At 33.9% G+C, this 72,089-nt stretch overlaps 5 protein-coding genes and 2 pseudogenes across 6 annotated transcripts; 3 read left to right on the top strand and 4 right to left on the bottom strand.

Annotated features, from left to right (window-relative positions):
• Window positions 1-12,563: 12,563 nt before the first annotated feature.
• Window positions 12,564-16,371, top strand: LOC143628830 (ERAD-associated E3 ubiquitin-protein ligase component HRD3A-like). The gene is made up of 6 exons (XM_077098311.1): window positions 12,564-13,191; window positions 13,902-14,393; window positions 14,825-15,040; window positions 15,130-15,453; window positions 15,550-15,792; window positions 16,052-16,371. Exons 1-6 carry the CDS (start codon window positions 12,610-12,612, stop codon window positions 16,250-16,252), a joined length of 2,058 nt encoding a protein of 685 aa, XP_076954426.1. The 5' UTR covers window positions 12,564-12,609; the 3' UTR covers window positions 16,253-16,371.
• Window positions 16,372-19,661: 3,290 nt separating this feature from the next.
• On the bottom strand, window positions 19,662-31,839 carry LOC143628890 (putative serine/threonine protein kinase IREH1). Its single transcript, XM_077098344.1, has 18 exons — window positions 31,169-31,839; window positions 27,318-27,385; window positions 27,030-27,212; window positions 25,269-26,579; window positions 24,803-24,975; window positions 24,176-24,422; window positions 23,954-24,046; window positions 23,713-23,853; window positions 23,186-23,278; window positions 22,861-23,062; window positions 22,667-22,752; window positions 22,482-22,570; window positions 22,314-22,365; window positions 22,192-22,248; window positions 21,637-21,807; window positions 20,895-20,972; window positions 20,346-20,482; window positions 19,662-20,260 (listed from the first exon to the last, which is right to left on the bottom strand). Exons 1-17 carry the CDS (start codon window positions 31,809-31,811, stop codon window positions 20,399-20,401), a joined length of 3,771 nt encoding a protein of 1,256 aa, XP_076954459.1. The 5' UTR covers window positions 31,812-31,839; the 3' UTR covers window positions 19,662-20,260; window positions 20,346-20,398.
• A 4,240-nt stretch (window positions 31,840-36,079) lies between these two features.
• Window positions 36,080-37,551, bottom strand: LOC143625928 (protein C2-DOMAIN ABA-RELATED 3 pseudogene; annotated as a pseudogene).
• Window positions 37,552-38,539: 988 nt separating this feature from the next.
• LOC143627260 (26S proteasome regulatory subunit 8 homolog A) lies at window positions 38,540-43,171 on the bottom strand. Its single transcript, XM_077097126.1, has 9 exons — window positions 43,127-43,171; window positions 41,947-42,044; window positions 41,642-41,866; window positions 41,485-41,547; window positions 40,552-40,715; window positions 39,590-39,746; window positions 39,408-39,506; window positions 39,215-39,325; window positions 38,540-38,727 (listed from the first exon to the last, which is right to left on the bottom strand). Exons 2-9 carry the CDS (start codon window positions 41,971-41,973, stop codon window positions 38,587-38,589), a joined length of 987 nt encoding a protein of 328 aa, XP_076953241.1. The 5' UTR covers window positions 41,974-42,044; window positions 43,127-43,171; the 3' UTR covers window positions 38,540-38,586.
• Window positions 43,172-47,226: 4,055 nt separating this feature from the next.
• LOC143627249 (putative lipid phosphate phosphatase 4) lies at window positions 47,227-50,603 on the top strand (annotated as a pseudogene). The gene is made up of 7 exons (XR_013152561.1): window positions 47,227-47,451; window positions 48,321-48,408; window positions 49,011-49,120; window positions 49,210-49,300; window positions 49,405-49,592; window positions 49,691-49,750; window positions 49,840-50,603. The product of XR_013152561.1 is annotated as a putative lipid phosphate phosphatase 4 (transcript).
• Window positions 50,604-55,217: 4,614 nt separating this feature from the next.
• Window positions 55,218-61,709, bottom strand: LOC143627240 (TPR repeat-containing thioredoxin TDX-like). Its single transcript, XM_077097114.1, has 10 exons — window positions 61,586-61,709; window positions 61,457-61,493; window positions 59,860-59,961; window positions 59,676-59,763; window positions 59,161-59,241; window positions 58,847-58,911; window positions 56,807-56,947; window positions 56,485-56,601; window positions 56,281-56,308; window positions 55,218-55,663 (listed from the first exon to the last, which is right to left on the bottom strand). Exons 1-10 carry the CDS (start codon window positions 61,693-61,695, stop codon window positions 55,335-55,337), a joined length of 1,098 nt encoding a protein of 365 aa, XP_076953229.1. The 5' UTR covers window positions 61,696-61,709; the 3' UTR covers window positions 55,218-55,334.
• A 3,996-nt stretch (window positions 61,710-65,705) lies between these two features.
• Window positions 65,706-67,604, top strand: LOC143627231 (ycf20-like protein). Its single transcript, XM_077097106.1, has 2 exons — window positions 65,706-66,060; window positions 67,078-67,604. Exons 1-2 carry the CDS (start codon window positions 65,897-65,899, stop codon window positions 67,541-67,543), a joined length of 630 nt encoding a protein of 209 aa, XP_076953221.1. The 5' UTR covers window positions 65,706-65,896; the 3' UTR covers window positions 67,544-67,604.
• Window positions 67,605-72,089: the final 4,485 nt, after the last annotated feature.

The following is a 72,089-nucleotide window of genomic DNA, read 5'->3' as shown; positions in this document are numbered from 1 at the left end:
GGTTTTGTTGGGAAATTAAAGGAAACAAGATTCAAACCTGGGACATATGCTAAGACCATGTGTAGTTAAAACGCCACACCCTTGGGTGTTTTGCGCCATGCGTCATCCCCGTTAGCAACGGAGATTTTTGAAAAAAGTGGCGTAATGGGCAAAACGACACAACTCTCTTACAATAATTACATATATATATATTCAACTCTCTTTGCCCTCCCCACACAAAATTTTATTAAAATTCGTGCCACCTTCGCGTTTTGTAGGAAAAGTCAACTCCAAAATGCCAAGCCAAACCGCCAGGGGGGGTGCCCCCAGCGTTTCCACTCCAAAATGCCACAACGTGGCCTGAGTACGCTTGGTCTAAGGGGAATCATATGCTTACAACTGCACTATCAGATGAAGATTTCCCTGAATTATGTTTGGAATTTTGTAATTTTTCAATAACTTTAGTTTAAAATGGGTAGGTTCGATCCAATGGCACTAGCTTTTCGTTATTTGAAAAAAAATTATTTTTAATCTTCTTACTCATTTTTTTTATGAGGAAAATGACCAAAATAAACCATTGACTGGTCAAAGTCATAGAAATGACCAATTGAAAGTTTCTTACCTTCAAAATGTTACGAGTGAACATGTGTTTGACTTTGACCAGTCAAATGTCCATTTTGGTCATTTTTGTTTCTTTTATAACAATTCTTTTGCTCTATCGTCATCATCGAAACTTAATACAATCTGAGTCGGTTCATTTTCATAAAGATAGATGAATTCGACACATCAGAAGTTCATCACTCGATCAAGATCTTGTAAGCGAAACTAACAACTTTTCAAGTAAAACACATAAAACATGTTGATCATACCAGAAAACAACCAATTTCTTAATGTTGTTTGTACACAAAAAGAATGCAACTGTATTTCAAAACATAAGAGGTGCTACCACCTAGTATCAACTGTATGAACATAGTAACTACTAACTTGACAGTTAAAAATAACATAAACAAGCATTTTACCCGGCGCGTTGCGCCGGGGCAGGTCGGTAAAACCCGGGCAATGGTAAAACCCACGAGTTATCGTCGCAAGTGTTGAGGCGGTAAGTCAACGGGAAATCGGTCGGTTTCAGTCACGTGTGTTATTGTACCGGAACTAAAGCCAAATTAAATAAAATCAAAAAATAATAAAATTTGAGATGGACCAAGTGGCGTCGGCCGGTAAAACTCGGTCGTAGGTAAAAACCCTACCGTTGTCTATCTCAGGCGTTGAGATGATGAGTCTACGCAAATTCGGTTGGTTTTTGTCACGTTCGTTACGGTAGGAACAACAACGAAAAACAAAATTGGCATTTGGTTGGTTTTAGCTACGTTTGTTACGGTACTGGAACTAAAACAAAACGTAATTGACTTTCGGTCGGTTTTCGTTACGTTTGTTACGGTACTGGAACTAAAACAAAACGTAATTGACTTTTGGTCGGTTTTCGTTACGTTTGTTACAGACCGAAACTAAAATAAACCAAAAAGGACCAATAAGTGTTCGACTGGTTTTCGTTATGTTTGTTACGGACCAAAATTAAAACAAACTAAAAATGACCAATAAGGTGCCTCAAATTTACCCAGTCAAGATTTTGCGACACCAAACTTTATAATTGTATTATATAATAATAATAATAATAATAACAACATGGGTCATATTTTGTATAAGCTATTTGTTTATTTCCTCATGAATGAAGCCATACCCACCAACCGCACTTGGATTTAGTCTTCCTGTTACTAGCCATTGCGGGTTCTTGTTTACTCTAATTGGGTTCAAATCATTTTCGGGTCGAACCCGCAAACCGCTTAGCTAAACGTAGGGGTGGGGGCTTTTTTAATCGGGTTTTATGTTATATAAATCCTACTTGTTTACCAGCCCAACTAAGATTCGGGTTAATCGGTTTTGGGCTTTTAAGTACAAGTTAAAATGCATACTTTAAATTTTTACTTAACATGGTATTGATTAGATATTAACACAAATCGTCAAATATAAGAACCTAACAATATGATCATCGTTCAAACAAATGCAGTAAACATATATACAGATCACTTAAAAAAATGTCACAAATAATAACAGTAATAACGGACGAGACTCGATACAAATTAAATTAACATACTACACAAACAACTAAAGCACTATTAGCTAATTATCTTAGTTGTTTGTAAGCTTCTCACTTTAAAAAATCGTTTGTATTTGATCCAAACACCGATAATTACATTCGAAATTTTGGGTTTTTACATGTTTTATATCTACATTATTTTTAAATAAACTAAATAATTGTTTAATAAAACAAAAATCATAATACTTTGATGAATTAGTTGACGGAAAATTCTCAAAATAACCTATTTGAAAAAAGAAGTTACTAAAATGTCTTTCTTTTTGAAAAATTTCCAAAATAGCCCGTCTCAACTTTATGTTCACGTATAAACTCGAAAGGCAACGATGAGATTCAAACGATCCAATTAGAAACTGACACGTGACGGATTGGTCTCAAACTCATCATCACAATGAGATTAAGATCAATCTCATCATGACGATGAGATTTAGAGTCAAGTTTTAGTTTTTAATTGGGTAGTTTGAATCTCTCATGGTTAACTTCTAAATTTATGCGTGTAGATGAAGTTGGGACGAGTTATTTTGAAAGTTTTTCAATAAGACCATCATCTATAGACGATGTAGGGGCGGTATCCCCTCGGAACACCCCCGAGGGGTGACTTCGGAGGGGCGTGGGGGGGGGTGTTATGAAGACAGACCAACTTTGAAGGGGTGGGGGGGCATCCAACTTCTCTCTCTCTCTCTCTCTCACACACACACATATATATATATGCATATATAGAATAGGGCAACAAAGGGGCAACAAACCACAATGGAGTGTCTTCAAAACCCGATTTCATACGTGATGATGACGAGGAGAGGGATGGCGAATGGTCTAAGGTATGGAAGCAAACGAGCTAAGCTGCTCGCGAGCTACTAGAGATCGGCTCGTGAAAAAGCTCGATTGAGCCAAGCTTAAACAAGCCCGATCTTCACTTATCGAGCTCGAGCCGACTCGCAAGTCTAAACGAGCTTGTCATGTAATATTTTTTAATATATATATATATATATATATATATATAGAGAGAGAGAGAGAGAGAGAGAGAGAAATGTTAAAATAAAAAGTTTATGTTTTCCTAAAAAGTGTAGGAAGAATTTTCCACCATTAGATTAACATCATCTATCAAGGGTAGGATTGTAATCTTACTTAATTATCTTGTTATGGTATGTTCATATGTAATTAATGAAAATTAAATAAGTTCCAAAATATTTTCCTTGCTAATCGACATTTAGTTTTAACATTCAAAAAAAAAATTTAACCACCTAATGATATTATCATTCACAATATTGTATATTCTAGATCAATATTCTATGCTATTAATCTCCCGGATCAATATTCTACAAAACAACTTCTTAAATTCTTATGCTTACCACCACATATATTAAAACACACATCTATCCTAAATTAAATATAACATCACACAATATACGTTGAACACCATTAAATCAACACCACCTATGCGTAACCGTTTGAATCCATAAACATTAAATTCATAAAAAGTTTCAGTTCTTGCAAAAACAAAAAGCAGGTTAAGGTTTTGCCAAAACCTTTTAAATCCAAAACAAAAACATAAGTCTTAATATTCATAATCACATAATCAAAAAACTTCTACTAACATATCAACATAGATTCAAGCGCTCGATGATTCTTGACTGCGATGTGTTTTCGAGTTCCATCTTCTCATCATCACGCAAACTATCATACAACATCAAATGACGCACAACCTCCTGTTTTGTCATGTTTATTTCGCTCAACAAAATCATTCCAACATATTTCCTTCGAAGATCGTTTAGCTCCGCCTTTTGTTTTCCTATAACTCTTCCACGAGCATCCACCTCTGTTGAAATCCTGCATTCAGCAAACCATTATTTTGTCACACAACCCTTAAAGGTCTCTTCTTCACCTCATTCTCGGAGCCTAGACCTCTGAAAGTAGTGTTGTATGCTCTTTGTGGGCTTCTCCGAGCTAACAAACCGAAAACCAGCGTGTTACTTACAAACCAACAAAACAACATACATATATAACTTACAAACAAACTAACTAACTCATAACCTCCCATATTTTACAACTTCTTACAGCAACTACGCACTCAAAAAAACATCCCCGTATAGACCATACAAAAAACTCATAACCTCCCATATTTTACAACTTCTTACAACCGGACCCCATACAATAAACCTCACCATACAAACAGAAGACTTGAAAATCACAAGACTACATTTAAACAACACAAAAACACAAACCTTTCTTACCCGATTACCATAACACAACACAACTAACAAAACACACTTTCGGTTCTACACTACATAACACACTTTTGCATCTGGGTATTCCCGCAGCTAACTTTAAAACCAACACTCACAAACTAAACCAACAATAACACTCTGTATTAACTTCAGACATGTATTAACTTTAAAACACAACAATCAAACACTATAAAAACAATAACACTATGTAATCGCTAATTATTGACATAAAAAACACTCCACAAAATCATTAAAGCATAAAACCGACAACTATTAAAACCCTAGAATTTGGAGGTTTCAACCGCATACAATTAAATCACTAAAACACACCTTGATTCTTCTTTATAATGGCGCGGGCCTTTAACGGAGTGTTCATCTTCTCCATTATTGTTCAACTGCACAGTCAATCAGACACACCAACTTAAGAACACCGACGACAATAACAATCGATGATTACAGAAACACACACCGCTATAAACGGGTTAACAAATTGATAAAGAAAATAAGGGAACCGATAATATACTGAACCCTAGAAATTGGGGGTTTCAACTAAAAACAATTAAATCACTAAATAAAAACAATTAAATCATTAAAAACACACCTGAATTCTTCTTAATAATTGCGCATGCCTTTAATGGAGTTTTCTTCTTCTCCATTCTTCTGCACCTGCAACTCCGATTAAACACACCCATTTAACATCGGAAGTGATGCGATCAAACAAAACCCACCGATGATTAACCAAAGACACACCACAAATGGTCGACTAAAAGAACTGAATGACGAAAAAAAATTTCTAACCTTGGTCTGCTTTTTTTAATCACGCCGATGGAGAGAGAGAGAGAGAATCAATTGACGGTGGAGAGATAGTTGACGATATTCCTTTATGATTTTGAATATGTCACACCCTGGTTTAGGACCTAGGCGTGTGACCACAAGTTGGTACATGTTTTGTAAATATATCAGAGTTGCGGTTTATTTTTTTAGCGGAAGACTTTGGTTGAATAAAATATTAATTTATTTGAAAAACTTCTCGGATAATAAATACCCAATGTTTGATTTATAAACCTTGATTAAATACTGTTTGCAATATTTTAATAACTTAAAACTGAGCCATCATTACCTTGCGAGTATCTAACTCCATGAATGTCTATAATGTCTTGCTACCTGTGCTAATCTGTTTTCCTGAAATGTGGGGAAAAATACGTCAGCTATATGCTGGTGAACACGTATGACTCAATAAAACATTTTGAATGACATTATAATACAAACATAGTTTTCTTGACAACCTCAGCGGAAGCATTACTACTTCCGGTATATGTACCACTGCCCTACACACATAACGGTATTCTCCGAGCCAAACGACCCTGAAAAGAGAACTGGTCATGACCGTTTAGTCCATGGCTACCTCGCCTTGATTGATTGATTGGACTTAACAGTTATGTTTGGATCCAGACATATGCATATTCGGTCTGAGTTGATTTTATTCTCTACTTTGTATTATAACGTTTTAGAGATCATATAATCTCATGAAATCATTGACTGACTCGTTAAGACAAACACCCGTTCATCTTGTCGAGTATAAATATGTTTTGATTGATTAAAAAGGTTAATGTATTCACGTTATAAAAGGTTTGAACGTATTCACGTTATAAAAGGTTTGAACGTATTCACCTGTGATTGTCTGTTCTGAATGATATGGTGATCTCGTTTGAAACCTTGACTATGAATGAAATGATTGATTGACTGACTAATTGATTGATTGACCTATAATAAAATAGGTCTATAAATATCCGGATCGTCACCTGATCCGGCTACAGACCCTTAGTCTGGTTTTGATAGCTTTAAACCTTTAATGATCATCTGTTTAATTGAATAAAATATTGAGACCTGTAGTCTTTCTGTTTATTTACCAAATCATATGCAGAGTTTCTTCTTCATGAAGAAACATCTATAATATGTTTCTTCTTCAAGAAGAAACATTCATTGACTGCTAGTATTGAATGTAAAATCTTATGTTTCTTAATCATAAAGAAACAATGTTTTTACTATATTCCTTGCGTATGAAATGCTATGTTTCTTAATCGTTAAGAAACTATATTTTGACTATATCCTTATGAATGAAAATATATGTTTCTTAATTGTAAAGAAACATTACTATAAATCCTTGTATGTTAAAGCTTATGTAAACATATTTATGATCAAGGTTTGGGCTATACCCCTGACTATAGTTTAAGCCATAAAATATAATAATAAAATAATAACTTAGGTAGAACCCCTACCTTACACGGTTATTCGGAGTTTGATTACTAAGATTGATTGAGCAGTACTTCCACTCTTCTATCGCGTTCTAGAGCTTAGATTATCGTAACCTCAAAGCTTGGCACGCAAAACGAGGAGACATATGGTGGTCGTCGTGTTGTGCACGTAATACGAGATAGATTGCTGGGTTATTTTCGGGTGCCACGCACTTCGAGGTATCGTCGGTGTATGGCACGGATTACGAGGTGACAATTGTCGGGTAGACACGAAAACCGAGGTAGAGAGAGTAATCCTAGAGAGAGAAAGGATTTTGGGTGTGAGAATGAATGAGCTGTGAGTCCCCTTTTATTGCTGATTTTGCAACCCTTCGCAATACGCGATGGGTCTTAGAAATCCCGTAGCGTATCGCGACGCCACAATTCCTCCGCCGTCATACCACAAGCTGACACGTGTCCGCTGACTCACCAAGGTTCATCGCGTATCCCGATGACCTTTGTCTTGAGCTCATCGCGTATCGCGATGGCATGCTGGACTTACATTTTTATTTACACTGCTCATATTTGTAACCGCCACTAACCATTACTATCGTAGAAGAACTTCGCCACTCTTACAATATATCCTTGTATTACTCGTACTATTCTCTTAATTCACCTCAAGATGCACTCATGTATTTGTCATGTTTTAATTATAAGAACTAGAAGATGTGGTACATATTTATACTTGGATTTTGAAATTGTTTTTAATATAATAATTGTGGCGGCTTATTTTGTGGGTAACCATGAAATCTAGATTTTCTTTCATTTGAAGATATGTATATATTAGTATAATAATGATGGATTAAGTTGACATGTGCAAGATATCTGAAAGAAATGAGTGGCAATATTGAATTCGTGGCATTTCCATATTCTATACTATATGGTCATTCTTCTTATCTACTTACTAATTTATTTTTCTTTCCTCAATAGTTTGTTTATGTATAACAAATAATGTGAAATGGATAAATTAACTTTTTAGGTGAACGTTGATTTGAGCACCATAATTTAAATGTACAAACACCCATGTTATAGTTGTTATCATCATATATGTATATATTTGTGAGTATTCTCGTGTACGTTACGTACATATATATTAATAATATGTATTTTTATTGGTAAAGGCTAGAGAATATGCATTTCCATATTCTCTACTATATGGTCATTCTTCTTATCTACTTACTAATTTAATTTTCTTTCCTCAATAGTTTGTTTATGTATAACAAATAATGTGAAACGGATAAATTAACTTTTTAGGTGAACGTTGATTTGAGCACCATAATTTAAATGTACAAACACCAATGTTATAGTTGTTATCATCATATATGTATATATTTGTGAGTATTCTCGTGTACGTTACGTACATATATATTAATAATATGTATTTTTATTGGTAAAGGCTTTATATTCTTTGTTTTCTTATTACTTAATTTAAAGAATAATTTTGATCATTCAACTTTACTAAGTTATCAAGTTTGGACCAAAATTTTGAAGATGTTACAGAATAATATAAGAAGATATTATTGTTGAGTGTATTTTGGAAACTGATTGCATAAAATAGGAGCTTCCACGATTAATAAGTTGACACTCAGCATATTATAATACCTGGTATGACTAAAATGCCTTTTAACACACCAACTTCACGTGTTAAAATTAGACACTCCTTAATTTTTTCCATCTTCCCATCTTGACCATTGATTAACAAGATCTAACAACCAGTGCCGTCTCTGAGGATGCGGGGCACCTCAAGGGCCATGTGCAAGGAAAAAATATTGTCCCCTATATATTGAGATTATTTTTGATGGGAAACCAAAAAAATGCTCGAATTAGTCTAATGGACAAAAAGACAATTATTTTTTATTCTTTGAAATACACGAAATTCGAATTTTATAACTTTAGTTATGTGCTTTTGCTTTAAAAAATTATATATTAGATATACATATAAGATAAAAAGATCTAATACAAACAAAGAAGTTGATCCAAGCAATAAAAAGAAAAGAATGTAGCCCATAAAGTATGCAATACAAGTTCTGGAAAAATTGAAAAAAAGAGTGCAGTTACTATTATCATGTACACAATGGAGTATACCATGTGAGTCACAAGACATTTTTAGTTAATTTTTGTTTTTATCTAATTTATCTATTACATATCTTGCATTATTTAAATGTTAGGCCCTAAAAATTTTTGGGCCTTGTGCGGTTGCACAGGATGCACGGCCCTGCTAACAACCCAGATTTCTTCCTACACTTTTTAGGAAAACATTACTTTTTACAATAACCCCTCCCTACATATATATATATTTCATAATTATTACTTGATATATATATAATTTTATGAAAACAAATAACTAAATAACATATATTATTATGCATATATATAAAGTTATAATGAAAATTAATACACAAAAATAACTATAAGGTAACGTTTGATATGCATGAATGGAGGACGGAATGGAACGACCCATTATGATGGAATGGAAAATAGTGTGTTTTGTTGACCAAATGAATGGAATGACTCATTACATAGTTCATTTCATTCCCTCTAAAATACCCCAATTTCATTCCATCCATACCCCATGTTTTTTTTTCATTCCATTCTCTCCTTCACCCTACATCACCTTCACCACCCTCCCAACACCACCACCACCCAACATCAACACCCACCACCACCACTGTCACACCCCGACCAAAGGCGGAACATGCCGGGGTGCAACGTGATTAGACAAATACACAAGACACTATTTAATGTGACAATATTTAATCAACTCATTTATTTCATAAATCAATAATCAACACCTCTCGTTCACACAAACAAATTTAATACAAGTAACATTTATATTGTTCGTTTTACTAATACCCTAATAGTCTTGGTAACGTTTCTCATCAAGTCCTCGAGTCAACAAAAGTCAAACCTGTAACATTTCATAAAATAAAGTTTGTCAACACCAATGTTGGTGAGCAATTCATAAGTTTGAGCATATAAATATATAGTAATAAAAGCCACAAAACTTGTATACAAAAACAATAAATAAAAGCAACAACTTGGATAAATTGGCAATCGCTAATAGAATTATGTTAGCGCCACCTAGCTACAAGGGGTTACCAAGTAGTCTAGGATTTAATAGAATATCGTTAATTGCATTACGTTAACGACACCGTGCTATAAGAGAATACCAGATAGATCACGGATTTATAGACTTCCCCCATGACTGAAAGCGATAAACACATAAACATATAGCATAGAACACCAAATCAAGCAAGTATTTAAGTAATGTATACAATCACGTTTGTGGGTTTAAGATTCAAGTAGATAAAGCATTTAGTTTGATAAGTATGAAATGTCACCCCAAAACGGAAGATGGAAAAAGGGGTATGAAAGTACTCACCTCGATTGACGAATCGGGAAATAATAAATTATCGACAATTAGAAAGCTTGTAAATGACACGAACGAATCCGACTTGAAAGCTAATTGAAAACGAATAAATAAAATATATTAATGAACTTGAACTTTAGTTGAAATTACATTGAAACATTGGATGAGAAGGTTCGGTTGTTAACCGGGTTACCGGTTAGTTTGTTAATGATTAGGGACTCGTACTTAATTGACAATTTAAAAATAAAATAATATTATTTTATTTGGGCTTTTAAATAATTACCAATATTAAATAGAAATAAACGGGTTTAAAATAAAAGTTCAGTTTTATAAAAATGAATAGATAATAAAGCTTATAATGATGTTATTAATTATAAAGATAGAATTGATAATAATGATTTTAAAATGTTATATATATATATATATATATATATAAGATAAAGATGATAATAATACATAGAAATATTATCAATTGAGAAATGTTGTTAAAACTAATAATAGTAGTAATTATTATTATTATTATTATTATTATTATTATTATATGTGCCATATTAATAATAACTAATACTTATAACATTTTAATAATAGTAGTATTAGTGATAAAAAAATATAACTCGAGTAATGATGACGTTAAATGGTAACTAGGCCCGACATGGTTTCGGTTTAATAAAACAAGTGGATAATATTCACAATAATATTACTTAATAATCATAATAATAATAATCTATTGTTATGAAAATAATGATAATAATAATTGTTTTGTTAAACAATAATAATGATAATAATAATCTTGTTAATAATAATAATGATAATATTAATAATAATGTATACATATAATAATAAGTTAAACAAAATAATACTAATAATAATCTTTACATAGTAATGTTAGTATTAATAGTAATAAAATTTTGTTAAGTATAAAAATAACACCGAAACCGGTCTAGGATTAGACTCGAACCCGTTGTTCATCTTTTTTCCCTATACAAACAATCCAATACACATCCAACTCGTTACAAAGAATATGACCGAAAGATAAAACCAATTATTAACAAGTTTAAATCCTATAATCGATATATAAAAACCAATAACGCCAAGGCCTAAATTTATATACCTTTTTTATGATGAGAAACATGGGTCGTCGAAGCCAAATTTCGGCCGGCAAACGAAAACGAAGAGAGAAGAGAGAGAGAGATACAAGAGGGAGAGAGACGAGAGCAGAGAGAGCCGAGAGCAGAGAGAGACGAAGATGGTGGTGCCCGGTCGCCGGAAAAAAACGATCCTTGAGGGAGTGTCGTGCCGGAAACGCGAGGGAGGGGAGGAGAGTGCGGTTGGAGGTGTGGGGTTGAGGGAGGTGAGGTGGTGGTGCGTCGGAGAGAAGGAGAGTAAGGTGGCCGGCGGTGGTGTGTGTCGCCGGAGACGGGAAACAGGTGGCCGGAAATCGGCTGGAGGGTGGGTGGCGGCTAGATGAATAAGATTAGGATTAGGTTTTGTTTGTATATATAGGTGGGTATAAAAGTTACCCCTTTGGCCCCTCAAGTTTCAATAAATGTTTAATATGAGATTAAAGGTTTCCAAGGCTTATAACGAGTTTTACGAAAATCAGTTTAAACCCTCTATGTTTTCTTAACGACACTATAATATGACAGACATCGATAATTATGGTCGAGGTATATAATAATATTATACAATAATTATATAAGGTTGTAAAAGTATTGAGTCGGGTTTACAATATGAAAGTTTACAAAACGAATATAAATCGAGACTCAAATTTGAAGAATGTCACAACCACCAACCACCGCCGTCTACTGCCGCCCACCGCCGCCACCACCCACCTCCACCAACCATCACCATCGGTGCCAGCCACCCAGCACCGCCAGCCACCTGCCGCATATATCAACCATCGCCCCACCATCACACATGCTGTCCACCGACACCGCTGTCACTACCACCACCATCGGCGTCCACCGCCGCCACCACCCACCTCCACAAACCATCGCCATCAGTGCCAGCCACCCACCACCTCCAGCCGCCCGCCGGATCCATCAATTATCGCCCCCACCATCACACACGCCGCCCACCGTCACCGTCACCGTTGCCCACCACCACTGTTACCCGCCACCACCACCTCCACCGTTACCGCCACCGCTCCCACCACTCACTACCATTTTAATTTTATTTTTTTATTTTTTGTTCTTATCTACTAACAATACAAAGTAATGATTCATTTCATTCCCATATGGTAACCAAACATTTCATTGGAATGGTAATAACCCATTCCATTACCACGTCCATTCTATTCCGTCGTCTATTCCATTACCCCATACCAAACAGACCCTAAATATACAAAAGTTAATTAATAAACATTAAACAAGCCAAACCCAACTTAAAAAATTATAAAACAATTCAAGCTCGACTCGTTTGCATCCCTAATGAACCCGTAGAGTCTACGTGTTCATTTTAGTAAATATTATTCCCGTTAAAAAAAGACGGTGTTTTGTTGACTTTTTGGTCATCAACCGGATTACCGGAAATATCTTTTACCCAACCAACAAGAAACCAATCAAAACAAAACCACCGGAGTAATCAGAAATGCGAACTCGCCGGAAACCTAACTGCTCCGGCCACCTAATTATAACAATAATAATAATAATATCCTTCCTCCTCCTATCAACCACCACCACCACCGTACATTCCCGTCCATTCGTCCTCATCCTCTCACAAGACGACCTCAACGACACTCCCGTAGACGCCACCACTTCCGACGATCCATCATCCGTCAACGACTGGGACGAATTCGGCGATTCAAACGGTTCAAACGAACCGGACGAATCCAATTCCACCGATCCAGCCTCCTGGCGTGTTATATTCGAACCGGACGAGTTTAATTCCGGTACTAACCCTAGGTTAGACGAGTACTATTCTATTGTACGGAAACTAATTGATGCTGTGAGTGTGAGTGGTGGTGGAGAGTTGGAGGATGTTGTATTGGAGATTGAATCGGTTGCGAAGACCGGTAATCCGCACGCGCAGTCGTTGTTAGGGCTTGTGTATGGTGTAGGGATGGGTAGGGCTCGGAGTGAGGCGAAGGCGGTTATGTATCATTATTTTGCGGCGGAGGGAGGTGATGTGCAGTCGAAGCTGGCGCGGGCGTATATGTATGCGAGGCAAGAGGTTGTTAAGAGTTAACTTGTATACATGATGTTTGTTTTGTATGTTGGTGGCTTAGAATTATTGTCGTAGGCATGTAAACGAAGTGAATGGACATGAACGGGGGCCTGTTCGTGTTAGTTTTTTACTTTGTTTAGTTTTAACGGAACACGGACGTATGAACGTAGAAGCGAACTTATGTTTTTGCTCATGTTTGTTCGTTAAGAAAATGAGCGTGTTCGTTGTCGTTAATGTTTGTTCATATGCGTTCGTTTGAAAGCTAAATGAACAGTTCACGAATGTAAACGAACATGAAAGACACACAAACGAACATAAAAAGAACAAATATAAACAAACAGAAATGACATGATTGACGAATTATAAACGAACAGAAACTCTAGTGGATGATCACAATGATTAGTTTATTCAATAAAAAGTAATCTAGTGTGTGTGTGTAATTTAAAGAGCCCCTTTTATGTTTTTATATATGAATGTAACTACTTATGTATTTATTAAAATTTAAACGAACAAAACATGTCTTCATGTTCGTTCATTTAATTAACTGAACAATAATTTTTGTTCATGTTCGTTCATTTAGTAAGAAGAAATGAGCTTCCAGCTGAACAGTTCATGAATGTTCGGTTCGTTTGCAGGCCTAGTTATTGACAGTTTGAAAATTGATTGATGATTTGTTTTCTCTGTTAGGGTGAATGATATGATTTCATCTGTTGCAGCTGTATGACAAGGCAGTAGGTTTGTATGCTGAACTAGCTGAAGCTGCTGTTAATAGCTTCCTGATCTCAAAAGACTCCCCAGTGATTGAACCAGTTCGAATTCATAACGGAGCAGAAGAGAACAAAGATGCTCTGAGGAAATACAAAGGGGAAGATGATGAAGATTTCTTGATATTGGAATATCAGGCACAGAAAGGAAGTGCATCAGCAATGTATAAAATTGGGATATTTTACTACTTTGGATTAAGAGGAGTGAGGCGTGATCATTCGAAAGCGTTATCATGGTTTTTAAAAGCTGTGGACAAGGGTGAACCGAGGTCTATGGAGCTTCTTGGTGAGATTTATGCACGAGGTGCTGGAGTTAAACGGAACTACACAAAGGCTTTTGAATGGTTAACCTTAGCATCCAAACAGCAACTTTATTCGGCTTATAACGGGATGGGATATTTATATGTCAAGGGTTATGGAGTCAAACAAAAGAATTACACAAAAGTAAGTTTGCTGAAACTTAGAATCAAGACTTTATATAATAGCTAGACGCCAAAATTTACCCTTTTGAAATACACATTTTAGGAATGTGCATTTATTAAAATAGTTATGTTTCAACTTTGTATGGCAAGATCGATGTGGAAAATAGATACAGTTTTAGTTTGTTGATGTTGCACATTACTTCACCAAATCAAGGTTTGATATTGATGTTGATATTGTCACAGACGTTTCACGAACAAATTTGAACTGATAACGCATGTCATAAAGTTAAAACCTTTTGCCAAGATTTCCCACTACATTTAGAATCATAACTTTGTTTGAAAAATCCATCCAGACACTTTTTCATAGTCGAATTCTAGTTTTTTTTAAGTTATTAATTGTGTCGCAAATGGATTTTATGGTATCTAATTAAAATATTATCATTTTGATTGCAGGCGAAAGAATACTTTGAGAAAGCTGCTATAAATGAGGAACCCGGTGGCCATTACAACTTAGGTGTAATGCATCTCAAAGGAATCGGTGTTAAGAAAGATGTGAAACTAGCTTGCAAGTGTTTCATATTAGCAGCTAATGCTGGTCAACCAAAAGCCTTTTACCAGCTGGCAAAAATGTTTCACACTGGTGTAGGGCTAAAGAAGAACATTCCAATGGTATGCATGTACATCTGTTTGAAAAATATTATTGCAATAAACAGATAACGCATTCGTTAATCTTTGTTTTTGGTAATATTTAATTTCAGGCGACATCATTGTATAAGCTAGTGGCAGAACGGGGCCCATGGAGTTCATTATCAAGATGGGCATTAGAATCATATCTTAAAGGGGAAATAGGACAGGCTTTTTTGTTATATTCAAGAATGGCGGAATTAGGATATGAGGTGGCACAGAGTAATGCAGCATGGATTCTTGATAAATATGGCGAATCTAGTATGTGTATGGGTGAATTAGGGTTATGTACAGATTCAGAAAGACATCAACGAGCACATTCGTTATGGTGGCAAGCTTCTGAACAGGGTAACGAACATGCCGCGTTGCTAATCGGGGATGCGTATTACTATGGTCGGGTATGTTCTTTTAATGCATTCATTTTTGTTTTCTGTTTGCTTTTCAGTTTTTATATGTAAAAACGTTGATATTTTTTTTTGTTTTTATCTGTGTAGGGTACTGAACGGGATTATGATCGGGCAGCAGATGCATATATGCATGCAAAACCCCAATTAAATGGTCAAGCTATGTTTAACTTAGGATACATGCATGAACACGGGCAAGGGTTACCGTTGGATCTTCATCTTGCAAAACGTTATTATGATCAAGCCCTAGAAGTCGATCCTGCTGCTAAATTACCCGTGATGTTGGCCCTCGCTAGCTTGTGGGTCCGAAGAAACTACCCACACACTTTTCTCGTGAGTTTCCGTTACAATTTTGAATGTTTTAACCCCCCCCCCCCCCAAAAAAAAAAAAAAAGGAAATGAGTAACTAGTGCTTAAAAGTTATATTAGTAAATAGTATTTATAATAAAATGATACACGAGGTTTTACAAAGTAAACGAATACCAATTTTCCAAGCAACCCGAGGACTCCTTTAAGAAGTTTATATATATGATTTGTGTATTATTTTTATTATTATTATTTATATTTTTGTAATCTGTGTGATTTATTACAGGTGGATGTTATAGATTCTTTACCGAGTGTTTTCCCAAAAGTCGATGAATGGGTAAAAAACGTTGTAATGGAGGAAGGAAACGCAACGATTCTCACCTTATTCGTGTGTCTGTTGACGGTTCTTTACTTTCGTGAGCGGAAGCGGCGGCAAGCCGCTGCAGCCGCTCCGCCGCCTGTACCTGATGGTAATATTGTTAATTAAAATATATAGTTGGACTCATGTGTTTTGGGTCATATATATGTGTTCAGATAGCCAAACTGCAAGCTATACAGGAAATGCCAAAAGAATTAAGAAACATATATAGGATCTTTTTTTTATTTAGATTATTGATTTTGAGACTTATGGATGATAGATTTTAGAGTATCTAATACAAACTAGGTGTTTTAAGCTTTAATCTACAATTAGGGCTGTTCAAAAAGCTCGCAGCTCAGACTCGGGCTCGTGACTCGCTTGATTAAAGCTTGAATAAACTAGCTAAAAAACTTTTTTTGGAACAACCTGAGCCGAGTTGGCTCATTTTTGTAACCGAGCCAAATCTGTCCCAAGCTCGGCTCAAGTCATTGCTCGGTTTGTTGGCTCGATCTTAGACTTGTTTAACTTTAAAATCGAGCTTGAGCATAGCTGAGCCGCCTCATTTAATTTCGAGCTCAAGCTCGCACCCTGGCTCGACTTGGCGATCAGTCGAGTATTGGGCGGTCCCGGTTTTGGTGATTTTCTCTACATGGAAACTTGATATGGTCAGATATCGGAAGGCGGGTGTTAATAATAAATCTTAAAACGTGACGTGACTGAAAAAACAAACTTTTAACATTTTAGAAGTCCCATAACACTTGTTAAGAAAATAGAAACATATAGACCCCCCCCCCCCCCCCAATATTTTAAACTTCTCCAAAGATGTGGATCGAACCATAAAGCCTAATTGTGTAATTAACTCATTAAAAGACCATTCTTATTGGTGAACCACACATAAGTTGTCGTGTTGTACCACTGTTTGAAAAAGAAGATAATAAAAAATCAAGAATAATAGACGAACCGCTCGTGCAAACAATTCTTCGACCTGTTTTTAATGCCACATGACATATATAAGTGGCTCTCTTTTTAATTTTTTTTTTTACTTTTCTTGCACACTAATTAATTTTAACTTTAATATTTAAATATTGTTTCTTTAATAACTTCTAATAATAATTAAGTTTAAAAAACAAATTTAAAAACATAGTCTTGTTCAGTTTTAAAAATTTTAAAACACACAGGTATAAGTTTTTTTAAAGTAAAGAGTTTGTAAAAAATATATTTTTAATATAAAATATATTATCCGACACTTGTCAACTTTGTATTGGTTCATAAGATTTTTCTAGATAAAACTTATTATCTAAAACATCTAACATTATCTGATTATATAGTTCAATTTTTTTCCTATAAATATGATATCGAAGGGGAGAGTTATCCTAAAAATAAGTAGTTTCCTAGGAATATTAGGAATAAATCATAGCCACTGGATCATGGTAATCAACGGTTGAGATATTAAATTACCAATAACCGACATAGTTTCCTACAATTACTCTTTAATCATTATAACCGACATAATTTCCTAGAATTGTTCTTTCATCATAATTTGTAGTGTCAAGTGTCAAAAATTTGTTGGTTCGTACCATTCTTAGGAAACTACTTATTCTTATTTGAACCCTTTTTTGATATCATATTAGACACTTTCATATCCACTATCTTCCGTTATATGTAATTTCTTTCGATTTATATTGTCTGCTATGATTCCTGCTATGAATCCTTCAAGTACAAATCTTCATTTTAGACTTGAAGATTCCGAAGATTATCCAAATATTTAGTACTGTCAAAACTCTACCTTTTACCAAATTTAAGTCAAGATTTTGTCACTAAAGGTCTTGGAACTTCACAGAATTCTGCAAAACAAAGAGAGACACTAAATGGGATGTTGCTGAAGATGTCGCTTTAATATCAGCATTGTGTGTGGTTAGTGGAAATAGCATCACTGGCAAAAACCAAAAGAATTTCAGTGTTGTGGACACGAGTGAAAACAATTGTACGATGCGGCTCAAATAACGATAAAGATAGTTATCGATAATTTTCAAATATGTTTCTATATGGTGAAACACTATTCGATCAAATGTCAAAGGCATTGTTGAGAAAAAATATAGCTTTTCCCGGATGAAATGCAAATTGGATTAATCGAACAAGAGACGGATTTCCCATTCCTTAGCCGGAAAGATAGGTGGCCATGAAAGGCGAATGAAGGCTGGAATGCCAACATACGTCTATTATTGAAATCACCCGACCCGACGATACCCGTTTGGGGAACGTCCAATGCCAAAGTCATTGAATGGGTAAGTCGGCAATCCCTAAAACGGATTATTGGGTTACGGGCGGTCATTTTACAAAAGGTTTATAATCTACCCTTGTGTGATTTCTAATAAGCATATACTCGAGGGGTGGGTGCAAGGCGGACGATTTGAAATTCTAAAGCAGACACCCCATTCATCAGATAGTAAAGATAACCAAGATTTCGTGATCCGTTGTTGAACTTGTTCCAAGAGTGCTCGGATCGAATAACGTATTGATATCCGAGCTCTCTTATTGAATGAGCATTCTCAATATGAGCTTTTGAAACAATGAATTGAGAACTTAACATGCATGGGTTCATGACGAGTGACCTCATCAAAAGCCTCCGCCACGATGACCAAGAACGAAGTTAATTTCCACACACAAAATTTTCTCATTTTCCCTCTCTGACGTTGGTTAGATGCAACCCCACCCCCCCCCCCCCCCCCCCCAAAAAAAAAAAAAAAAAAAAAAAAAAACCGCCACCATGTATGAGCAAATGGTATCATTGGTACCGATTCGTTAGCAACAATTTGAGGTTTGGGGATTTGATACAAGCACCGGTACGGTTCGATACATGTATTTACCGAATTTTTGCATACAATATCGGTACCCGGGCGGAGCATTTTCGGAGGTAATTCAGCATCAGTATTTGTAGGTACAAGTATGATATCAGTCATCTCACCAAATGCATTGGTACTGGTCAATAATGAAAATGAAGTGAAATTGGAATCTAGAATTTCCAGTTCTTATGAATCTTTATTCCAAACATATCACACATGTCTAGTAACAAAATACCTCGTAATTGGTTTTACAAAACTTGAAATACAAAAAGGTTCTAAAGCATGCTTATAAAGAATAATCAATTAATTAGTTACAACCAGTAATATTCAACCTAAGGGCAAAGTATAATAAGGGCCAGGGATGGCCCGGCCACCCAGTTTCTTTTTACGCAGTAATATAATTTTACCCGTTTTTCACCCAAAAAAATGTATACATAGTAACTTTCCCCATTTTCAACCAAAACTTTTTTCATACATTTTAAGTCCAACCCACCCCCCCCCCCCGGGCGCGACGCCTTCGTCCAAGCTTCGCCACTGCAACACCCCGGCTGTTAACAACTTCTAACCCAAACGGATAAACTGACCAATTCAAATCAGTTGGTTGATCTTATATCAATTCTGTGAATTAATTGATGTACCAAATGATTACTTTGTGCAACAGATTTCTTGTGTTGTTGCACCATCAACGTATATCAAGTAGTGTACAAATTAATTTAGATGTACATATCCCTTTGAATATAATAAACCGTTGCCAAATAACCAAGTTAAATGTTCTACGCAAACACGACCCATATCCTAATCAGTGTCAAAAGCATCAACCGTAACCCCCACACACACTTAGAATCGTGTAGCCCAAACAAACCGATTAACCCATATCTTTAAACATGCCAAACAGGTAATAATCAAGTTCTATACATGTTGGTATGTTTTAAAAAACTGGTTTTAACAGTTGAGACTTAACGGATTACATGGGTCAACCCGAGCATGACCCACTTATTAAATGTGTTAGATATAACAGCCCAAAACAATTTGTGTCGTTTTGGATCGTTATCGGAAATTGCCACCCCAGATAATAATAATTATTATAAATCACACGCATAATCCAAATGTTTTAAAGACAGAAGCAGAGTTCATATAAAAACGAAAGACAACATTATTCCATTATAAAAACACCACAAAATTTGGAGGGCCTTTTTCTCCAACTAAATACTTTTTAATTCAAATAAATAGTTTTCTTCAGATGACACTCATCATTTTGGTCATATATGTGTGGCTCATTTGACCATTTTAGTCTCTGTGAAAAGTAAACAATAATCATATTTCATAAGTTAGTTTAACTACTTTTAAGCCGAAAATTATTAGTGGATAAATGGACTTACATTTACAGCCTTTCATGCCTCCATTGAGGCCCCACCAGGGATAATTTAGTAATTTATACGTTCCGTTTTGTCGGTTGATCTTCTTTTAACCCTTTTGTAAGCAAATCATAATTGATAGAAGCAAGTTGGGATAGGTTCTGAAACAGCACAGTGAAATACATATTTTTTCAGCATAATGGCGCCAAATATGTTAAATGCGCTTGTGAAATTGTAGAAGACAAAAAGAACTCCAGATTTCCGTTCAAACGGGTCAACTGGAGTACTTTTGTACAAGTCAAACAGGTACGGTTGACCCGTAACACTTTCGTTTGATTTTTTAATAATATTTTTAGTAGATACTTTTTTAATTATGGCTACAAAAGGATAACTTTGAATTCATTAAAAAATAATCAGTCTGAATAAGTGATCTCAAACTGCTAATTATTATTTCACTTTAAAATACACACTTTTTCTTAATCGAACACTTAAAGAGTGCTTATGTGCCGTTGAAAATCACACCAAGCACGAATATAATAAAATTAAATAAAAAAAACTAATAATTAAATTTACCTTGAAAGAGAAATTGCTAAACGAGTAATTGACAGAAGACGGTGATCCATGTTCTGCAGGACCTCCATACTCATCAACCTGTTGCAAATGTCACCATAAACCAAAAGAATAATGCAAAAGAAATAATAATAATAAATTAACGGAATAATGGGATAACATATGTAGATAACGAGAACGCCTATAAAATATTTGAAAAGAAAATATCCTTTTGACTATGTATCAAAATGGTATGGGTTAGAAGTATTGTAGTTTCAAAAAATCTTATCGCAATTTGGCATTTTTTCCTATTACCAGAATACTTTGGTAGCCTCTATATATTATATTATAACCCTAGATAAAATACAGCGATAATGCATACAATAATACAAAGCTCAATTAAGTATACAGAAGCTTTTATTCACACAACCTTATCTGGTTACGTTTATGCTGATTCTAGCAAAAAAAAATAGCCAAAATTATATGATAAAATGGGCTAAGAAAAGTTGAAGTTTTGTCACTTCTAAACTTGTAAGATGACACAAATACCACTGATATACTCGTAAATGTTTAGACAATTCAGCTAGAGTTGATTCTTTTGAGTAGTTTCAGAAGCTCTTTTAATGTTTTTACAAGACGGAAGCTTTGAATTTGACATAATTTTCGTCATTTTATAAATCTTTCAGGAAAGTTTAACTTGCTAGTATCAGTATAGACAAAACACCTTTTTAATTTAGTAAATTGTGCAATTAATAAAGCTACTAACCACTTCATCATGGCGATTAGTTGGCGAACTACTACCACTCATGCTATCACCATCACTAGAATCTTCTGTTTCACTAGCTAGATATCCATGTTCTTCTGAGGTATTCCAAGTATACCGACTTGTGAAATAACTCGTGTCTAGTGCACTCTCCGAAGCAGGAACAAATGCAGCCTGTAATATAATAAAAAAATTTATACAAAATTACTTCACATAGTAAGTATTCATATGTAGTAGTTAAAAGTTTAAGCTTAAAAGAATCAAATATTAACGGGTCAAATAGATTGAAAATAGCCCAAAATGTTTTAAGTGCATAAAACCTCAGAATCTCAAATCACATTATTCAAAGATTTAGATTATTAATGTAACATGATTGTATCTTAAAACACTTTTAATGAATTATTTATTTTAGAAAATGAACAAAAGTGTATTTTAATGCACACAAAATCCTAAAACCGTTTTATTCAAAGAATTAGATCATTATCATAATTAGATTCTTTCCACCTCAAATTTAGGTAGATTATACATTTATACACCACATGAAGATCTAAAACACACCTTTTGTCGTGCAAGTGTATCCCAATTAATATCCTTAAAAAACGGGTGCTGCTTGACCTACATAAAAGTTTGACATCAAGTTATTTAGCATCATGTTTACTAAAAAATGTAACTGAGTATACCTCGGTTGTTCCTCTAGCTCCAAGTCTCTGGTTCGGATCTTCTGTCAATAATCTACAAATATAATTTAATATGAAAACATGTTTCTGATTCGAAAAAGTTACATATATATTCACATATATAAAAACAAGATAATATTCTTGTAAACATAATTTAAGGATTTCTCTTACTGATCGATTAGGTCTGCTGCTTCTGGGCTCATCTCTTCAGGTATCATTGGCCAGGGTATGTTACGGTTCAGAATGTTATCAAATATTGTCTGAAAAAAATAGCAAAGTAAATAAAGAAACGATATATTAAATAAAGCGTGATTTAAATAATGTTGACACTGTTAGTATAAACAAAAGCAATAAACCTGAGGATCCTCTGCATTGAAAGGAGGAATGCCAACAATAAGCTCAAATAATATCACGCCAACTGACCACCAATCAGCCGACATACCTAAAAAAGAATGTAAAAAAGTATTAAATAGCAAGCTTTATACCTTAATTAAATCATAACCATGTTTTAAAAAACTGGAAATCATATTATAGTTAATGATTAACAAACCATGCCCAGTTCCCAATAGAATCTCAGGTGCCAAATAATCAGGTGTACCCACAGCAGACCGATTTTTACGCCTTTCTTGTTGACTTTCAGATGCAGATGACTGGGATTCTTGTTCTCCCAATAATGATGTGTCACTAACTGTCGGGCCTGATAAGTCAGTACTGTTAATCAGACCAACCTTTGACAGCCCAAAGTCAGTTAACTGCAAACAATGAAAGAGTTATGTACTTGTGTAGATTTAGCCAATAATTAAAAACAACTAATAAATCCGTCTACATTCATAATTACATTTTAAAACACAAATCAGCATGTTTCAAGTACATACCTTAATATGGCCATCATGTGCGATCAACAGATTATCTGGTTTCAAGTCACGGTGAACCACATGTAAAGAGTGAAGATATTCCAAAGCAAGCACCTGAATATAATAAATATCATATTTAATATGAGGCAGTACAGGTGGCAATTCAGGTTCATTACTCAGATGGGTCATCGTCGATTCATGTTATGCTTCATATCTAGTAGGTCAAATGACTTAAAGCATTTTTAACGCAGAAAGCCTTTTAAGCTATTTTATTAAAAAACATTTGACACACTAAGCATTCACTAGTGAAAATAAAACTTTGAACATAAGTGTTTTTCAGGTCAACCCATACCAAAAATCAACGGTTCAGCCTGTTACCAATCGACATATTGTACAAACATTTGACACACAACATATTTATAGAAAAAATTTATACTTAAAAAAAATTGTTTTGTAGAAACCATAGCAAAAATGACCAGTTACCCAATTTATTGCCACATTTACGACCAACGTGATAGCTCATATGGTTTGACCAAAGTCAAACTTACCACTTCTGCAATGTATACACGAGCAACATCTTCATCTAAGCAGCCTAGATTTCTCAGCAGCGAGTACAAATCGCCACCATTCAAGTATTCCATAACAAGGTACAGATTTTCACGACAAGTAAAAGAATAGAAGAAACGAACCTGAAACAATATGATAATACTCATGTAAAGCTGATATCAATAAGTTCAAAAAATATTTAACAAACTATTAAAAATAAAAGGAAAAAACAAAGGTCCTGACCACAAAAGGATTGCGCACTGATATTAAAATATCACGCTCAGCTAATATGCTCTCAACAGCATTTTTACGAATCATATCAGCCTTTTTAAGGACCTGCCAAGAAAATACGGATAATAATTAATAAGGAATTTTGTTTAAACTAAAAGACAGAGTAACTAGAATATAACACTGTAAACAATTAAACTTTAGAGGCATGTAAGCAATTATACAATTTCAATTTACCTTAATAGCAAAAAGATCCCCAGTTGTTCTTTTTTTGGCCAAAAAAACACGACCGAATGCCCCACGACTAATTGGTTTTATAATCTCAAAATCATCTATAGAAGTGCGATCTTTGGATGAATGTATTGGGCTGGTTCTTAGGCTTCGTACAACATCATCTTCCAGTGGTGCATCTTCATCGATAACAGTACTTGTGATATCAAGTTTATCATCATCAACCAACTCGAATAGCTGCAAATATTTCTCCCTGAATATCAAGAAATTATTATGTATGTTTGACAAACATATGAAAGTTGTTTTCTCACAGGAGAACTGAAAAAGAACACATTTCTTGTTTTGTATAGTGCGGATTTTTGAATAAACGCTAAGGTTTGTCACTAAATTCTCACACACAAGTCCTAGACTTTATTTGGCATGCTTAGATATTTAACTTTTAGGACGTAACAAAAAATTAATTCCTTTTTGCATGATTTAATCACCATACCTTTTAAGGAATAATGAAAAGGTACCTTTTTATGCATGATTAAGTCCCTAAAAGAAGGACCTTTTGTCACTTTTTAGATGATAATAAGATACAACTTTCCCTTTAGATAATAATAATAATAATAATAGTGGAAAGAATCTCACCGAATAAGCTTCTCTATTCGTGCTCCAAATGTCTCAACAGTAAGAGCATCGAATTTTCTGCGGTCAGTAACAACTTTTAGGTCTTCAAGACAAGTTAATAAATACGGGAGAGAACGGTCATCATCTGAAGGTGTATTTGCAGCACATCTAGCAATATCAGCAAGTTCATTCATCTGCAAAATTACAAAGCATCCTTAAACTGTTTTGTTTTATTTTACCAAATCAAATTGAAAGACTATCTGTTTTAGTTTAATGATCAAATAAATAGCATATAAGATTGCTAGACTTATATACACCGAAACATCACTAATCAATGTAGCATGCTGCCTTTGCATACATTAAACCTATTCCTAAGATAAATATAACTAGGTCAACATAATCTATAAAACAGTGATTTTACACACAAAGGGACTTTATTAATGAACCAGGAGGTAACTTGTGAAAGAAAAAAAAACTTGGATTATACCTGTGGAAGGTCAGCGTGTTCTGAATAAGAGCCTTTTCCCGCCAATAATAAATCTATCTGGCTAGTCCTAGGTGTCATCAACGGTGACCTTGGAGTGATGCTACCAGCAGATGATGTAGTCATTCCTTGATCCGATTTCGTCCCGAACCGTGTTTTATATGGCAGGGATGATGATGTCACACCTTTCATGTCATCAATAAAGCCCGTATTATCACCATCTGGTAAGCAATCAAGCATATCTTCTGACCCTCTTCTAGACCAATCACTTAGTTTTGGAGACATAACATCATATTCTTCAGTAACACTTGAGTTAGATACTTTTGCAGCATCTGGAATTGGACTTCCAACAGGCAAAGTCAAATCCTTTTGTGTATAAGATTCCATCAATTTCTCAAGCGTTTCAGAAACCCTAACCAATCGTTCATCCACACTAAGACCTTTCTGATCACAACGGTCAGCAATTGCACAGATTCTAGAATGATCTTCTAATTGTAAAGTAGGAACCTCTTCTTCACAAATCCTACAAATTATCGAGCTTTCATCTACATAGTTCGATTGGTGGTCCCCCCACCCCCATGAAGGTTTATGCTGATGCTTGGAGGTAGTTGTGTGTGAATCTTTAGCAGTAGGAAGCTCAGGTGAAATTACCTGTGTGTCCTTAACAGGAGCCACAACTTCTTTAGAGACTTTTACTCCAGGAGATGGCAGTTTCTTCCATGATGCCATACGGTTTCGGCCCGTTGGCGATTCTGAGTCTAAATCTACATCTTTACTTATGTCTACGCCAGATGTAGGGATAGAAATGTCTTTTTGCTTTGTCTGGTCTTTCTTCCATCCCGAATCATGCAGTCTGTGTTGTTCTTGACTGTAATATTTTATTGTTGATGGTGGTTTTGATGTTTTTTGAGGAATGATTTTATCTGAAGGATTTAAAGATTGTCTGAGCGGGAACACAAGTTCATTTTCAGCCAATCCGCTTTCTTTATGAAACTGCAGTAATCTTGTACATCTTGTGAGAATAAAAAGCATACGGGTATGAAGCTTTTTCAAGATTCCCATTGGGAGTTCTTGACGCTTGTCATCTAAATCTTGAACAATACTTTCACATTGCAGCCAAAATTCTCCAGGGGCAGTTGTAGCACATCTTTGAGCTAAAACTAGTAAATCTTCTAAAGTTTCTTGCCATTCGGGTTGCTGACTTTCCGTGTTTTTTTCAAGAATGTTGAGTAAATCGGCTGCAAATACATGAAGATCAGAATCAACTTCCTCTTTTGCTTTGTCAAACTTTGCTCGTATAGTTACCAAAACCTCCTGCACAAAGTGAAATAGCAAAAACAATAATGTACTGAAAATATAGAAAATCTGCCTGTTTGTGGAATGGAATGGATTCCTTTGATTTGGTTAATTTTCACTCTCTGGACATGTTTTTTTTTCTGTTCCATCAGAATGAAAAACTGCATGTAATCTTCGAAAACCAAAAGTTTATAAACAAGACTGAATGCTTTAATCGAACTGCTTTTGTGTTCCCCAAGAATAAATAGAAAATATATCTTTTATTATAATATCATGTAAGGTTCTACTTTTAAAAAGCTTTTTGTTATTGTTAATATGTATTATTATGATAACGCGCGTAGTTATATTTCCACTACCCTGCTAATTCCATTCCAATATCCAACCAACCAAAGAAACTAAACATATGGAGAAAAAAAAATAGCACCAAAGTATACATTAGATAGATTAAAAATATATATACGCATTTACCTCTAAGTTATTTAAGCCACGAGGCTTCCAAAATGGATAAGGCCGTACGCCTTTTGAGTTAAGTTCATGGGAGAAACTTTTGATGTCAGCAGGATATCTCTTTCGAGGTGCATTTGTAACCCTAAGTATAGCTTGAAAGCGAGGTGATTCAGATTCCTTTGGGTTTTCACAATCATATGATGTCTACAAATTGCATAACATATTCTTTAAGAACAGAATGTGAAGAACTGATTTTTCTAAACCTGGCAGTGTAAGTATAATAGTTACAGTGCTGTCACAGCAACTTACCTTCATTTCTGGAGTACAAACTTCTGAACTCCTCAAGCCTCCAGAAAATCCCCTCAAATTCAACTGCCCTAATTTCAATAAATTTAATAACATTTTTAGGCCATAAAAGTAAAGGGGGGTAGAATGTCCATTAATAACTAAATACTTTCAGATGTGTTCATTTAATATCCTAAACTCCTTTCTGTTATTTTATTTCCAAAGTGAACTATAAATTTTTTGCAACGACTTAAATCCAAAAACGCATACTCAAAAGACAACCCTGAATCTATGTGTTGGGGCTTTTAGGCGTTGACTGTTATATAGCATTATTATAACTTATAAAAGTTACTAAACATAGAATCTTGATAAATCTCACTTTCACAAGTGGCAATAGCTCTAACGAAACCCGCAAACCACATTGGGCTGCAAGTCCTTGTCAGATGTGATCTATGCTTAATGTTGTACATAATGGTTTCTTCAACGAAGTTTTTATTTTATTAATTTCTTATGCCACATAACACAGGATAACAAAAAACTTTAGGCGCGTTGATGCATTTTCCCGAGGGCATCAAGCGCATTTATAATTTTTAGAATCAATAGGGTATGCATATGGACGGACCATACAGGTCATCTGGTTGCAATGTTGATTTGTTAGTTAACCTTTTAGTGTAAAAATTAGAGTTAACGCCTTTGATGATTTAAGTAAATGATGGAATAAATGGATTGATAATTATAGCCCTAAAGAAGAGAACAAAAAGGTCAAAACATTGAACTTCTTTGATGAGGAATATCATATACTCACATATAATAAATCTTAAACACTTGTAAAAGTTACTAAGCCAATTAACTTGCGTAAAACATATTTTTTTTAATTAATTACTAGAGGAGGACAAATGTGTCATGTGATGTGATGATATTAAATTTATTAAATATCACTTGAGCATAAAAAAACCACTTTAGTCTTACTAGTTTGACTTTTCAAAGAAAGCTAAAATTTGAATCATAATGATTAATTCCTTTTATACGGATAGCAACATTAGTTTAGTATCTAGAGCTTGTGATATGTGGATTAAAAGGAAATCTTAACTTAGTAACTAGAGCTTGTGATACGTGGATTTAAATAAAGAAATCTGGTCAATATGCCATTCTAAAAAACTAAGCAAAAAAGGGTTAATTCTCTCCATGTCACTACAAGCTATAATATGCCATTATAATAATTCTAACATTTTCATAAACAACTAAGTTTGGTTCGTTTTTTATTACTAGTCCCCTATAGTTTACAAGTATGACTTCAAATGCTTCCCCTAACTCAAAAGGAGCATAGAAGCAATTTTAAGCTAGTCCACAGCTAACAACAAACATGAGGCATTGTTCGTTAGGCGTGTTACAAGCAGTGTTATAGCCTGCAGAATGCAGATTTTAAACTCAATGTTCAAGAAGAAATTAAACAATTTCATCACATATAAGATGCAATTCGTTGTCTACACGACACAACATTTCATCACCGAGCAAGCTATAAACCAATTACCATTTAGCCATAATTATATTTAAAATATTCCTAGAATGGATTAAATGTTAACACGAGGAAATAACACCTAATTTGGGCAGCACATAACTTCACATCAATTAGCTTTAGTAAAAGCTGATATATGTCTACAACTCCACAAGTTCCTATATTAATGAACATGAATCCAACCAGTAAAAAATGAGTGAGTCCTCCTAACTTTAGTCCGCCTAGATAACCTATACATGTAATTTCTACTGTTCTTATACCTAACATAATAACATCCTGAGCATACAATTTCATGAAACATCATCATCATCATCATCGTACTCAGTATATCCCACCAATAGCAAAGCTATGGTAGGGTCTGAGGAGGGTAAGATGTAGGCAGCCTTACCTCTACCCCATAGGGATAGAGAGGCTGCTTCCGGTGAGACCCCCGGCTCGATAGTAGTTTTGCATCAAGCCTTGGACATAAGGCACATAGCACTCAATCATCGGGACACCGGCTGATCGGTGCATGTACCCTTATCTTTCAGCTATCAACGCCACTACATGATGCCTGATTAACCGTCCGTCACTTTTAACGTTATTTTCACGAGATTAGTAAAATAACGTCAAAATTAGTGCAATTTCACTTTTGCCCACCCGAGGGTTCACACATATATACATCATATGTGCGCACCGCAAGCAGGGCTAAATTTCATGAAACATACTACTTACAAGTCAGGATATATACAATCACCTTCGATGAAAATGCTCAGGAAACTCCATTTAACCATAATAATATTTAAGATATTCCTAGTATGGGTAAGTATGGATTAAGCGTTAGCATGAGCAATAAAACCTAATTTGGACAGCACATAACTTTACATCAATTACCTTTGGCAAAGCTGATATGTGCCTACAAGTTCCTACATTAATTAACATAAATCCAACCGGTAAAACATGAGTGGGTGCTCCTAACTTTAGTCCACCTAAATAACCCCTAACATAATAAACTCTAACATCCTGAACATATAATTTCATCATATATATATATATAGAAGAGGGTTCAAATAAAAAACAATTATTTTGTGAGAAGTATGAAAATGCTTTAAAATAATGAAAAAACCACCTAAATAGAACACTATACCATGTAAATAAAAAACTATACATTTCTTTAGAAACTACCAATCTCATCCACTAGATCCTAGATCTAAAGGCCTAGATTTATTCTTATTCTTCTCACAAAAATATTGTTTTTTACATTAACCCCACCCTATATATATATATATATATAATATATATATATAGGGGTGGGATCTAGAGAGAACTCCTCTTAAAGAGAGAACTAGAGAACTAGTAAAAAATTATTTTTAACTATTTTAAAAAAAATTATTTTGTGATTTTTTTTCTTTCCTCATTCTAATAAGATGATATTGATACTAAAAAAAAAAAACTTGTCGGTGTAGTACTGTAGTGCATATGTGCACTAATGCCTATTGCATATATACAATAGTGTTTTATTGCATATAATACAACACAAGTGCATTATCCAATACACACTATTGCATATATGCAAATACGATACTAATAATTGTATGCAAAACAAATTATCGCATATATGTAATACAACACTAATGCACATATGCACTATATCGATTTTTTTTAATTTTTGTATATAATATAACACTATTGCAGATAAACAATACAAACAACTATATATATGCTATTCAACACTATTTCAAATATCAAAATGCACACTATTGCACATATGCATTATAAAAAAAGTCGGTGTATTGCATATATGTATTACTCGTTAATTTTTTTTATTTTTTTTTATTTTTATTTTTTTTTTGAAGAATAACAACATATAAGAAGGATGAAAGAAAAAAAAATTTAAAAATAATTTTTTTAATTAAATTAAAAATACTTCATTATTAGTTCTCTAGTTCTCTCCATAAAATGGAGTTCTCTCATAATCCTCTCCCTATATATATATATATATATATATATATATATATATATATATATAAGATGCAACGGGATGCCTACATGACACGTCATTTTAACACGGAACAAACCATAGACTAAATTCCATTTAGCCATAATTATATTTACGATATTCGTAGTATAGATTAAGCGTTAACATAAGCAATAGAACCTAATACGGGCAACACATAATTTCACATCAATTAGCTTTGGTAAAAAGCTTTTATATATCTACAAGTTCCTCTATTAATGAACATAAATCCATTCGATAAAACACGTAATCTCTACTGTTCTTAAACCTAACATAAGAAACTCTAACATCCTGAATATACAACTTCATAATATATACAAACTATTACAATCACATTCGACGAAACTGTTCACATAATCATACCAGCATCCGACGAAGACTCCGCATTATGCAACCGCGACCGACCTAACACATTCGGAGTCTGCTCCCTCGACTTCACCCTTTCACTACTACCACCACCATCATTCACCAAATCACTGCCATCACTATTCTTCGACTTCGACAAATTACTAGCACCAAGTGTAGACAACTTACCACTTCCTTTAGTCTTAATACTACTCTTACTATTATTATTACTATTACTATTATTATTATTACTATCAAATTTGAAAAAACTCTCCTGCGGCAACGGTCCGGACCTGGTCTTAATCCGATTCAGCCCTAGCGAGGAGGCCAGAATTGGGGAAACGGTAGCCGGAGCCTCGGCGGTACCTTTCCGGCTGGAATTAACCGATCCTGATCCAGCGCTAGGGTTTTGAACATGATCTGGTGAAATTGTAGTAGAATTTGACGGATGTTTGACTAGAGTTTGACGAAATGAAGAGCCGATTGGCGGATGATGTGGTTGTTCAGGAGTGGATGATGATTTGGATTTAGGTTTTTTGGAATTGGATTTGATCGGCGAGTTGTTACTGGAACCGGTGGATCTCGGACTGTTGGATCCCTCAGGGCTTGAAACGTCGGATGATGATTTCTTCGAGTGGAAGAATCTGCCTTTGAACACCATTGAAGAAGAAGATGATTAATATCATCTAGGGTTTGAATGAAGAAGATGATGTATGAGCAGTATGGTATGGTATGGTATGGTATGGTATGGTATGGTAGATTGATAGTGTTAGTTGTATGTATTTTACTGTCTGATAACTGCAAGCAAAATGATAATATTAATATAATTATAATATACTATTGTGTTACAATAATCATATTTCATTTCATTCATAATTATTAATGGTTATTTGATGATACATAATCTTATTTCGTTTTGTTAAAATATGTAATTTTAGTTTAATAGTTTTAAATATGTGATTTTTGTTTCCATTGTTTTATTTTATTTGCAATTAAACCTGATATCACTAGCTTCGTTAAGTCTGATCATTATATGCATAAATCTATCAGTTTGCTCCTCACGTGAGGGGCAATTTTGTCCTTTTATTCCCCAAATACACACCAGCCCCTCACGCAAAGGAGCTTGCGAATTAGGGTTGAGGTTTATTGGGGGAGAAAAAGGAAAAAATTGTCTCTCACGTAAAGGGCATGCTGATGGGTTTAACGATCATACTTAACAGGGCTGATGGGGTCGGGTTTAATTGCAAGTAAAATGAAATCATGAGGATGAATATCGCAGTTTAAAAACTATTGGATTAAAACCATATATTTGGACAAACCACATGGATAAAAAGCACAGTATAATTCCTTTTTCATAACAGCGTTTAGCCACGATATTTGAGTGTTTATATTCATGTTGATTTCGACGTATCACACATGACTAACTCAAAAATATTGTTAGAGGAAATGATTGGATAAGAAAACCAAGTGTATCTTATTTCATAGTTATTGTGAAAATTTAAAAATCTTATTTGGAGAGCATCGTTCTCACTCTGCTCATCTCGTCGGCTGCCATTTGATTGTCATTGTGTTACCACAAAAGCAAAGCTTTCTAATGTAATACATAGTCCGGGTGAACTTAGTATTCAAACTTGAAAGCTGACTTTATTGTTAATATCATTCTTGTGATTCATAATCTTTTTTTGATATGGTTAAATATCATTCTCATTTTAAAAGCTGACTTTGTGTTGTATTAATTACACTTTAACAATATTTATTTTTTTTAAATGTCAACAAACAAAAAAATTGTCTAGATACTTTGTATGATGTTAGATACTTTGTATGATGTGACCTAACGGCAAAAGTCCACCGCCAGCTGGCCCACCCAGCTGTATGAAACGCTTAAGTGCCTCCAAGTTATCTCCAGTGATAGAAAAAATCCATTCGCCCGAAGTCTCACTGGTTGTAAAACCCGGATGCCCTCAGGATCGAATCGGAGATCACAAATATTTCAGTCTTCTTTCATTGAGTCGCCAGTCCTCCCTAAAATGTTGTATGTGGGGATCGAAATCGATCTCCATTGAAATACTCATGCTTCTTACCACTATTATAAGATTTTAGTTTTTAATAATTTAAAGTTTCTAATTAACAACTTGAGTCTAATTTCATAATTCACGATCTTATTTAAAATAAAGATATTATCATTCTCATCTTAAAATACTAACTTTATGTTGTATTAATTACACTTTAATAATTCTACAAATTTAATATTTTTTTATTTTTAAATCTTATTTCATAATTCATAATCTTATTTCATATAATTAATATCATTCTCATCTTAAAAGCTGGCTTTATGTTGTATTTATTACACTTCAACAAAATTTTTATAATTTTGAGTTTTTAGTTAACAACTTAAAATCTTATTTATAATTCATAATCTTATCTAAAATAAAGATAATATTATTCTCATCTTAAAAGACTAACTTTATGTGGTATTAATTACCTTCAATGATTCTACAATTATAAAAATTTTAAGTGTTTAATAACTTAACATTTGTATATTGCATTCTATACGATTATATAATATTTTTGTTTCGATGAGTATAAAAGGGTTCGTGTAATTGAGCAGATACTCCATATGCGTTTTACACTCATAAGAACATTTAAAACTAATCTCATACCTGAATTGTCTTGAATCTTTTAGGTTTTAAGTTATATTGTCAATTTTAGCTTCCTTTGGTCATCTTTTATTTAATGAAGTTTTTATTCACTATTTAACTAAAATTAGTTAACTGTAAAATATTTTTGTAGTCTTATATAAATTATTTTAGATCAGGCATATATCGAACGAATTGGAAGGGAATGGAAGACGCTGTGTTGATATGATTCCAAGAATGGCGAGAATTTTACGTTATAGGGAAATTTGAACCGTAAAGTTAACTAAGTCGTAAGTAAGTTTCATAACATACAACTGATTGAATACAAAAAGCCTCAAGATATGTGTAATGTCATCTTACAATGGTGTGTAGTGTGCATTGTGCATATAATCCAACTTTGTGAAGCTCGTGAAAACCACGTTTTAGCCTCCAAAGTAAAACGTAACGATTTATAAAGGGTTTGAGTTAAAATAGATGTGAGTTCGACAAGGGGCTCATCTCTATCTACTAAGCTAAAAACGAATCATCTTATTCACTTATGACACCTTAGCCGACACACTACACTTATCAAATTATCAGAATATGTAACTAACAACCGTTGGTAACCAATGGCGTAGCTTAGTTTGGGGGGGGGGGGGGGGGGGAGGCTTCATTTTTTCGCTCGGTAGTGTAAATTTATTCTTATTCGGCCTATAATGTTTATACATAGTGTATATTTACCCATTTCCGACCGAATTATTGAGCCCGACCCCCTTTGTTTTTCACTCGTTAGGGTAAATTTATTCTTTTTCTATCAAAATTTTTATACATAGTATGAATTTACCTATTTCCGACCGAAATTTTGATCCCGGTCCCTCCATTTTTATGCTCGATGGTGTATATTTATTCTTTTTCGGTCGAAAGTTTTTATACATAGTGTATATCTACCCGTTTCCGACCGAAATTTTGAGCTCAACCCCCTCTAGTTTATGAATTTTTTATACATATTGAGTCCGGGCCCTCGACGTGTATGTCCAAGCTTCGCCACTATTGGTAACGATCCATCAATTTTACACAAGGATGGTTAATCAAACCAAAAGTATTAAAGAAACTAACATGATAATTCGAGCTAGATTTCGACATGTTATCAAAGATACATAAAAAAAAGAAAGTTAAGGAACATAGTACTATCTGACTTGGAAAATAATTCGGGTTTTCAACATATTATTTATGATATGAAACATGTACATACAAACAAACCATAATATTTGTCAAATGTACAAGATATGTTCATAGTAGTGTTTAAACCAATTTGCAACCATGGGCGGATCTACCTTGGAGGTAGGGGGTGCACGGGAACCACCCGAGTTTCGAAATTATAGCGTAATGTTATATATAAAATCTTGAGTGCACCCCCTTATAAAATTGGAGTGCATTGCTTAACAAAACTAGAAAAGTGGTGAAGTGGCTAAGGCCTTGGTTGTTAAGGCGAATGTCTGGGGTTCAATTCTAGAATTTGGGCATTCGTTGAATTTTTTTACTACTTCAGAAATGCACATATCTATCTTCATAATAGTTATTTTGGACATCTTGTTTTCTTATGCTTGAACAACTTGCATGTAGCTTTTTTATATGATATTTTATACATTTTATACAAATGTGAAATAAAACCTAATCCATGAAACCAAATTGTTAGTAATGGTTCGGTTTTAAATTTTGACGTTTCGGTTTTCTATAATAAAAAAACCATTATTAACGGCTTGCCTCACGGTTTGACATAAAAACCGTCAAAACTGGACCATGAACAATCCTACTTGGATGACTACAAAAACATAATGAATTTTCAGCACAAGTAGATTATAGTATAGATGTCACAAATTTATGTCACATACCATAATGGTATTTCCCTTACATATATTATTATTATTATTATTATAATTATTATTAGCTTTTATATAGCTGTTAAACTGTGATCTTATTATTAATATTATTATAATTAGTAGTAGTTTTTATATAACTGTTAAACTTTGATTTCCTTTATTTTGTTTCATACACATGTACTTAGAGCCGATGGTCTCTCTGGAAGCCACCTCTTTATTCCTTTGGATAGAGGTACGGTGTGCCTACATCCCACCCTCCCCAGACCCTACTTATAGCTTTGCTATCGGTGGGATTTTACTGGGCATGATATGATATGATATGTCACAAATTTGATTGTTGAAATTAAATTTGATTGTTGAAGGCTTGAATTTAGTAAATATACAACCGAACCGTCGAAACGACCCAAATTTTTTTTATATCTGACCCTATCAAACTAAAAATCTAAAAACAGTGCACCACCTAGAAAATATTCCTGAATCCGCCACTGTTTGCAACCCGGAACATCAATCCAATGGAGTTCGATTTCAACTTCACCACATTCGACATTTCTCAATCTCAGGCACAAATCTTGAACGACCACATTATTTCTCCATGTTATGTAGCTCTCTTCAGCCAGCCAATTTGACTTGGTCGGTTTTATTCGATTTATAATAGTGCCACTTGGCACATTCTTTAGATTCCTCTTCAGTCCCTCCAAAAATGGTTGTATGTCAAATTTCGCGTCTCCCGTTTTATCGTCTGTGCTAAAAAAGTCATGGTCGTACACTTCCTGCAATCGTGTTGTAAGTACAATCAACAAACACATGTATATGACTAAATTTAGTATGTGTACTATCATATATAGTCCTAGTCATGATACGTTGATATGCTCGTTATATATTTCGTTTTCTAAGGGCGTATAGATGCATATGTAGAAACTTATTGTATATTATCGAGTAATCAAAACAAGATAATCGAATCTAACAAAGGAAGTAGTGTTAATAAATAAAAATTGAAATCAGTTTATGTTGTACTTTCAACTATTTTTTCATGAACAAATAAGTAACGAGTGTTACCAGCTTTATTGGAAGATCGGTATTATAAACGAAAAGAGTTAGGTCTTCGTTCCACACGGGGTTGACATCCCTCTCCATGATACGAGTTTTTACCTTCTGCATAAAATTATAAATATTTATGGAATAAATGAAGTGCTAATGAGTGATTATTTATGATTAGTAGTTCAAAAGACAAACAAATTATATAGATTAAAAAAAGGTTTAAACATTACATGACATAAAGGGGTTTATTATACTTAATATAACTTACTTTTAGCTCGACGGTTGGGAACACCGTCCCCCAAGTTTGTCCGGGATGTTTTTTCCACTAAATTCGTGGAATACTCACCGCCGGATGATTTTGATACTTTTTGCTGACTTATCTTAAATAATGCAACGTACATTATTGATTCACCCAATTACAAGACATATTATCTATCTTTAACTTTAATAACTTGTCATCTCATTACTGTTTCACGATTCTTGTTATTGAGAGTCGTGTCATATTGAAAACGCACACCCCAAGCAACAAGTGTGTAATTTATATCATTATTTCGTGTATGATTTCTTAATTATCTTTAAAAAAAAGTAATTAACAAGATTTGAAAGTTATATGACACCAAAAATTTACATCCCTTCCCAAATAACATTAACAATTCTAAGCAGGAATATTTAAAAAAAATATATAGAAGTTAAAAATTATAATCTATGACAAATAAAATCCTAAAAGCAGATACATTGTAGATTTGAGAAGGCTAACCTGTTTACCCATTCTGATGATGATATACGGATCACTGGTATTGAGATCACGAACCGTGAGATTTACACCTCTTTTGATTCGTGTTCTAAGAAGACCTTTCAAATTATTCATTATAATAACCTAAACGAATCAAATCACAAATGTTTGTGATGATTTTGCATCGAATCATAAATGTTTGTGATGGATTTGCATCGAGTCACAAACGATATTTCATTCATCTGTTTTGTTTGGTTAGAATTCACAAGTCCATTTCTATATTTGGAAAAAGAATCATAAACCCATGTCCTCAATTTCTTTGGCTATATGTGCAAAGGTCCAAAACTGAAAATTCTAAAACATTACGTACCGAAGAGCGACCCATGTAGTATTGCTTTGCTTTGTATCGGTTTGGAACTTGTTCGATCCAAACCAAACTAGGAAGAAACAAATCAAATCCAGCTTGTGAAAGGATTCGAATCGGATCAAAGAACTTAAGAAATAATTAAATTTCGACAATCCTCTTAAATTGTCTTATTGAAAAAGAAACTACAATATCGTTATGATAAAATAGTTTTATAATAATAGATCAATCCAACGAATATGATATAATAAACATTTTCTTAATCGAAATAAAAATTACTAAATTTATCGATGTCTTGATTGTGAACCTGGACTAAAACCAAAAAAAAAAAATCATAAATGTATTGTTCGGGGTGATGGAGAAAAACTTATCGAGAACGATAAGTCCCTAACATGGAAATGGGTGTGATTGTATTTGTAACACCTTACATGAATTACACATCAGTTATGAACATAAGATTTGCTTGGTTAGTAAGATATATTTGTCCTCAAATCCTATCAACACACTTTAATTGCTTTGATCGTGAACAGATATAGCTTCACATTTAAGTGTGTTTGGATAACGGATAGGAATAACGCTAGAGGTCAACCATCACCGTGTAGTCTCTACCCCTCGTAAATAATTTTTTTTTGTCGGTATATTCATCAACATCAACCGCGTTTTTAAAAGTTCTCCTTTAAACGTAATATCAGTATGGTACGGGTACAAAAGATAACGCAATTCAAAACAAACCACTTATAGTCAAACGAACACTAAAAGTTTTAAACATTTGAAAACAAATACTAGGTAGAAAAGCCAGCCGTTGATTACTTCCAAAGCTTGCGTAGAGACATGTTTTTCTCGGTTTCCTTCTTCATAACCTTGGCAACCGCCATCTCAAAATCTTCCTGTGTCACATGAACTCTCCTCTCCCTCAAAGCAAACATTCCAGCTTCAGTACAAACAGCCTGTAGTAATAATAACACAACCACAAGAAAATTATAAATGCTAAAACACACATTATTTTACATTTAACACACCAGTTAAGAAATACTAATATTTTGGGTCAGTTTGACCAGATGTTACTAAAAGAACACCACTCATAATAACCTGAAAAACGATCCATAACCAAATGTTTTCACAAAACCCAAACTTACGGTCAGGTTCAGTTTTGCATGTAAATAAAACGAACCAAACCGAATGTAAATTTTCATGCTTGATCTTTGAATGTTAAGTAGTTCACAAAAACATTTTAGCCCAAATGTATAACAATAAATCAATCATAATTTAACAAAAAGATTCAGGCCCAAACTCATTTTTTCGCCCAAAAAAATTCAAGACCATACAGTAAAGCTGACCCTCATGCCTACTTTTATCATAAAGCTAGTAATTATTATTACTATGAAAAAAGGTTAAGAGATAGAAACTTCAAAGTCAAAGTGAAGAGGAACTGACCTTAAGCTCAGCACCCGAAGCGCCGTTCATCTTCTCAGCTATCTTCTTCAAATCAATTCCACGCATTAAGTTCATCTTTCTTGAATGAATTTTTAGAATATCAAATCGTGACTACAAACACACACACACACACAAAAATCAGTCTTAATAAAATAAATTTCATTTCAAATATCTAAAGTCAAAAGATTCTCACATCTTCATTGGGATTTGGGAACTCAATTTTCCTATCAATTCTCCCAGGCCTGAGAAGAGCCTGATCCAGAATATCAATACGGTTTGTAGCCATCAAAACCTGAAAACATTAAAAAAAGAAGTTAACAATGCTGTATATATTTAGTCAAACAAACACATCCATATATGATCCCCTTCAACTACCTTAATCTTGTTTGATGCTTCAAAACCGTCAAGCTGATTGAGAAGCTCAAGCATCGTTCGTTGCACTTCACTGTCACCGTTCCCGCTTCCAGACTCCATCCGAGCAGATCCGATACTGTCTATTTCATCCATGAATATGATTGATGGAGCATGCTCCCTGCAAGAACAAAGAAAATTATTATTATTATATTAGTTAAAACAACAAACATTCACCCAACACAGTAAACCAAGTTTCCCGCTAAAATTTAATCAAGTGTTCCAATTTTTTGTCAATTTTTTTATAAATGTTAAAAGTTTTAAAAACTTAAGTGACATAAATGAAACGTATATATATCTTGGTTGCTATCTTCAAGATAAATCTGATAAAACTAATCACTAAATAGTAAATAGTAACTAGGATTCACATATGTTCCATTTAGGTCACTTAAATTAAAAAAAAAAATAGTAACTAGGATTCACATATGTTCCATTTAGGTCACTTAAATTAAAAAAAAAAAATAGTAACTAGGATTCACATATGTTCCATTTAGGTCACTTAAATTAAAAAAAAAGGAACATATATACAAAAATGTTTACAGAATTAAAAAAATCTGATGAAAGTTAAATGACTTTAGAGTAGGGGTGTGTCTGAAACCAAAACAGCCAATCCCAATATAACACCGACAGTTTGGTTTTATGTTTTTTTAATAAATCAATTTTTGGTCCAGTTTCGGTTTTGAATCAACCAAAAACTGAAAAACCCGAAAAGATTGATTTTAAGTAACTTATTATATTAAAATTAATAAATGGTGTAATCCAAAATCTTAGGTCCAAATGTGTAATATCCAATTAATCATTAACGAGCAAAAGCATTTATGCCCAAAGTTTCAAGCACAAATTTAGCAATTAGGGTCATGTTTTGCTCAAAAACTTTCAAACATAAATGGTAAAATAAAAAACCTGAAACTGAACAGAGTAATAACCTGGCCATAACAAAAAGTTCTCGGACCATTCGAGATCCCTCACCAATATATTTCTGAACTAGTTCAGAACCAGAAACCCTAATGAAAGTACAGTCAGTATGATGAGCTACTGCCCTTGCCAACAAGGTCTTCCCTGTACCAGGTGGCCCGTATAGCAGAACCCCCTAAAACATATAAATATACAAAGTGTCAATATAATATTATAAATAATACGCTTTGAAAGCTTACATCTAGAGATAGGCCTGTAAATGAACCAAATGTTCCGTTCACAAACCGTTTAGTAGAAAGTTCTATCATTTAATAAACGAACAAATATGAACAATTTTTTTTGCTCATTAAGTTAAACGAACGAACATAAACACATGGTCGGTTCATTCACTTATGTCAGTGAACGTTTGTTGACTTTGTTCATTTATGTTCGTTTATATATAATATGGCACATTTATGTTATGTTTGTTCTTTTACATTCATGACACGTTCATTTAATTTATGTTTGTCCGGTTACATTCACAACCCGTTCATTTGTAGTTTTATACTATTAACAAACAGACACAAACAAACACAAACATGTTCCTTTTCTTAAAAAAACACAAGCAACAAAAAACCTCGTTCGTTTGCTTGGTTAAAGTTAAATAGCCAAAAACGAGCATGTTTAATTTCTTAAGAAATGGACACAAACAAGAGAACCCCGTTCATTTGATTCTTGATATCCGATCGTGAGTTCGGTTAAAGTTCAATAAAAAGACACAAACATGTTTATTTTCTTAGCAAATGAACACGAACAAAAAAGCCCTGTTCGTCTCCGATCATGTTCGCTTGATTCGTATACAAAACATAAGAGTTTGATCGATTAAAGTTAAACAAACATGCTCCATTCATGCTCATTCGATTTGGTTTACAAGCCTATCTATAGATATTGTGCTGCATCAGTACCTTCGGTTGAGCAATTCCAAGACTCTCAAATAACTCTGGATGCTTGATTGGAAGTTCGATAACCTGAATTTTCATTTTCCAAAATATTATAATCAAATGAAACTAAACTTTAAATTTTCAAGATCAGGAATTAAAAAAAAACAAACTAGAAAAAAACCTCTTTAATCTCCTTGATTTGCTGGTCAAGGCCACCAATCATATCATATGTAGAATCAGGAACCTTTTCAACTTTCATAAGGTTGACCAGAGGGTCAACCTTGCTCGGTAAAACCAAGTGAAGGACGTAACTGTCATTGCGAAGGGCAACTCGGGTTGATGGAGTGATCTTAGTGATATCAATGCTTTTGTCAATATCAACTACATATTTGCCCTCTGGGTGCACCTGTTAGTAAAAAAGAAAGTAAATAAATATTTTGATTAGGTTTTAAATAATAATAATATTTATAAAACATGATCACTAACCTTGACTAGCACTTTGGACTTTCCCATCACTTTAACAACTTAACCAACGTAAGATCCCGGCTCTTGAAGCAGCTGCAACTCTTCCTTAAGCATCCTGACTGTAATTTAAAGTTATAAATAGTAACACCTTTTCAATAACAACACAGTATTGAAATTTTAATTGGATTGTTGAATCATCCTATGTTTGATCATCCTATCTCGGTATTATTACGCTCGCTTGTTGAAAAGCATAAGGCTAAGGGTAGTGGGGCTTTATCCAAGCCCAAGTGATCCAATATATTTGCACCACGTAGGCGCTGACGTGGCACAAGATCAAGCCCTAGAGGGTGTAATGGTCCAGGTGATCCTGGGCTTGATCCAGTTTTTTATTTATTTACTTATTTTAAATAATACATTAAATAATAAGAGAGAATGGGTTGAGTTTTTATTAAAATGATGTGTGGATTTGTATTTATAGGTAAAAAAATATTTTTTTTAAACCCACACTAGCCCCAATGGCTAGATTGACCAGTCAAAGCAAGCACAACGGCTTGATCTGTCCCACGGTCCCGGCCACCCCCTTCGTCCGCGCACGTGTATAGTGTAGTGGTGTGCGTGAGCCACCTGGATCACCCCCTCACTCTCGCGCCCCATTACCCTCGCCCTAACACGGTAGAATATTATTTAAATTCTTGTTTCACTGAACTTATGATGTTGTTTTTTATAACTCGGTTGATACCAGTTGTACCTCTTGAGAATTGACCTTAATAACATGCTAAAAAATGTTTACAATAAAATGCACTGATACTTAAAAAAGTTTGGAAAGAGAACTTTATAACGTCCACTCGTCCAGTTAAACAAGAAATTAATTAATTAAATTCTATCAAAGAATGATATCTTTATACTTCACTATAACCATCTACACAACTAGAGGTCAACAAACCGATTTAAAACCGGGTTGGGCCGATTTGGTTTGGTCAATAAAAGTCAGAACCAGTTTCAGTTCGGTTAACCGGTTTTGGTGGAGAAAATTACAAACCGGTTTCTATACACAACAATATCATCTAATTTAAAAATACTTGAAAAAAACCTAGGGTTGGGTTGTAATCAATTAGGAAAACAAACAAAATTGGGGATTATTGAATTCAAAAGCATGTAAATAATAATAATAATAATAATGATGATGATAATAATTTAGAACCTCTGGAATTAAAGTCGTTACGCTGGGCTTGAAGACGATTGAGGTTATGGGTGCTTTGTCGGACATGAAGCTGAGCATCGTGGATATGTTGCAGGTAATACTGCTTCAAACCCTCACTGGATCCGGTGATCCTTTCATGCCCACATCCACACTCGCCATTCAATTGAAGATTCAATTGAAGATATGAATCAGAGGATTGATTGTTTGGGTGTATTTATGTTTCATTTCATGGTTTGGTTGGTTTCTTTGTGCGCAAGACAAGACTGTGTGTGTTTCAGGAATGTTTAAAAATAGTTAGTTTTCTAATAATAATAATAATAATAATAATATAATAATAATCCAACGAATAAAAATTACTAGATCTATTAACATCTTGTTTATGGACCCGGACTAAAACAAAACAAAAAAAAGTCGTATAATGTTTTGTTCGGGTGATGGAGAAAAACTTATCGAGAACGATAAGTCCATAACATGGAAATGGGTGTGATTTTAAATTTGTAACACCTTACATGAATTACACATCGGTTATGAACATAAGATTTGCTTTATGTTGAGACCTCAAAAGAATTATTCTGATATCGCAAGTGTGTGTGTGTGAAGTCTTGTTTATTCATTTTAGCCAAGGATAACCGTGTACCGGTGATTGGTAGTTTTCCGTTATATTGATTGAACATGTGATTTACAATAAGAATGTGTATATATGGTATCCCAGAGGAATCTTTTCTGGGACCCTTAACTCTAAGGTCCAGCCTATTGTCCACTGGTTTTTTCCCTTCTTCCTTTGACTTCAGCAGGAGGCTCCCTATTGTCATGTCCTTTCCTCCAGGAGTACGTATGCTCCAGCTCTGTCGGGTGCCATACAAATAGCGACGGTCTCTCGTTGACCTTAGTCCTTGTCTTGGTGTGCACTGGGTATCATTGGACTGGGCCTTACTTCTTGGGCTTGCCTATCTTACCATTACTCCGTGAGTCCTATGGGGTCGAATCTGAGGTAGTCTCTTCACTTTGTTAATAAGAAACATTTGACCTCAAATCCTATCAACACACTTTAATTGCTTTGATCATACACAAGAGATAGCTCCACATTTAAGTGTGTTTGGATAACGGATAGGAATAACACTAGAGGTCACCCATCACCGTGTACTTTCAACCCCTCGTAAATCAAAAACTTTGTAAACTTCTAGTAGACAAATCCGATTATTGAACTGAAAGGTTGGATGTGCATAACCTTAACCGTAATCAGGGTCGGCTCCGAGAAGACGAAAGAAAGTTTGGGCCAGGCAAAAAAAAATTTGGGCCTTAAGTAAAAGAAACATTTTGTTGGGTTTAAACAATTTAATTTTAAATTAGCTTACTTGATTATGATTTGAGTTGTGTAAAAATGTTTTGTATAAAAATAAATTTAAAAATGTCTTAAATAAGACGAGAACCCATAACATTTTGGTTAGATGTCATACTTATTTGCCACTAGACCAAGCTAGTGGTTATGTAATTGTGTCGAAACATTGATTATACATATTTTTTTCATAAAAATACATATAATTTAAAAAAAAAATGGATCTAGCGAGGTGTCGAGCTTGTGATGGTCGACTAGTTGGCCATACAGTAAGACTGGCCCTGACCGTAATCTATATGATTATCATATACTAAGTACAAAAATATAACAAATGATTCACCTAGTTTTTCATAAAAATAAGCTACTAATATTTTTATAAACAACGAATTTTTGTCTTTTTGTCATCTTGAGCCCATTAACTTAAAAAAAATAGAAAATCAATCACCATTCATATATTGAATTTCAAAATACAATTTATGTAATTAACAACCATTCATGCATATTGGCTAAACCACGTGTCATTTGGTGGTTAACAAAACCCAAAATCCCACAATTTTGTTCAAGTTTATGAACCAAAAAATCTTATAGGTGAAGCTTAAAATGTGCATTTAAGGCAATTATGGGCAAATTAGAAAGGATCCAAAAAGGGTAATTTGCATGGGTATAAGTGGCCTACATATTCATTTATGAACCTCCATGTCCTGCACCATTATTATCTCCATCAGGATTCTATGAGCCCCCCTCCCCTAACCCATTGATCTCTCTTGGCTTTATCCCTTTATATAAAAGGTACATTCATATATACACGCATACATACAAATATACAAGTAAATGTAGGTTCATAAGAATATTTTCATGTATATTTCTTATTATATATAAAGGTACAATCTTCTACATGAATGTAGATGCATGTACGTATACGTACATATACATGGGCGGACCTTTATGAGGGCGAGGAGGCCGGTGTTCCCCCCCCCCCCCCCTGATTTTTTGGCTTAGAACTGCTTAATGTTTCGCCCATATAATTTTGGTAAATATAGCTATCTAGTAATGTTTTTGGGCTCAGAAGTTGTAATATATGATTTTGATAAACAAAACCAGCTAAAAGAACTCTTCCTTTTTTTATTTTACTTTTTGTAGATTGGTCTTTATTTTATGAAAAAATTTTGGTTTTTTTACGTGTAAGAACTTAATATTAATTCTAATATCTTCGGCCCCCCAATGACGAAGTTCAAGTTCCGATATTGTACATCCATGCATATATATATGTGTCTGTGCGCGCGTGCATAGGTATGTATATACGACGGTAGAATTCTCCATATAAATGTATATGCATGCATGCATGTCAGGGGTGTGCATGGGTCGGTTTGGGGCGGTTTTTGGCCAAACCCATAACCATAACCGATATGTCAGTTAATAGAAAGTAATAACCATAACCGATCCGTTATGGCGGTTTTGGTTAATCGGTTTTGATGGTTGTTGCGGGTTGGTTACGGGTCGGTTAACCGTGACCGAGAAAAATATAAATTGACCTAAAATTGGTACCAAATATTAAAAAAATTACACAATCAAATAAAAATATATAATCCATAATGAACAAGAAAAAAAGAACAATGAACAACAACGAAATCTTTGGTGATTTCAAGTGAACATATATACCGTCTTCAACCGTTTCGTTCAACTAAATGGGTCGCCTCAAACGTATGATTGTGGCAACTGAATAATCGTTGAACTGAATTGGGAATTAGTATATGTCTATTTTTTTTTCTTTCAACTTCAGTTATGGAATATATGTATCTAATTAATATATTGAACAACTGAAAGGTACTTCGAACGGAAATTTGAAACAAAGATTATGGAAGATTTGGAATTAATTTGGTAAACACTGACAACCAATATTATTAATATTATTGGCCTAAATCTAAAAGAGGTATAGAGTTAGCTATTTTATTTTAGTTTACTTTTTGAACAATAGATATAAAAATATAGGTTAAGATTTATATAACTAAAGAGTAATCCCGCTTGCACTAATTCCAATTTCTAAATCCCCTTTTCTCGATTAACAATCGTATAAATGGGGCGGTTCGGTTAGGCGTGTTTAAAATGATCTTTAACCAAAACCGACCCAAATTTGGCGGTTTTCGAAAACTCATTAAACCGACCCACTGGATATGTCGGTTATCGGTTTGGTTATGACGGTTATGGTTCGGTTAACCGCTATGGCAGTTAATTTGCTCACCCCTAATGCATGTATACACACATGCAAATGTTGGTCCATAATGATATTTATATTTACGTATAGGTACGTGCATTTGTTTATGTATATATGATTATGCATTTATGAGTTGCAATACATGTACATGAATGTGTTACGAAATAAATAATTGACAAAAAAAACTTGGCATGTTAATTTTTCTTTTAACGTAAAACTTACATACTCTCAAATATTTTTGTATATTTATAAGTCTAAACCCACCACCTCTTTGATAGACGGAGATACCTTACTACCACACTATATCGCTTGGAATGTTAAATTGGAATGTTAAGTTGATTATGAAAACTTGGCATGAATTGATATGTTATTTGCACATTTCCCATGCCACAAAAATGGTACTTAAGATGATTTTAAAAACTAAGATCAATTTAAACAATACAAAATGTCAATTAGGTATAAAGGGTATGAACAAAACGCAGTACATATTTTACGCTACACGAATAACATCTTATTTGTAGAATTGTATGTTCCATAGGTTAAATAGTAATAATGTCAGAGAGACATACGGGTAATGGAGCTCACACCATTAGCACCCATGGCAAACAAGTCTTAAAGGAGCATGCGCAGGATTGGGCGGTCCTTTTGCTCCTAGTATTAACTGATGTTTTTCTTAATATGATCGAACCTTTCCATCGCTATGTGGGAGAAGATATGATGACCGACATGAAATACCCGTTCTTTGAAAAGGATACAATTCCTATGTGGGCAGTTCCGGTATGAGCATTCTTTCTCCTGCTTTTGTGTAGGGCTGTCAATTTATGACACGGACATGTTAACACAACATGACACGGATTTTAACATGTTTGAGTTTGAGATTAACAGGTTTCGTGTCTTAAACATGTCGACATGTTTAAGACATGTTTAAATTTGTGTCCTAACAGGTTAAAGACATGTTAACCTGTTAGTAACCTGGGTAGATTTTTATTTTTAAAAAATAAAAACATATACACTCCTAAATTTCTTAAACCTAAAGTCATACTTACAAACGATATTTCACTAATGACTGTCAGAAGTCAGAACCCGATATTATATTTTTTATGGATGTTATGATTTGCATCTATGGTTTTTTGTTATCAAATATGTTATGTATTTGTCGTCTTTTGTTTCTAGTCTATTGGATTTATGGTTTTTTGTTTCAAATATGTTATGGATTATATTAATTAAGACTTTTATGCTTGTTTAAAAACTTTTGGTTTCGTTACACATGTATTATTTATTGTGTCTTTAAACAGGTCTCTTAACAAGTCTTACTAGGTTAACCTGTTACCAAATAGGTTCGTGTTCGTGTTTGGAAAAATGACACGATTAGTTACCGTGTCGTGTCCGACATGTCATAACAGCCCTACTTTTGTGAGTCTCTTGTAATGAGTCGTGTTTCGTATTGGGTTGTGCTTGTCCTCTCTAGTTCCTTGCTTGCCGAGGGTTTTTTTTTATAAATAATTCTTGTCATTAAAAAACATGAGGCATATGAAAGATCATAATTTAATATGATATTAGAGAAAACATAGCCATATAACAAAATTTCAAGAATTTGTATAGGTTATTATCAATGGGAGGTGACACTAAGCTCTTTCTTTATATAGTTCTATGCAGGGATATTACCAATTACGATATTCTTCATTTATTATAATAAGAGAAAGGATGTCTATGATGTGCATAATGCTGTGCTTGGTGAGTACTTTTACCTTTCTTTTGATTTAGCTATAACCTATTAACCACAATGTATCTTGAATGATGGTTAGGCCATGTGTAGTGGGTTACAAATTTGGGCGACAAGGAGCGATCAGGGGCGAGAACACCGCCCCCTGGGGCGACAAAATGGGCGAAATTGGGCTGGGCGACTAGTTTTTGTCGCCGGCTTGTTTGTTGGAAATAGTAATATTATATTATTATGTGCGTGTGATATATATATATATATATATATATATATATATATATGTATATATTAGGCTACAACACCATTACACCCCTAAAACAAAAACTTTCTCTTTGCTAACTGGGCGTCACATGACACAAAACGCCCCATTTTGTAGCTCCTCCACCACACATAGCCTTATAGCCACTAAATTCATAAAAACTTGTGTTTTTTCAATACGATAAAACAATTACGTGTTAAAGAAAATACGCCGCAAAAAGAAACATGTCATTTAAAAACTATGATGTGTAATGAGTTGTGTTTTCTTTAGAACAAGATAACTGTAAATAATTACATCGAGTATATGCATAGAGATGGCAAGTGAATAACAAATATTTGCTTGTGGGTTGAAATTCAGGTCTTTTATACGCACTTTTGATAACGGCTGTCATTACTGATTCGATAAAAGATGCCACTGGTCGACCAAGACCAAATTTCTATTACAGATGTTTTCCAGATGGTAAAGCGGTATGAATGTTTAATGCTAGCAAAATGCATATATGCATTTCCAACCTGAACTTGTTTGTTTTCTAATGAAATGTGACATGTATATATAGGCATTTGGCAATGATGGAGATGTATTATGCCATGGAGAGAGACTTATAATAAAAGAAGGATATAAAAGCTTCCCTAGTGGGCATACTTCATGTACACTTTCAAATGATCTTATATCATTATTACTTTAAGATTGATAGCTTTTAATGAGTAGAATTGCACTACTAACTTATGGATATGACTAATAAAAAATGCAGGGTCATTTGCTGGTCTTGGCTTCCTTGCTTGGTACTTATGTGGAAAACTTAAAGCCTTTAATAACAAGGGTCATGCCCATAACCTATGTATAGTCGTGTTACCATATCTTTTTGCCGCACTAGTTGGAGTGAGTCGTGTAGATGACTATTGGCATCACTGGACAGACGTGTTACCGGAGCAATCATAGGTTTTCCGTCTCAAAGTTGATTTGAATATTATAAAACAAAGTTTGATTAACTCTTTTTTACCAAAATGTTGATTGAATTGTACCTTCTATATTTGTAGGAACGATTGTTTCTGCATTTTGCTACTTACAATTCTTCCCATTTCCGAATCACGAAAATGGTAACGTATTATAATAGTATATGTTTTTATTTACTATACATTTATTGATTTAATCATACACGAATGACCAATTTGACTTGAATACATAGGTTGGGCGCCACACGCGTATATCACAATGATGGAAATGGAACGATCCCGCGAATTAGAAGGTGCAAATGCACGTTATGCTGATTTAGAAGCTTAAGAAGGGGAGAGGAGACATGAATCCATCCTTAATGGAGATCTTATATGCGCCAGATAGCTTAATACGCATCTACATATAAAAATATACGCTGGGTAATAGTTCTTAGGGATTCATTGTGATGTATAGCATCTATTTGAACTTCCTACACATATTGTTGAGATTTTCTTTCGTGAACACTATTCATCACTATGTATTTTGTTCATACATTTGGGATTTTCCCCTAAAATGAAAAAAAAAATATTTAGGGAAATTCAAAACACAAACACTATGACCACTATTAATTTTGGGTCATTTGTTTCATACAAGCATACTTTTTTTGATAGTGTTAGGATTTGTGAAGGCTTTGAGCAAGTTTTGGGTTTAGGCTTAAACTGGAGACAAGGAGAACCTAGCGGGATCACATTGGTTTCGCGTTCATTAAGTTAACTGTTAAACATAGTTTTATCTCTATATTACTTTGTTATGTAATTGTAATCTTGGTTGTGTGTTAATAAGAAAACCCTAGTTGTAGCTCTGGGTGTATATATCTGATGGGACCGAACCACGTTAAAGTTTGTGCCGTTTATATATTCTGTTTTTGCGTAATTATCGTTTATGTGTGTGATGTCGCTACTACATTAATAGAGACCTCATATAGTTTGGATGCCATTATATTATGCATAACATGTATTCATTTAGTCAATATACTATTTTATAAAACCGGGAATTTGATCAAATACAAATGAAATTAACGTGCTAATTGTGAGAATCAAGTAGAGTAATTATATATACAAATAGAGTAATTATGTAATTACATCATAGAGTAATTACATAATTACTCTATGATGTAATTACATAATTACTCTACTTGATTCTCACAATTAGCATGTTAATTTCATTTGTACGTTAACTTTCCTCTTATTGAACCATTCAAGTTTTGACTCTATTATATTATTTCAATATTTTTTCATAATCATATAAAATGTAAGTTACGATATTGTTTACAAACTTGGTTACAGAAATTTAACCAAAAAGGTTTTGAAAGAATTTTAAATCATAGAAATATATTAAAACTTGATTACTTGTATATTAATATGTTTAAAACGTGACCACAAAGAGTTGAACCATAAAATCACTTTTGATTTCATATCTGACATGATATCGGTCCACATATGATAATCATCAAATTCGTTTGAGTCATATTTATTATGTGAACGAATCAAATCAAGTAAAAGTTAAAAGGTAAAATTGAAGTTTTTATATTTTGTGTTTACTATTTACTTTCCATCACTATTCCCCATAATTAACTTAATTGTATGTGTTTATATATATGTGTGTGCTAAAATTAAAAAAAAAACAAAAAAACTATGAGAAATAGGATGAGACTAGTTACAAAACACTAAATTATTGAAGACCATAATTAGCAATAAAGTTTAATTATTTTTTCCGGTGTTTACATATTTTTTTAAAAATTAATACTTATTAGATACATATAGTATGTTATTTACATAAAAAAACAATCAAACTGTTTTGTTCATATTATTTTTTCTAAAAATTTTAGACGTTTGCTAACGTGTGGTTCTATGTGAAAGCGAAATTTGTTTATTCTTTCTAATTTTTGAAAAAATAAATAAACATGCATTTCAATCATTTTTTGTATATTTACAAAATTAAAGCATAAAATTACATTTGCTTTTCTAATTTACTTGATTAATCGATATAGAGAAAAAATAAACATACGTAATTCGACTTCTTACATATGTATAACTATGGTTGTAAAAAACTCACAATCAATTGGTCTATGGTGTTCTCCTCACAAATGTGAGGTTATGGATTCATATCCTTGCAAATGCAATGTAAAAGTAAAATTCTGTTTAATAATAATAATAATAATAATAATAATAATAATAAAGTATAGTTGCGGTTGCAAAAAATGTGTGAAGAATAATATTACAATCCTAACAACTATGATTTGGAAGAAAATGAGTGATATTTTGTGTGATAGAGAGTACAAGTCTAGTGTCCTTGTAAAATGAACAATATCTTAAGATCATCTAAAAGTTATGATGGTATAGAAATTGTACAAAGCTAACAACTATGGTTTGAACCTTTCAAAACCAAGTCATTGTACCTTATAAAACCACCCATCTCCTGACCCGGATCCCATGGGTTCTGTACCACCTTCTTTTTTGTGAACCATAGTACCACTACACATGTAACCCGCTCGCCCTTCGCCTTTTGCGTAATTACCGATTGCACCCTAAAGTTTCCGTTAGTTCATTGTTTACGTTTAGTCTTTGAGAAGGATGTTTATTTTATGTGATAGAGAGTACAAGTCTAGTGTCCTTGTAAAATGAACAATATCTTAAGATCATCTAAAAGTTATGATGGTATAGAAATTGTACAAAGCTAACAACTATGGTTTGAACCTTTCAAAACCAAGTCATTGTACCTTATAAAACCACCCATCTCCTGACCCGGATCCCATGGGTTCTGTACCACCTTCTTTTGTGTGAACCATAGTACCACTACACATGTAACCCGCTCGCCCTTCGCCTTTTGCGTAATTACCGATTGCACCCTAAAGTTTCCGTTAGTTCATTGTTTACGTTTAGTCTTTGAGAAGGATGTTTATTTAGACGTGGTAGATGTTGTATAATTCGGCTTAGGGGTGTGTATAAAACTGAAAAAACAAAAGAACCCAACTGAAAAAACCCGAACCAAAACAAGTTACCTAAGACCACGTGCATTATGATCATCTACAAGTTAGTTTAGTAATTTGAGAATGGCAAGTTTTGGTAAAAAAATATGATGTCCTGATCTATAAGTGTTACCAAGTGCATTATGATCCCACCATGTACCCGTCATAACGCACAATAACTTTCGAAAAAGTTGTTATAATAAAAAGAATGAGTATGTAATACACCGTATACACAAACCACATATAACACAAGTTTTTGAATTACAGACAGAAATATACAATACAAATGTGTTTTATTTAACATTCTAGAACTTCTAGAACCTGTCATTTATGCTGTCCTCTACCATGGTGGCCTATAAATACATAAACTTGGGTGAGGTTTCTACTTAAAGCATATTCAAAATATCACTCTTTATATCATACATTTAACGTTTTCTTTCAATATAAGTTAAGGTTTTAGCATTTAACTTGTGCTTTGATAAGTTCAAATACAAGTTCTATCTACTTGTTACTTGTTGGTTATATCCTATGGTGAAGAACGAGTGGTTGGATAAAAGATTCCGACTAATGAAATGGATTGAAGTGTCTCGATGGTGTTGCTGACAGAAGATAGAGAGCACATATGACGAAGGTGCAATTCGGATTGTGCATCTTTCTACTTTGTGCTCTCTATCGTTCTGTCATCACCACATGCCTTCTTTTCTCTATTTCATTTTTCTTTATCGCACTCGTTCTGAGGTGATTATAAAGCTTTTGTATTTTTTTAAAATATATTTCTAGGAATGTGATCTTTAGGGAACGAGTTTAGGTAATCTCGGTTTCATGCCCACGAGCATCCACATGATTACCCATCAGGTTAGCATGTATACCCATTGAGATGCCGATATACATAATGTTAAACTACCAATAAAGGCATGTGTGTTATATCATTTCTATAATTTTTATAAGTTCAAAATTTTCAACAATAGGGTGTGGGTGTTTTTTTAGGGGGGGGAGGGGGGGGGGGGTTATGCTAAACAAGAATAAATGATTATGTGTCACCTAATATCACATCCGTCACAAGTTCCTAAAAACTTCTAAAACCAATCCTATGCATCATGTCGGGTTCGGGTTTGATTATTATCAATAGATCAAAGGCTAACACACTTTTTACAATCTAGTAACTTTTCATAACCACTTGTTTTAGTTTTCATGTTTTTTCCCCTCAAGCAGCCTATTTACACCCCAAGTTCCATAGGAGGCTTCTGATAGCGGAATTCATGGTAATGTCGTTCACGAACGGCCATGCCCGCCCAAACTCGAGTCTACATTGAAGCTCATTTGATAGATGAATTCAAGCCAATCTCGACCCTCTATAGGAGCTCACTTAAAAAAATAGGTTTTGAGTCACTTATCGAGCTTAATTATCTTTAAAAACTTGAGCGAGCCTACTATTTATATATATATACTTTTAACATATTCTATGTTATACTTATAAATAGTATATACATAAATAAAATAGTTATATATCCAATAAATATATATAAGCCGAGCCCAACAAAATTTGTGTTAGAAAAATTTATCATGAGACGAGCTTAGACCTTAGAAGTAGATATTGTAATTGGATCACTTTATTTAATATATTAAAAAAAAGGTAGATTTCTAGTTATATAAAAAAAGAAAAAGGGATATTGAAACAAGTCAAGTCCCGAGCTTAACCTCCCATAATTTACATAAGTCAAACTTAAATTTAGACGGGTACGGCTTAACTCGTTCACGAGACGAGTTCTAACTTTATATGTTATGTTCTAAAGTTACACCGAAGCAATAATGATGTCGTGAGTATTTTTATCTTTTAACTTGTATACAAAAAATAACTATTGAGACTTGATTCAATATATTATTAAAAATCAACATATCAATTTAAACTAGCATATATATTAGTTTTTAAAAGATATACTTGCAGTTTGATATTACAGTTGTTTCCAAACCCTTCCTTAGTCTTAGACATCAGCATTATACATTTTGCAAAACAAATAATGATAACAAATATTAAATGGGTCTATTTACATAAATTAAATTCGTAAGTTAACTCGTAGCATAAAACACAATCCTAACCATTTCAAAGCGAACCCAAATACACGTTTAGGTAAACTAACTGGGTCGGTTAGAGCGTAGCAAGATAACCGAAACCAGTTTGGAACTTGTTAAAACCAAACCATGTAAAAAAAGTCGAAAACCAAAACTGTTTCGAAACCAAAACGATCTTTTCTACTTGAAAACCAGTTTGTGAAAAATCGTTTTTGACTTTTGTTCACCAAAACCGGAACCAGTTTGATAAATAAATAAACCCTTGTTTTGAACTCCTGTAACTTCAAGACTTCAAATATTTGGTTAAATTTGTAATGAGAATTGGATTTCAACATGTGATACGCGAACCATGTTCCAGATTCGTGATCACGATTCACGACCACAAGCACCACACGAACCATGTTCCAGGTTCGTGTTTGCAACCATCAGCACCCCTAAGATCAAAAGTTTAGAAAATACGCAAAGTTCACAAATTGCCTGACCGATCAGACCGGACAAACGTTTACTCAGTTTGGGTCAAACGACTCAAAGGATACACAAGTCAACATAACCTATGTTCCGACCCGACACACATCCACGACAGCATAACTATTTATCCACAACCTCATCATAACATATATTTTAAAACAAAATGTTGAAAAGAAGCCAGCTCATGAAGCATACTTGGCGATTTTCGTTTCAAGTGAAGATTTATCGGCCCCAACAACCTTGTCAATTTCCTTTCCGTTTTTAGTAAAAAAGAACGTTGGCACGCTGCTAATGTTCCACTTTGCAGCCACATCGCTCGCTTCATCAATGTCAATTTTCAAGAACAACGTTTTAGGATACTTAGCCGCCAGGTCTTTGTAGACAGGAGCCATGAAGCGGCAGGGCCCGCACCATGTAGCTGTGAAGTACAAAATGGCTAGCTGGTTTGACTTTGATGAAGCGGTCAACCTTGTTTCCAGCTCGCTAGCTTTGTGAATGGCAATTACTTCACCTAAACATAAACATATACACAAATAATAAAAGTAAACAAGATTGTTATGTAACAAAACCAATTTTTACTAATAATTTTAATTACTATCTACGGATTTACTATATATATATTTCTACAATAATAGGCGTTTAGGCACACGTGTCTACCCTAACTCGTGTATGAAGCTCTGGCTCAAGCTCGTTTATCAAACGAGTTGCAATTCAATCTTGAGCTCGGCTCAAGCTTCTAGCCAGTCGATATAAAGGAGCTCATGAGCGGCTCGCCTCATTTACAACCTTAGTCGCAAGTTACCCGACGTGTATTTTCAAAGCACACATACCCTCCTTAATTACTTTATTTAATAAATTATATTATTATTGTAACAATACAGTATTTAATATCTAATAAATCACATCCTAGTTAATCAGTATAAAAGTTGAGAAAGAATGTTTCAAGTCTTTAAGATCAACCCAACCCGCCCGCATACAACGTTACGACCCGTCAGCCAACCCTTTCCAGAAAGGTTGGGCCAGAATAACCGGGAATATTCAGTGCATAAAAGAGTGGTTTTTTAATCTTAATACTAATCATGTTGGGATATCATTTAATAGCATGAGCATAAAAGTGAAATTACATACCGTATCTTTGAGCTGAAGTCTTCACAGGCTGCATAAAAACAAAACTATATGTTAGCCTCAAATAAACCGTGTTCTAACTTAATCGGAACTGTTGAAATCAAAAAATGGTAAATTTACTTATCAAGGAGAAGTTAATTTTTTGTTAAAATCATAAATCAAAGAATAAAAACTATGATGCTTCTAAATTTACAAATAATAACATGCCTCAGTTTCAGCTTGTGCCTTTTGCTTTCCATGATCAGTTGCTTTAGTTTTCTTCTCTCTCCTTAATCGTTCATACTTCCTCCGATGCTCTTTGATCTTGTGGACATTAGGTTCAATCTGAAATAGGGATAATAAGGTAAAAGAATAATGATACCAGAGGTTGCTTTTTAAAGGATTAGCCAAATATGAAATGGTCTAGTACTCGTGTTGAAAGTTTACTTTATTAGAAAAAGATTATTATTGCACCTTCATAGTTTTCTTACTAATATTTTATTATTAAAAAAAAAGTCAAACGTTAAGCTGGTTTGAGAAAAAGAAGCACCTTTTTAAGTGTGGAACCGATTTCCTCATCATGATCTATATTTGATGCTAAACCCAAATCGCGTGCTGCTTCTTCCCATTGACCAAGCATAGCCCTTGCCATTCCACGCATTTTGTAGCCTTTTGCTGAGTCAGCATTGATCTGAAAATTTTAAATGATTAAAGAATAAGTTGTAACCATTAGGGCAGATTGCACGAAATCGAAACAAAATTTACACACTCAATTTTCTGAGCAACCAACTTTAAATTAGGTGCAAAAATAAAACTAGGTTTTTTTTTTTTTTTTGCTGACATAAAGAGTATTCTAGTCATTTTTATAATTTCGAAAGTTGCAAAACCATTGGACTGAGTTTGTAATTTCCAGAAAAAATATGCATCAAATCCATAATATAGACATGAAACCTAGGTTTTTTTTATTGTATTGAGTACTTAAGTCATTTTTTAAAAAATTTAACATCCAAGAGACATTCTATTACATATTGTAGCAAAATATGACCTGCCCAACAGGCCGCATGTCCTTAGCGTGCCATCTTATGTGTCATTATGGTGTATATGTATACGCCACATGGCATGTAAGTTAACGTATAATATTTAATTTCAAATATAATTTCTGAATAGAATTGATCATTTTTGGTACAGAGAATGGAAAAGGAGAGAAAATAGAAATGGAAATGGAATTGTAGAGAAAGAGAATTGGTATGGAGAATGAGAATCATTTCTCTTGTTTGGTACACGAGAAAATAAACAGAGAACTCTTCCATACCCAACCCCACCTCCACCCAACCTGACACCACTCACCACCGCAGCCCCACCACCACAGCCCCACCACCAGCCCCACCACCACCACCGCCCCACCACCACAGCCCCACACCACCAGCACCACCACCACAGCCCTTTCTTCAACCACAGCCCACCACCACTGGCTGCCGCCACCAAATCCCCTTCTTCAACCACAGTACACAAGAAATTAAAAAGATTCAAATTTTTGGAACATAAGATATAGAAAAAGGAGGCTCAGATCTGTCATCACTGCCTCTTTGGAGATTTTGTGGTGGTGGTTGTGGTGGCGATGATGATGATGATAATCAGAAGCCACCTGCGACCACCGCCGATTTCCACCACCACTGTCACCCACCTGCGACCACAATCACCCAACCATCTGAAAACCCTAACCTACCACGAACCACCACTTGAAACCCTAATCTCCGTTCACCCGTACCACCTGCAACCTACAACCGGTTACCATCTCTGTGTTCACCACTGCGAACGGCGGAGACGGGGTGGTGGTTGCAGACTTGGAGACGAGGTGGCGGTTGCAGACTTGGAGACGAGGTGGCGGCCGGAGACGAGGTGGTGGCCGGAGACGGGGTGGTGGCCGGAGACGAGGTGGTGGTCGGAGACGAGGTGGTGGCCGGAGACGAGGTGGTGACATGCTATGAGGAGGCTGCTGAGAAATGGATTTCTCTTTGTTTTAAAGAGAAATGAAATTCTCTAGTTTTAGAGAAATAGAAAGAGAAATAGAAATGAAAAGTGGAAAACAAACAAAAGAAATATTTCTAATTCCATTTCTCCCCAATCAAATCCCTCTACCAAACACCCCCTAGGTTTTTTTTATTGTATTGAGTACTTTAGTCATTTTTTAAAAAATTTAACATCCAAGAGACATTCTATTACATATTGTAGCAAAATATGACCTGCCCAACAGGCCGCATGTCCTTAGCGTGCCATCTTATGTGTCATTATGGTGTATATGTATACGCCACATGGCATGTAAGTTAACGTATAATATTTAATTTCAAATATAATTTCTGAATAGAATTGATCATTTTTGCAATAAATCAATCAATCGTACCCAATGAAATCCAAAGCTATAAGTAGGGTCTAGGGAGGGTGGGATGTAGGCACACCGTACCTCTATCCCATAGAAATAGAGAGGTGACTTCCAGAGAGACCCCCAGCTCCAAACATGTAAATAAATATTTATTTATTTAACATTTATTTTCAGATTTTTTCACATATTAGCTAATGTGTAGATACAGACCTTTAAAGCGGCATCAGCATCTCGAATTGCAGCATTTGGTTTTTTGAGTTTCACAAATACACTAGCTGCAATTATGCACAAAAGACGAAAATATAAATAACCAAATGAAAACTCAAAAGCAAGACAGTTAGATTTGGATAACTGGATGTGTGTTTGTAAATTGTAATAAATGTTGAAATAATCAATTTTAGGAGTTGAGCACATATAATTTTGATCTTAACTTCCTGATTATTTAGGGGAACAATAATCACTTTGAAAACACATATCCAAATACCGCTTAAATATTAATCTTTTATTTCGCAAATGAGAAATACCTCTTGTGGCATACAATATAGCCGAACTTGGATTTAGTGCTATAGCTTCAGTTAGGTGATCTATGGCTTCATCCAGATTACCTGTGGCATAATATTTTTTCAAAGAACAGTAGACAGATTAAATTAAAATAAATAAATAAAAACATCAGCATATTAAAGGTGGCCATTTTGACCCGTTTACTTAATAACAGGCTGCAATTGGCCTCATGTGGGTCAAAACACTTAGCTAAAAGAGGAGCAGGTCAAATGAGTTGAACGGGTCGAAATTGCATAAAAAAAACTGTTTTAATCAAAGATTCAGATTATTATCATAATAATATTGTCATTACTCATACATATCATATAACTACTTATTAAGAATAAGTGTTTGTGGGTCAACAGTCAAAACAACCAGATCCGTTTTTTCAACCTGTACTAAAAACTGACCCGTTTCAGCAATTCAACCTGAACCCCTTTTGACCCGCTACCCTACCCACCCGTCCCATTTTGCCACCTCAGCAATTCACAGAGCATACCTTCAGAGATTGCCTCGATAGCCTTTGACTTCAAATTTTGTGCAAGATCACGGTTTTCATCAGTAACTTCAATCGAGGGATCTCCCATCTAAAATCAAAGGTAAATATTTGATAACAATATTACGAAAAAGGAACACTTGTATAACGGTAGGTGACCAAGTCAAAATTCATCAACTTTTACCACCTTTTGTGGAGGGTCATCATCAGGTTTTACGACATCAGAATCATCTAACTCCAGGTCAGACTCAACAATATCTTCGTTGGCCGTGTGTCCATTTTCAGCACCCTTCATTTTTTGGTAACATCAAGAAAAACACATTAAAAAATATCTTTAAAAAATGTGAAAGAAAAGCAAGTAAATAAAAATGCATAAAAAGAATCAAGGTTATTTGTTTTTTAACAAAATCAGTCGATGGACATCTTAATCACATATTTTATGAATAAAAATAATTATATGAATTAACTAATCAATAATAAACAACCTGATCCCAAACCGAGTTTGAGATTGAAAAAACAGATTCGCGAACCAAGCTCGAGCTTTCATAAGTCAATACAAGCAAAGCTCAAGCCTAGTTGAAAACGGCCTTTTTGCTCGTTTACACCCTAGCCCATGCTTGGCTCGTTTATTATTTATTAATTAATTATAAACATTTCCTAATTATTTTTAAATAATTTGAGAAAAACCTTAAACGAGCCTAAGGTTAAAGATACACATGGACGGATCTTATCATATAGAAGTACAAAAGAAGTAAAACTTAAAAATACACAAGGTTCGTTGAGGCTCGACAAGCCAAAACGTGATGAGCAAAACGGGTTACCGGTACCGATTTGGTACCGCCAGCCCGGGATCGGAATCAAGTTTTGAGTTCTTGGTACCGGTATTTCCCTAATTTAGCCTTCAATACGGACGGTACCAGTACCGACCCGAACATTTCGGTACCGGTAACCGGTCATGCTCATCCCTTATAACTAAACGAGCTTTATTTTTGGCTCAAGCCCAGGCTCAACTAGTTTCGAGCTTTTTCTCAATCCAAGCTCAAGTAGCTCGCATGCAGCTCAGCTCGTTCGCACCCCTATAAGTAATTAAACGTGTATATAAATTAATCAACAAATAATAAACAAGCTAAGTCTAGGCCAAACTCAAGCTTTTGAAAAAGAGTTCGAAACAAACCAAGCTATCGCAAGTCAAAATAAAGCCTAGCTCGAGCTAAGTCGAGCTTCGATTACATACAATAAAAAAATGAAATAATTAATTATTATTATTATTGTTGTTGTTATTATTATTAAAAAGAGCTTTAAACGAGTGGAGCTCAAGCTCTCGTAAATTAAAACGAGCCGAAATCGAGCCTAATGAAACTCGTGCTCGGCTCGATTAAATCGTTAAATACGATAAGCAGTCACTAAATCAATACAATAAGTGAAATAATTAATTATTAGGGCATGTTTGGGATTGCTTCTTTAAAGTGCTTTTGGCTTTTTGGAGAGGCAAAATGTTCAAAATGCCCTCCAAAAGCACCTAAAAGCATCAAATTGGTGCTTTTGGATGGGTATTTTGGGCATTTTGCCTCTTCAAAAAGCAAAAAAACATTTTAAAGAAGCAATCCCAAACACCCTCTTATTATTATTATAAAAAAAATCAGGTTTTGAAAAAAAGAGCTATAAACGAGTGGAGCTCAAGCTGTCGTAAGTTAAAACGAGCCAAACTCGAGAAGCTGGTATTAAATCGTTAAATACAAAGAGCAGTCACTAAATCAATACAATTAGGTGAGATTAGGGCTCACTGATGCTGCTGACGCTGGTGGAATTTTAGCTCCGAGACTGAAAACAAACAATTAATGAATCAATAAAATAATAATAATAATAATAATAATAATAATAAGTATGTTTATTAAATAAGTAATTAATTATACCTTTGCAGAAAGGTTTTGAAGAAGCCTAGTGAGGGTTTATGGAGAATTGAGGGATCTGATTGGCACCTTTCAACGAACAACTTCAGTTCCTCAACTTTCGAATCATCCATTGCTCTTCTTTGCTGTTTTTTTTTTACTAGTTTACTAAATATGAACTAGTTGTTGTTGGAGAACCTTCAAGAAATATTTTGTTAAGAAATAAAATATACAAATTTTAATTTTGAGTAGAAACTATAAAGTTGTAAGAAAATAAAAAGATAATAATAGTTGTAGCGAGTTAGGTCTTGCGAGTTTGTTATTTCAAATTATGAATGTCGGTTTATGACACGGACCTGTAAACACGACACGGATTTTAATAAGTTTGAGTCTGAGCATAACAGGCTTCGTGTCTTAAACATGACTGATTTAAGACACGTTTAAATTCGTGTCCTAACAAGTTAAGGACCTATTAGTAACTTGTGTAGTTTTTATTTAAAAAAAAGTATATATACATTCTTATAGTCTTAAACCTAAAGTCATACTTACAAACGACATTTCACTGATGTACGTTAAAACCTAATATTATATTTTGGATGTTATGATTTGTTTCTATGTTTTTTTTGTTTAAAGTATGTTATGTATTTGTCGTCTTTTATTTATACTATGTTATATATTTATGATGTTTTGTTTCAAATATGTTATGAATTATATATTAATTAAGACTTTTATACTCGTTTTGAAATTTTGGGTTTGGTTGCACATGTATTATTCATTGTGTTTGTAAACAGATCACTTAACAGGTTTTAACATGTTAACCTATTACTAAACAAGTTTGTGTTTGGAAAAAATGACATGATTAGTTATCGTGTCGTGTTCATGTTTAGCACAACATGTCATCGTGTCTGACATATTATGACAGCCCTAGTTCGAATCCTGAGTCCACTCGGGTTTTCGTGTCACCTTGTTTTACGTCAGAGAGTTATGCTCTTATGGTGGCACAACGACTATCAAGTGGATAGCCCCAAGCCAAATTCGTAAGCTAACGTGGGCCAGGTTAATACAAAATACTGAAATAGCCTGACCATAGTGGGGTAATGTGACTCTTTAAACTTAGCGTGGTGGCTTAATACAAAAAAGTAGCAGTTGTAAAAAATAAAATAAAAAAGTTGAGTAAGTTACTGTTACTATTTGTGTTTATGTGGTAGATGAGCAGTAAGGGTGTAAAAAAGTTGTTTGTAAGATACTCAAGTTTGGATTAATAAAAGTCTTGTTTAATTATCGATCGTTGTATGGAAAGCTCATTTATGCTTATTGAGTCTTAATGAGTTTTATGTATTCTTTAAGTTTTGCCTCTTTTCGACTTTATGTATTAATTTCATACCGCACAGTCTTGGGCTTGGCTCAGCTCGTTTACAACCCTAATGAGCGGCTACAACTTGCCACCCTACATTTATGAATCAAGTTTGTTACGTCCAACCTATTTTTATAAATAAGGCGTGTTACGTCTTAAGCCGAACAAGCTCATTTTTGTAACCGAGCCGAGCTCGAGCCAAGCTTGGCTTGGCTTGCTCTTAGGCTCGTTTAGAGGTCGGAAAATAAACCGTTTAACTAAATTGACACGAAAATTGAATCAAAACCGAACTGGTTTCAGACAAGTTTGGTACTCGGAACCGAAGTCTAACTTTCTTCACCAGAATGGTTCCAAAACAGTTGACCGAACCGAAACCGGCAAATATCAATCAAAACCGGAACCGAAACCATAAACCGATTTTGACTTTTGTTGACCAAACCAAACCGATTTCAAGTTTCAACATGAACCAGTTTTAAGTTTTAAATCAGTTTATGCACCTCTAGACTAGTTTAAGGGGGTGTTTGGCCTAGCTTATATTTTTGTGCTTATGCTTATGTTTTTTTGAAGCTTATGGCTTATTTTCTATCATTTAATAAACATTTTTTAAGTGTTTGGATTAGCTTTTATTTTACAAGTTGATAAGCACTTTTTAAGTGTTTGTGTTAGCTTTTTTTATTTAGCTTATGTTAGTAAAATGACCAAAAAGGGCATGTTACATATTATCGCATATCTTATATTTCACATGTATCTACTTTGTTTTTATAGTTATATTATAATTTTTGGATAAATTTATATCGAGGAAGACGTAAAACTTCTACAAAAATACATTAGTATTCGATAAACATTCATCTTGGTTTGGTTAGATCTCCTGTAATCATCTCTAACTGTACTCATGTATAAATCATCTATTACATGTTGTGCACTTGTGTCTTCATCTATTTCATTAATGTCGCTAGACCCTCGACTACCAATACCATTATTTGGAGTGTAAGATTCTTGTTGCGCCTTGTTAAATCCTTCATCACATGTATCTTTTTTTCTAATATAATTATGAATTGCCATAGATGCTAGCATGATCTTCACTTGTGTCCCGTATGTGTAATTGACATGCATATGTTGTAATATCTCCCATCTAGCCTTCCATACTCTAAAAGTTCGTTCAATGACATTTCTTAACGATGAACGATGGTAGTTAAATATCTCTTTAGGTCTTCTAGGAGCACGACTAGAAACCATTTTTCCACGATGAAAATCTTGTATATGATAACGAATGTTGGTTCCTTTATATGGAGCAAGATAACCTCTAGTATTTGAATATCCAACATCAACAACGTAATATTTAGCTATAACGAATAAAATAAATAGTATTTGGATATCCAACTTCGACCAACTTATTAAATCCACCAACTTGTCTCTTTTATGAAATTCTACCATTTATCTCACTAGTTATCCACCATTTGTCTCTTATTAATTATGCATCTTAATAAATTGTTAGTTTCACAATTCTTTAATTTGTTACACCAGTAAGTAATAAGTTGCTTCAATAATCATTAATCCACCATCATTTGAGGGCAAATGAGTAACTTACACCCTTACATAAACAAGCTTCTTCAAATAAGCAAAAAAACCATCTTCAAATAAGCTTATTTATATTAGCCAATATAAGCTAATAAACATAAGCTTATAAAACTAAACCAAACACTAAATTAAGCTTATTTTGTAAAAACAAAAAAGCTAAAAAACTATAAGCATCACTTAAAAAGCTAGGCCAAACAACCCCTAACTCGAGCCGAGCTACCTTGTTTAATCTCGAGCTCTAACCCACGCTGGCTTGGTTTTTTGTTCTGCAAATCGCTATCGGCGATTGACTCAAAGCTACCACCGTCCCAACCGTAATAATCCGCCGCCTCTCCGGCGGACCTTCTGTACGGAAACCGTCGACTCCTGCAACTCGACTTGTACCATTCCACAAGACCAGGTAATAATAATATAATAATATTAATCGGACTCTCTCTTTCGATTGTGTAACCTATACGAACATCATATAATGTAATAACGTATATACACTGTTATATCTTCCTAGTTATATTATCACATTATTATTATTATTATTATTATTATTATTATTATTATGTGTGCCACTAGCTAGCTGTGTTTATACTTTATACATGTTACACTTTCTGAAACCCTAGTTTTAGTTAATTACTCATAGTTCCGTATTCTCGGCTAGCGGAATCTTAATTAACCAAAAACCGAAACCGAAGTCATCTGTTAATCTATTTTTTTAACCAATCGATTTTCAGTTAATCAGTTCGGTTAGTTCGGTTAGTTTGTCAGTTTTCGGTTCGGTTAATAACCAAACTAAACTCAGGCTAAAACTTTGCGTAGAAATACATGAAGTGGAGGTAAAATACATGAAATGGGGGTAAAAAAACACAAAATACATGAAATGGAGGTATAACAGCTAGAAATATATGAAAATATGAATGATTATGTCCGTTATGTCCGATTGATTTCTGTTAGCTGTGGTTACAAAAAATAACTGGTAACCGATATATAGTTAATTCGGTTGATTTCGGTTAACTTCGGACGTCAGTTTTCGGTTCGGTTGATTTCAGTTAACCGTGGTCACAAAAAAGAACCGAAAATCCATTTTATGTTAATTTGGTTTTCAGTTAACTTTGGTTTGGTTGCGTCAGTTTTTGGTTGTGGTTACAAAAAAGAACCGATAACCGATTTTGTAGTTAATTCGGTTGGTTAACTTTGGTTTGGTTTCGTCAGTTTTCGGTTCGGTTGATTTCGGTTAACTGTGGTTACAATAAAGAGCCAATAACCGATTTTCTGTTAATTCGGTTTTCGGCTTGGTTTCGTCAGTTTTCGGTTAACAGTTCGGTTATTGGTCACCCCTAGACTGTGAGTAAACGGAGTTGAGTTTTATAACTACTCATCGATTTGAGACTTGATTTGTTGTTCTGACAGTGATGGCTTGTGGATTTCAAATTTTGGCGTTGAAGTGTTATTCACTGTCGACGGTTGTGAACGAAAGCGATGAACGTGTTATTGTTAAGGAGAATTCAGATTCAGTGAAGCACTGGAAAGATAGACATAGTTTGTTCGCAGGGGTATCAGCTTTCAGAAGCAAAAGGTAACTAGCTACCTTCAACAATATGCATCTAGTTGAGTAATTATATAGCTGTAGAATTATGATTAAATGATTGATAATCTGTTTGGTTCCTGGGTTGAATGGTGCATTTGGTGTTATAGTCATATAGTGCAAGATGGCCATTTTTTAAAATATTTATTGTATTTTAAATGTATTTTAGTTTGCAGTGTCTGTAAGTATGCTTTGTTCTCTATCCAGTAATACTGCCTTTGTTCACTAGAATGCTTTTGTATACTTTTTCTTTTGCCCTTTTTGTGTTAATTGCTGCTTATATATAATGCTACAAATACTGTATCAAATTACTGAAAATCTTGCATATGTTATACGAAGCGAATTGACGCGTTATTGCTAAAATAAAAATAAAAAATCATACAAAAGTTCTCACAGTTTGGAAGTAGGCTCATCCCAAAAGTCAAAAGACACAATTTCTGTTTAATGAAACCTTGACGGCTTGACCCCTTATCGACTAATCCCTATAATATAGTTATTTCTTATGTTTTAACTTGATGAAAAAGAAAATAAACTAATTATTACTTTAATAAAATAGACTCTTAACACTCTTAGTTTCAACACGTACCCGGGCGCCCCTTGCTTACTTTGATCAACACATTAAACCAATATTCATGATTCCGTGTTATGAAAAGTTTTATCCAGCACTAGGTAGTTAAAATGACCTTTGAATGCTTCATAGCCTAAGTGAATTTATTAATGTTTTTTTTATTATATGCCTATAATTATTAAAATTTTATTATGCTCCAACTGTTCTGAATTTCCAATTTCATTGTGATAGTGTGATACATACAATCACTTGGAAATAGTACTTCCAAGTTGTGACATTTACTTGTTAATATGTCAATTTGGTTTATGTTTTTATCTCTAATCGGCCAAAATAATATATTGTTGAAATAATATAGTTGTTTAATCATATATGACACTAATCATCTATAGAAACCGAAATTATAAAGGAACAAAAGTATTAAATATTATTTGTTGCAACAGTTTCTGGGGAAGGCGACGCGCTATGGAAATGGCATTTGCTTTAAACACGGGCGTTCTGCCAAGCAACGGTGACCAAGAAGGCATAAACGGGGACCAACCAACGGGCCTAGGCCAAACAAGATTGGGTCGCCTAGTCAGCGCAGGCGGGAGACAGTTATTAGAAAAGCTAAACTCAGCCAGAAAAAACTTCCCCATGAAGGTATTTCTTCTCCTCCTCGGTTTCTACACCGCCAATGCACTCGCCACCATCCTCGGTCAAACCGGTGACTGGGATGTTTTAGTGGCGGGTGTGGTGGTGGCAGCAATCGAGGGTATCGGTATGCTTATGTACAAAAAATCTAATTTATCTACCGCTACCGGTAGCGGTAGAAGCAAGAGATTTGAGTCCTTGATAGTGATGGTAAACTATTGGAAAGCTGGTGTTTGTTTAGGGCTCTTTGTAGATGCCTTTAAATTAGGTAGTTAATTGTTATTTTTTAATATATTGTAAAATGTAAAGTAACTTGCTTGTTGTAATTTGAGAGATTAATAAGTGTGTTTTAGTTCTTAAACTATGCAATATAATATACGGGTGAAAGCTAGAAAGCTAACTGAGAATATGAGATCGACTTGCTAAAAGCTTGAATCAAGTCGAGCTTAAATGAGTCCGAGCCCGACTCTCTATTAGAGCTTCTTTAATAAATGAGCTTAAGCCCAAGGTTTACTTAATAAGTTCGATTACTTATAAATGAGCTTGTGAGCTAACTAAGATCAGCTTGATGAAAGCTCGAATCAAGTCTAGCTTAAGTGAGCTCGAGCCTGACCCTCCATTGGAGCTTCTTTAATAAATGAGCTTAGCCCAAGGTTTACTCATAAAGTGTGATTAGATTAAAAAATCTAAGAGCCTATTATTTATTTTAACTTTTGTTTAATATAAATGTAGATTCGCATGTAATTATTTATATACAAACACAAATGATTAGTAGTAAGCTTGAGCTTGAAAACTACTTACAGGTCAAAATGAAACTTACACGATAATCTAAAACATATTGGTAAGCAGGAAATAAACTTGGGTAACATGTAATCAATTTGGGAATTGCCAGTTGGATATCTGTTGGAGGACTCTTCCACTTGGAAACCGATTTAAAAAAACGACCTGGTTTGAAAAAAAATCGATCTTTGACCTTATTTGACTGAACCAGACCAGTATGGGTACAAAAAACCAATGTGTGCACCTCTGTGTTTTATTGAAACGTATTAAAATATGGGTTATTATAGTCCTTCATGTAACTCAAATAAGATCACATAGGATTTCATACAAGCTTGCATTCACTGAAACAATCGCTCTGCCAAATTGAAACAAGTCATTAGTTGAAATTCAAACAAAACTGAATAGTTAAACTGTCAAACTAGCAAAACTAGTTTGTACAACCCATCCACCTACTCACTCTAGTTAATTTGGTTTGACGTTTTTTAGTTAGGGGTTCAGCCGAGAATATTTGTCAAAACTAACCAAGCCAAACCGTAATCACCCTAGTATTATGGATCTTACCCGATGTTAATAGACTAGGTCAATAAAGAGACATTTAAGTAAATAGATATTTTAAAACGCCTTGTGAAAGGACCGATAACAATATAACAAACTCAACATGTGACTTGTATTTTTCAAACTAAATGTGAAAAAAGCCAACATACCAATACCACAAAGAGGTTAGTGATTTTGTTCACTTTATCAAATTTAGCATTATTAGCGCATTTATCGTCTTAGCTGTGAAAATTGTATTTTTATATCTTTTTTAAAATCATTACTAGAAAGTTGAACTTAAGGTGCTAGATGATACCAACTTGTAAAATTAAACTGTATTTATATTTTTTAACTTTTTTATTAGTTTAACATAAATATACAAAGTTGATTTTATATATTCAGTTAAGATTAAAATTCTAAAAAAACGTCATATGAAAATCAATTAAATAAGATATTGTATTATATGTTAGTTATGTGGGCTAGCAATACTAGCCCATTAATAAACAGTCCACGCCAATTGAGTTATCAATATTCAATAATGGGAATATGTGATAGCATGTTGTGAAAGCATTCACAGCCCATTTCCTACCATATATTCATATCTATAATATATATAAACAAAAACCAAAAAATCTTAGGTGGATATGGTCGCTCCCCTTTTTTTGGAGTCACCAGATTTGCTTGATTTTTAAATGGAGGCTTCTCATGCATTTGACCCGAATTCATTGGTATGGGTCTTACCAAACCCAGATATTCCTTAAACGGGTTATAACATCTCATTAAATTAAAAATTATTCTCACCAAATTATTGATGTAAAAATCCTATAAAATAGGATATACTAAAAATTAGTATCTTATTTATTTTTAAAAATATATATATATATATATATATATATATATATATTATTTAAATTAAAAAACCAATTTGATAGTTAAAAAATAAACGAGTCTTGGGTCTCATCAAACCATATGTATATTATTAACTTTCATAAATATTATTTATAATTAAAAAACCAATTTTATAGTAAAAGATGATTTCAAAATGTATCGAAGCTCCGGGTAGTAAAAAAATAGGGATCCTGTATTTCCAGGGTTGAATTTCATATTCTAATAAACCCCGTAATCGTAAAAAGTTGGGTTTTTTTTCATATGGGCCTAGCAAAATAAAAATTGGGATAGGATCCCCTCCCCGTCGTGAAAGTTTCCTTTCATCCGGCTAAAGTAGGTCAAATAAAGAAAAAAAGAAAAAGAAAGGAGTTATTGCTTTCAGATTCTAGAAAACTCTAAAAAGATCTACTCCTTACTCAAGTTTCCAGTGAAAATCAAACAAAACTTTATTGTTTATGTCTTCCTTATTCTTTTTATTTAGGTTTTATGAATTCTTTATTCATGACGGTCTTGGGTCTCATTAAAACCACATAGTTTTTAAATCGGGTTATAACATCTCATTTATTTGTCAAACAATTTATCATCAAACCATAAGTATATTATTAACTTTTATACAATAAATAAATATAAAGGCAAAAAATAAATAAGTATTAGAACAAATAATATAAAACAACCCCCGTAATACGGGAGATAAAAACTAGTATATCATATAATTACACTAAAAGTCACTGTATTTTCTCTCTCCGGTTTAATTAAATAATACTTTTTATACCTTTATCATTATCTTTTCTCTCTCTTTCACTCACAATCACTTTTAAAAAATATTAAAATATTATACGGTATGAACTGTGAAACCACAAATTTAACTTTCTCATATAACATTTTCTCTCACAACTACTCATAATAAGATGTTTTTATTGAAGTGTCTTATCAGGATTTGATGTTTTATTAAAATGTGACAACTAAGAAAATAGTTATAATTTCAACAAAGTTAAAGACTAAGTATGTAGATTTTAGCTTGTTAATACCTCAGAACGAGTCAAAGCATAAAGGGGATATGGTTTCATGTATTGAACTTGGTTAGAATCACGGTTCTCAAACCTATGTGAGTGTGTTATTTGTATAAATATAATAGTTTATAATTGCTAACAATCATTGAAACGATCGCACCTTGTAAATTGAAACAACCCATCGACTTTAGTTTCAAATGACAAAATTGAACTATTAATCTCTCAAACAATTAAAATTAATAAAAAAAGGTGTTTTAAGATACCTATTAAAACGACTTGTAACTGGGGGTGAGCAAATTAACCATCATAACCATAAACCAAACCATAACCGACATAACCGAACCGATTTTAACCGATGACCGATATAACCAGTGGTTCGGTTTAATGAATTTTTAAAAACCGCCAAATGTGGGTCGGTTTTGGTTAATGTTAATTCCAAACCCGTCATAACCGAACCGCCCCATTTATATAACTAGTAATCGAGAAATAAGGGTTTGGAAATTAGAATTAGTGCATGAGTATAATATTTTTACACTTATTGCCGTTACATGTTAAAAATTCTACACAACAACTAGGATTTAGGCCAATAATATTGGTGATATTGGTTACCATATTCATTCCGATGTTTCATAATTATCGTTCTAAATTTCAATCCAAATTGTCATTTCAAATATTTAATATGTCAATTAGATATGTATATTCCATAAATTGCAGTAACAAAGAACATATATTTGAATTCCACAATATAGCTAGTGACTATTCAGTGTTCACAATCATATGGAAGGATTGTTTATTTTTGTCACGGTTAACCGAGTCGCTATAACCGTTAAAACCGATTAACTGCAACCGTCATGACGGATCAGCTATGGTTATGGTTATCTATTAACCGCTATATCGGTTATAGTTATGAGTTTGGCAAAAAACCGTCCCAAACCAATCCATACACACCCCTACTTGTAATATTGTAATAGTATAACTATTATTAGTGTACACTATTATTATATTTTATTGTCATTATTATAATTATATTTTATGATTTGTTGCGTCTCTTGCTAGGAGTTCATCCATATTGTCATTATTACATTATTTTTCTATAAATATTTTTCTATTATCACTTTATTTAAATATTATGCTTGGGGAAGAAGGATAAAAAGTGGTCCACAATTTTTCTATATATGTTTTTCTATTATTACTTTATCTAAAAGTATTATGCTTGGTGAACAAGGAAAAAAAGTGGTCCACAAATTATATCAACATATTAATGGAATGAAAAGTTTGGCCATTCGGGTGTTTGTGTCTGCTTGGCACAATTCGGAATTTAATAAAACTTATACATTTAAATATAATATTTATAATATTATCAAACATGAGGGATTTAGCTAGGGTAGTGATTATAAAAAATATATATGTCAGGAAAACCTAAATTAAATAAAAAGTAGTTATGCTAAAATAAAATAATGTCTACAAATGTAGAAAGTCGGGAGACTTCACATATCTGAAAAAATTATAGAAAACGTGTTGTTGAAAAAAATACGTGTTGACATCCCATTGAGAAAAAAAGAAAAGAAAATAAAATGTAGCTTATATATTCATAAACGTACCATGGTAAC

Source organism: Bidens hawaiensis, unplaced genomic scaffold, assembly GCF_021521415.1.
Source record: "Bidens hawaiensis isolate Kalapana, Puna unplaced genomic scaffold, B.hawaiensis_p1.1 tig00000458_1, whole genome shotgun sequence".
Classification (NCBI taxonomy): domain Eukaryota; kingdom Viridiplantae; phylum Streptophyta; class Magnoliopsida; order Asterales; family Asteraceae; genus Bidens; species Bidens hawaiensis.
The sequence above is the reverse complement of the archived record's forward strand: the minus strand, read 5'-3'. Positions and strand labels throughout refer to the sequence as shown.

Bases quoted from the DNA above. Each gene is read 5' to 3' on its own strand.
- LOC143628830 (XM_077098311.1), top strand. From the start codon at position 12,610: ATGCGAACTCGCCGGAAACCTAACTGCTCCGGCCACCTAATTATAACA. The intron at 15,041-15,129 runs GTATGCATGTAC...ATTTAATTTCAG, and splicing joins TAAAGAAGAACATTCCAATG to GCGACATCATTGTATAAGCT. The intron at 15,793-16,051 runs GTGAGTTTCCGT...GATTTATTACAG, and splicing joins ACTACCCACACACTTTTCTC to GTGGATGTTATAGATTCTTT.
- LOC143628890 (XM_077098344.1), bottom strand. From the start codon at position 31,811: ATGGTGTTCAAAGGCAGATTCTTCCACTCGAAGAAATCATCATCCGAC. The intron at 27,386-31,168 runs GTATGATTATGT...TATTGAAATTAG, and splicing joins GGAGTCTTCGTCGGATGCTG to GGCAGTTGAATTTGAGGGGA. The intron at 23,279-23,712 runs GTAAGTTTGACT...TATTATATTCAG, and splicing joins GTGTATACATTGCAGAAGTG to GTGCTTGCTTTGGAATATCT.
- LOC143627260 (XM_077097126.1), bottom strand. From the start codon at position 41,973: ATGGGAAAGTCCAAAGTGCTAGTCAAG. The intron at 41,548-41,641 runs GTTTTTTTCTAG...ATGAAAATTCAG, and splicing joins AAATCAAGGAGATTAAAGAG to GTTATCGAACTTCCAATCAA. The intron at 38,728-39,214 runs GTCAGTTCCTCT...TTATTACTACAG, and splicing joins CTTCGGGTGCTGAGCTTAAG to GCTGTTTGTACTGAAGCTGG.
- LOC143627240 (XM_077097114.1), bottom strand. From the start codon at position 61,695: ATGGATGATTCGAAAGTTGAGGAACTGAAGTTGTTCGTTGAAAGGTGC. The intron at 59,764-59,859 runs GTGGTAAAAGTT...CTTTGATTTTAG, and splicing joins ATGATGACCCTCCACAAAAG to ATGGGAGATCCCTCGATTGA. The intron at 56,309-56,484 runs GCATGTTATTAT...GTTTTTATGCAG, and splicing joins AGGCACAAGCTGAAACTGAG to CCTGTGAAGACTTCAGCTCA.
- LOC143627231 (XM_077097106.1), top strand. From the start codon at position 65,897: ATGGCTTGTGGATTTCAAATTTTGGCGTTGAAGTGTTATTCACTGTCG. The intron at 66,061-67,077 runs GTAACTAGCTAC...TTGTTGCAACAG, and splicing joins TCAGCTTTCAGAAGCAAAAG to TTTCTGGGGAAGGCGACGCG.